The 72,089-nt window shown below is 39.5% G+C and overlaps 1 protein-coding gene across 1 annotated transcript; it reads right to left on the bottom strand.

Moving 5' to 3' along the window:
• Window positions 1–1,652: 1,652 nt before the first annotated feature.
• Window positions 1,653–42,239, bottom strand: PPP1R14C (protein phosphatase 1 regulatory inhibitor subunit 14C). The gene is made up of 4 exons (XM_053461221.1): window positions 41,643–42,239; window positions 9,267–9,350; window positions 7,505–7,537; window positions 1,653–1,932 (listed from the first exon to the last, which is right to left on the bottom strand). Exons 1-4 carry the CDS (start codon window positions 41,889–41,891, stop codon window positions 1,858–1,860), a joined length of 441 nt encoding a protein of 146 aa, XP_053317196.1. The 5' UTR covers window positions 41,892–42,239; the 3' UTR covers window positions 1,653–1,857.
• Between the last annotated feature and the right edge of the window lie 29,850 nt (window positions 42,240–72,089).

The raw sequence follows: 72,089 nt of genomic DNA on the forward strand, positions 1-72,089 counted from the left end.
GTAAAGTGCTGATGATATTTCCTGCTACCATATGAAAAATACTAAAAAAAAAAAAAAAAAAAATCTGAGAATAACATACATTTGGCAACATCATATTACATACATAACATGTATTATAGGTTATGTATAACAAAAAACATTCCGGAGCAAACATGGTTCTGGTAGGGACATGTTTTTGGTTGCTATGGTAATAAGGCCACTAGTAGACCTTTCTATATAACCCTTTGTGCCTTTGCCTAGAGAATATTGTTATTTATAAAGACATTTGTTCAACATAACTACAAATTATAGTACGAAAGATATTACATAGGGAGGGCTTGGACAACTATTAGAACTCCAGTTTTAATAAAGAGTCATCTCCAAGAATAACTGGATAGGGATTTACCCCACTTATTATCATGATGTGAATGCTCCCCTCGCAGAAACGAATATAACCTATTACAGTATTTCAGCCTTTACCTCTTGGGTTGATTGCTGAACTTATTCCAATTAAAAAAGGCCAAGGTGCACAGTGATGGGAAGCGTTACCTATGCAACTTGAAATGCACGAGGGGTAGACTCAAGAAAAAGAAAATGGCAACAGCGTACAGAATAGTATACCCAGTGTGCTTTTTTAGTATGTTGGGCAAAACCATGAAAGTGTCCGCAACATTTTATTAAAAGGCCTGTTATCTATAAATGGCACTGAAATAGAAAACTTATTTGAAGTTTAGAGAAATTTCTTTGGAGCAGACATCTTAAAAAAAAATAAAAAAAAAAATAAAAAAAAAAAATTTAACAAAAGGTACTCTGACATACAAGAGATTTTTCTGAATGATGTAATGACATGACAGCTTTAATATCCTGTAATTGTCTTCATTCTTTTCAATAAACTCATGAGATCAAATCGCAAGTCATAAAAACATTTAGGAGAGAGGCACAACTATACAACAATTTTGGCCAAGCGTTAAAAATTTAAGAATGCACTATTGAGACTCTGGCTGGTTGGAAAGAAGATTTAAACTTACACATCCTCGAATTTTAAGTGGTATTAGTACTTTGAGATCATGGATTAAAAAAAGGGATGTTTTCTATGAATGCACAGGGAATTCTAATTTATGCCATCGAACATGTTTTGCATAGAATGGAGAGCTATAAAAAACAATATCAAAGCCTAAAAATAATTTTATTGTATCTAAATTGTTTCTGGTGTGAAGATATGACTTCAATCCTATGCTTGCTCTTTTACTCTGGAAATACTACAGTTTAGGACTTCAAAGAAAAAAAAAAAAAAAAACAGACTATAGCGCTAAGAAAATAAGCTTTGATAAATGTGAACCAACAACCTAAAAAATAAAGTCTAGTTAATGCCACTAGTAAATGTTGATGGATATGCAAACATGTCATTGTTATAACATAAGAAACTGAATTACAGTTTCATTATAAAAGTCCTGGTTCCTAGAAGGCATAAATGTGGCAGTCCTGGTATTGCCCACTCATGAATAACGTGAGCTTACGTTTCCATAATTATGTTATTTGTTAATAAATTACCCGAGATTTTTTCTATAAAGTTAAAAGTAATGGAAAGACCTCAGATATATGTATTTTTATGGTTTTATTATTTTTTTCTGTTTTCCAGTGTTCCCTTTGTATTGGCCCAACATTTGTTTAAAAAAAAAAAAAGAATAAACTTTATTAACAACTACAATACAAATGAATATTCGGTTTCCGGAACTAGAGCACAAACCACCACCTTCCCTCCCATAAAATAGCAGATATGTTGAGTTCTTCAGAAAGACGGGTGAATATTTTCCTTAGACGGGTTTTGAAATCTTGATTTCATTGCTGTATTCCGTCTGAACAGCTACAGCTGATGCGTTATATATCCTTCTTCTGAGGGGGGCTTAGTTTCCTCATTCCTCTTATTCGTGATAATAGTTGATTTATAAATTCCTGGAGGAAAATGGGGGAAAAAAATAAAAAAAAATGAAACAAAACCGATACATTGTACAGCGCTACAGAATACGATGGCCCTCTATAAATCTAATACATTCCTCAATGTTTAACCGTAGGATTCATATGAATTTAACACCATAGATGCTGTTGCATCTGTGGGCAGAGGTTCTCTAGGGCACATCTTGTAATATCCCGAGGAGTAAAGGAACACTCCATAGTTCCTATGTTTTCATCGTAACCATGTTTGCGTCATTGGTAAGATGAGGACACAGCTGAAAATGTTCCAGATCACTTCACTTTCACAGATAAAAACAAATATTTTGACCTGAGCATAAAGGGTCAAGGGCAATCGATGGTACTGAACACAAGGCTATATCTTCCAGCACAGCAATCAAAAACTAAGCTGAAGCAAAAACAAATGGTTTCTTTAAAATTCTACTATACGAGATATCTGGGGGGGGGCTATAAGGCATATCTGGGGAGGACGGAGTGACATATCTGGGGGTATAAGGCTTATACGGTATATAAGGCAGTGTGGCATGTCTGGGGAGGACGGAGTGGTGTATCAGGCATATCTGGGGTCACAGTGGCATATCTGGGGGTAGAGTGGAGTGGCATATCTGGGGGTAGAGTGGAGTGGCATATGTGGGGAGGGCAGCGTGGCATGTCTGGGAGGCAGTATGGCATGTTTGGGGAGGATGGAGTGGTGTATCAGGGGGTATAAGGCGTATCAGGCACAGTGGCATATGTGGGAGGCAGCGTGGAGTGGCATATGTGGGAGGCAGCGTGGCATATGTGGGAGGCAGCGTGGAATGGTATGTATGGGCAGCAACGTGAAGTGGTATGTATGGGCGGCAGCGTGGAGTGGTATATGTGGGAGGCAGCGTGGAGTGGTATATGTGGGAGGCAGCGTGGAGTGGTATATGTGGGAGGCAGCCTGGAATGGTATATATGGGAGGCAGCGTGGAGTGGTATATGTGGGAGGCAGCGTGGAGTGGTATATATGGGAGGCAGCGTGGAGTGGTTTATGTGGGAGGCAGTGTGGAGTGGTATATATGGGAGGCAGCGTGGAGTGGTATATGTGGGAGGCAGCGTGGAGTGGTATATGTGGGAGGCAACGTGGAGTGGTATATGTGGGAGGCAGCGTGGAGTGGTATATGTGGGAGGCAGCGTGGAGTGGTAAATGTGGGAGGCAGCGTGGAGTGGTAAATGTGGGAGGCAGCGTGGAGTGGTTTATGTGGGAGGCAGCGTGGAGTGGTATATATGGGAGGCAGCGTGGAGTGGTATATGTGGGAGGCAGCGTGGAGTGGTATATGTGGGAGGCAGCATGGAGTGGTATATGTGGGAGGCAGCGTGGCATGTCTGGGAGGCAGAGTGGCAAGCCTGGGCTCAAACGTGCATAAATTGGGGGGGCAGGTTGGGAAATAAAGACAAGAAATGCATTTTATCAAAGTTTTTTTTATTCTGCTGTTTGTATTTAACATCATTTATTAAATTATTTTAAATAAATGAAAAATTTACATTTTTTTTTATTCGATTAATCGAAAAAATAATCGGCCAACTAATCGATTATGAAAATAATCGTTAGTTGCAGCCCTAATGAAAAGTATTGGATTATTTAAAGATTTTTTTTATGAGTAAAGTATACTTTTCATACTGGCTTAAGGATGAATGATGTGAGGCAGTCATGGGATATTTCTGTTTCAATACAAGTTTCCAAGCAAGATTTAGCTTTGTGGTAGAAAGTAATAAATACCGTATTTGCTCGATTATAAGACGACCCTGATTATAAGACGACCCCCCAAAATCTGAATATTAATTTAGGAAAAAAGAAAAAGCCTGAATATAAGACGACCCTATAGGAAAAAAGTTTTACCAGTAAATGTTAATTCATGTAAACTATTACATTTTTTAATAAAAGCTATGATATGCCTTTTAACCCTCTATATGCCACTGTGCCCCATGATATGCCTTTTAACCCCCTATGTGCCACTCTGCCTCCAGAAATGCCTTATACCCCTATATGCCACTCTAGGGAGGTATAAGGCATTTCAGGAGGCAGAGTGGCGTTCAGGGGGTTAAAAGGCTTTTCATAGAGCACTCTGCCTCCAGAAATGCCCTATGCCCCCATTTAACACTCCCCCCCACACACACTTACCGGTGCTTCCAATTTCCTGCTGTATACCGGGGCAACAGTCTTCCTTCTGTCTCTCCCCCATTTAACACCCCACCCCACACACACTTACCGGTGCTTCCAATTTCCTGCTGTATACCGGGGCAGCAGTCTTCCTTACGCTGCAGCCGGAAGGAGGTGTGGTTAGCAGCGGGGGTTGTCTGCGTCCATCGCGCAGACCTTCCCCGGCTGTCAGAGATCAGAGTTCCCGGCACCGGGAACTCTGACCTCTGACAGCCGGGGAAGGTCTGCGCGATGGACGCAGACAACCCCCGCTGCTAGCCACACCTCCATCCGGCTGCAGCGGAAGTTGTCTACGCAGATCGCGTGGACGTCAACCCGCAGCCCCGGTATACAGCAGGAAATTGGAAGCACTGGTAAGTATGTGTGGGGTGTTAAATGGGGGGGAGACAGAAGGATCCAGGTCCCCTGTAGCGGTGCGGGGGATCTGAATCTTAGTCTCATAGGTCAGACCTCTATTTGAGGTCTGATTATAAGACGACCCCGATTAGAAGACGAGGGGTATTTTTCAGAGCATTTGCGAGCTAAATAAATTGAAACACTGTAATTGGCAGTTTATAATGTATCACAATACAGAATGACAGAATGTACATGTTAAGAACAGCCTCCCATCTGTTGCATGCATCTGTAAATAGCAACATGGCTGTCATTTTACCCCCTGAAGGTACAGAAGAGGCTTGGTAGAATTAACATAGAAAACACTGTTACCACAGCCAGAGATTATTTGGGGTTTGAGGCAGCATTCACAAGAAACCTTGCATTTAATAATGACCAGGGTTGGTTTACAGAATTAACTATCGAGTCTGGCGTATTCATGTAGCTTGAACAAGAATCTAAATAAATGAAGGCTACATATGTTTTCCTAAAGTGAATCTCTATTTGATATATGTATGTTTAAATTAAGGTACGTTAGTGGAACCAAATACTAATAAACATTGTTAACAAGTCCCTCAAGCATGTAAGAAGAGTTTCAAGAATCTTATTTGAAGTTGGTTATTAAATTTGCACAAGATGAGATGAGATATGTCAATTCTCCGCTATTCCCATATCTATAGGTTACAAATGCACTGGTGAGTCTGTCCAAAAAGGTTGATATGATGATTCATCTCTAAGAAGGTTGTGTAAGTTTAATCTATGAGGGAACCTGGGGATAGATGCCAAGAGGCTCAAATCTATTCAAATTTTCACAGGACACCGTGAGTCTGCATGGTCGTCCGTGTTATAGCAACATAAAAGTCTAATTTGTTTCTTACGATGTACAAACTAAGACAAAAATGACTAGCTCCTAGCAAGCAGTTGTTTTAACTCTCTCACTTAACTGTTCATTATGAATGACAAACACTAGAAAGTTTCTTCAGCAAGAAGGGCTAAGTTAGCCCTGTATAATACATAATTTAATGTAAAAAAAAAAAAAAAAAAAAAAAGTCACTGATTTAACTGTACATTGTACAAGCACGCTGGGGCTGCACCTTCAAAATGAATAGCGAAGTCAAGGAGCTAAAACACAACTCTCCTGTTAACTCATTTTAGTGACTAGAGCTCTATGTGAAGGCTGTACAACAAGGTGAAGTTAAAAACAACATGGCAGTTCCTCTTTAATGATAACATTGTTATCTATAACAACACAAGACTGGTTTTCTTACTATGACTTCAACCCATGCGGCAAGGCTTTGTGTAGCCACTTCTCATTCCACAATTATAAATAGAACTCTGTGATAGCACAAGTGGTTTTCTTATGTGCCCGGCCTGTGCTGTAAAAATGTGCGGCCACGGGATAGGACATTAAAAATAAAACCTGCGATACAAATAAGTAGCCTGTCCACCAATTTAAAATGGTTCTACTACATATATCAGCCTATATCATGAAACGAAACAAGAAAATATATGGCTATCACATGTTAATTCTTTCGCTATTTCACTGGCTTCAGATAAAACTAATTCAATCACTTCTTTGTTTGATTTTGTGCTATTTTCCCCTAGATGTCCATGTATGGTGTTCTATTTTTCTAATGGACCTCTGTGTAAGTAAATTAAATTCCCTACGGAATATTTTTTCTCCTAGGAACTCTATAAAAATGCTATTATCTCACTATGACACCGTTACCTCTAATCAACCTATGTTAAAATAAAAATAGAAAAAAAAAGAGTTATAACACATTATACGCATGTTTATAGGGATTGTGTGTATGGGTTTAATAAAAATGTTTTCATAAAGAAAACCTTTGTTTCATTGGGTTCTTTCAAAAACTAAAAAAAAAAAAAAAAAAAAAAAAAAATGTAATTCTGTTGCACTCGCACCAATTGGTGTTAAACATATAGGTTGTAAAACTACACGTCATGTAGAGACTATATACAGAAGTGCCTTTTATGGTACAAATACACAGAACATAAGAGTAACAATTATGAGAGAGGAAGCAAATTATTTTAATTCTGTATTTACATTGTTCGCTTGTAAAGACATGAAATTACAGTAGTCACAAAGACGCGAAGAGGATGCACTATTTTAAGCAATTAGCTAAAATTGCCTGAAAGCAGAAGCTATTCGTATCATGACATGTGAAGGGAGTTTTATTCATAAAAATCAGAAGTGAGAATGGGCTGTAGTTTATCCTCACCTTATATTGTTAACACAAGGAAAATTAGGGCTTTGGCTTTTTTTGGAAATACAATCTTAAAACTGTCACATCTGGGATAAAAACCATAGCTGAATCCAACACTCGCATTTTAATATCTGCACAGTAAAAGCTACCAACTTTGTATCAATGTAAAGAAAAAAAAAACTATATTTATCTAAGACACCCAAGCTCATCACACTTACAATGATCTAAATTATCTAATGTTACATACTCCTAGGGTAAGATAACTGGCAGTTTTTAAGCAGCTGAAATTCAGCTACCGGGATCTTAAGCACTATGCTCGTCACTGTTTTTCCATTTTATTAGTAGTTTGTGTGTCATTTTCAAAAACACGGAATGGGAGAAGGAAAGAGATTTAAATTAACCACTCTCCTACCAATGGTGGTGCTATACAATACAGAGCCTTATAAACACAAACCGTCCTTAAGCTTTTCTAGTATTGAGTAGCTTATGATGTCATGATACTTTTAGGTTTCCTTCAGAGGAGAAACCTTGAGAATTCCTGTGAACTTCTACTGCCTTACCTTCACACATAGAGATAAACATTTTCTATCAACTAAACATTTTTTTTTTTTATTCTGCATACAAATAATATAACTCCGTGTGCATTAGTGTTTTAATTTCAAGATTTTTGCTTCCCTTGCTTGATCACAGGTTGAGAAATCCTCAAATGAACAATTCTAGCAATTGAGGATGCAGTTTACATTTTCAGGTGGTAGCCAAACTAAAAAACACTTACCTCTGTGGGTTTGTAACAGTCTACTAAAGATTCCTAAAAAAAAATAAAAAATGAAGAAATATGATGAAAAGATGCTGGAGAAAATAACTTGAAATCAGCATTTGTTAAGTACATTTAAAGTTAATTGTAATAAATATATATAGCTATGTTACCCCTGGAGTGTATTTGTTATTACAAATCAGCATTAGAGCTCAACAGATATACAAAAGATGCTCATGTGTGTCTCTCCTATAAGGCAGATCTGTCACTTTTCCAAAACCCTACACTTCATATTCTACTCATCAAATGATCCCACATTGTGTGTATACCATGGGGATTAGTATTTTTTCCCCTCTTAAGACCCACACGACTAATCCTCCCAATAGCGATGGCATTACGGTTACATTTTAATTGGTTCAGGCAACATTTGTAAGGGGGGGTGAGGAGAAGGGAGAGAACTTAAGGACACGAAGCTGTCAGATCATTCTGGCAATGTCTCTCTGACACAGAGCTTCTTAAAGAAAAGGCTGTGAAAATTCTCCCATTAGGCCCCTTTAAGGGCCTAATAGGAACCACAAAAATATGTTGTCTTGTTTTTAGAATGGTAACTGATAATTATATGGATAAGGGAAACAGTAATGTGTCTGGGACCATGTCAAAAGTGCATTGAAGGAATGTAGACATGCATGAAGGAATGTAGACATGGGTTGGCATACTGTTATCCTGAAGACCAGTTAAGCTGGAGTTTCTTATCAAATTCTATACAGTTATGATTAGAATACACCTCTCAATGTGGTCAGAATTTAGTTTTGAGCAAAAGATGTTAATGTGTAGCTGTTACTGTTATGTAAATGTATGTTAGCGTAGGGCAAGGCTCACCAAACCCCCAGGCACCAGGTTTGGGAATATATGAAAATAAAAACATGATTGGAGGAAAAAAAATGGCTCCTAGATCCAAACCAAATTTGTCAACAGCTGTGGACATAATTGGTCAGTGCATACCTCTCAAGTGTTCAAACCAAATTTGTGGCCCCCTGGTATATAGTAAAGTTTCAGTTCCGTATAGAACTGGATTTTGTTTCACATTATTCCAGTAAGCTTGTTTATCTGCATGTTTGGAAGTTTTCATTGTAAAACGTCATGTGACACATTCAACATATGACAATTTATGCAGTCTTTCTCCATAGACTCTTAGCCAGCAGGTCCCCTGGTTGATTAAGACAGACCTTCTATGGTTTACTGCAACGCAGTATAACCAGGCTTCACAAATGTCAGGAACCAGGTAGGAGCCTATACTGGCCCTCTGATTTATCCAGCTTGCTCCTAACCACTACATAAATGTATACAACCTATGACATACATCAAGTGTGTCTATCTAAAAGGATGGGCCCGCAATGGTGGGAGCTTCCATTTAAGTTTAACTTTAGTGACTAAACAGGTCATTGTTCACAGAGTAAACCACCTTATTAACATACCTGGGGACTTCCTATTGTAGGCTACCTGGAGCTTTCCCTTTTCTGGTGGACTCACTCTGTGGGCATATGTGTTCATGGGGGAAGGCTAGACCCAAACAGGATTTAGTGGGATGAACTCTGAGGGAAACAAGTGAAAGTGGACATGGCAAAACCCCCACTCCCCTGCACAGAGAATGAAGAAAGTTACTCTAAAACCTGGATGAAGCCCTGTGACTTTGGGCCAAACCCTGAAAATCCACATCTTATAAATCGCTACAATAAGAAAACAGAATTGCAGATATAGCAGATGTTAACAGAGGAATATTTACCTGTAATTTAAGAACTCTTTCTTCCTCACTAGACGTCTCTAAAAGATCATCAATGTCTATTTCAACTTCTGGCATTTCTTCTTCCTAAAGAAAAGCAAAACAATTATTAAAAAATACCTACAACAAATTATTAAATGGAGAGATAGTGGTTAGCAGGATAAAGTGGCTACACAGTGGATTAGATGTGTAAAGGTCAATCACACCTCCACATAACCCCCTAAGATACAAACAACTTATTCTGAAGATTTCACTTTCTTCCATCACAGATTGATCTACAGAATGAAGGTAGAAAGCAAGAGAATGTCTAGTTCAAAGTTCCAACTACACTTTTGCACATGTAGGTCAATTTTCCAAACACTAATAATTAATAATCTTTATTTACCAAGTGCCAACAAATTCTGCGGCCCCGTACAGTTTAAATATAGAGTGGTTAACAAGTACGTAACAGAAAATCTTTCATATAAATGCCTAGCAAGAATGGTAGGCTTATGAGGACTCATTCTAACATTCTAAAAATTAACCTTTATGTTTAAAATCTTGGAGGAGATGTGCTCAATGAGAGTCTGCAATTTTATTTTCCATTCAAAAAAATTTTTACACTCAAACATACAGCTTCCTTAGGGTCATATCCTGCTTGCATTTATGGACCTTGCACTGTACACTGTACACTGAGTGCAGTCAAGCTGAACTGGACTGTTCCCACAAAGTTGAAAGCATACAATCGTCTAAAATGTCTTTGTATGCTGTAGCATTAACATTACTCTTTACTGGAATTAAGGGACCTAGCCCAACCCCTGAAAAACAGACCATTATCCTTCATCAACAAATGTTTGTAGGCATCCAAACATTCTCCTGGCATCCACCAAACCCACTTTCCTCCAACAGACTTGGTGAAGCTTGATTGATCACCCCAGAGAACACTGCTCCAGAGTCCCGCTGTGGTGTTTTACACCACTCGACGCAACGTTTGGTATCACTATTGCCCATTGTGATCTTCGGCTTGTGTGCAGCTGGTCAGCCATGCAAACCCATTTCGTGAAGCTCCTGACACACAGAGCTTGTGCTGATGTTGCTTTCAGAGGCAGTTTGGAACTGTAGTCAGTGATGCCAAAGAGGACAGATAATTTTTTACGCACTACGCTCTTCAGCACTCGGCAGTCTTGCTCTGTGAATGTGCATGGTCTACGGATTTGTGGCTGAGCTACTAGACATTTCCACTTCACAATAATAGCACTTACAGTGGACCAGGGCAGACACTTCACAGACTGACTTGTGGCAAAAGAGGCTTCCTATGACACTGCCATGTTTAAAGTCACTGAGCTCTTTGGTATGACCCAGTCTACTGACAGTTTTTGTCTGTGGAGATGGCTGCCTATGTGCTTGATTTTATACACCTGTTATATATATATATATATAAATATAATATATAAATATAATATATAATATATATTACCCAACCCGGTGCCTGGAGTTTGGCGAGCCTTGCCATACACTAAAATACATTTATACACAGTAACAGATACAAGCCATCATCTTATGCTCAAAACTAAATTCTGTCCACACCGAGAGGTGTATACTAACCATAAGCGTATATATAATTTGACAGCAGATAAGAACCTCCAACGTAACTGGTCTTCAGGATAACCTTATGCCAACCCATGCATGTTTACATTCCCTCAATGCACTTTTGGCATGGTCCCAGACACATCACCGTCTCCCTTATCCATATAATTATCAGTTACCATTCTAAAAACAAGAAAAAAACATCGGGTATGGCTGAAACACCTAAATTTAATAATGAGGGGTGTCCCAATACTTTTGTCCACATAGTGTTCTCTTCACATATTAATGACCAGCACGTGTATAGTGTTCAATATGTGTAATTACCTACCTTCTCATAGACTGCCGGGCATCACTTTACCTCTCCCGGCCAGCAATATGTGAAAATTATCTGTGTTCTGGAAGACATCCTATGCTAAGCTGACATCCTGGATCCTTTTAGGGGAAACCTGGCAAGAGCTGAATTTGAATAATTATCTTTCCCTGTAACCCAGCTAGAGACTCTTCTGTGTTTATCAGCATGCACTAGACTTTAATGGCAGGAGGCATCCATAAACACATTATACGATATAATCTTGTTGTTTCAGAAAGCTAGCCCCTGCATGCGTAGTGGGTTGGTTACTTTTCAAATGATTTAATTTATTAAGCTAAACTCTTTTCTGTCCAGAAGAACATATGCCAGACTTTCTAAACCTTATAAAATGGTTGGATGAAAAATAATAAGCTTCACCTGTCACTGTAGATATTGTACACTTTCAGCAATAAGATATGAAAAGGCATTGTTACATACAAAAAAAAATACAACTATTGGGCCAAAATCATGATCAACTAATGCAACATATCCTTTAAAATATTTAAGACTTAACATATTTCAAACGTGAGCACCGGTTTTAAGCCCATTAGTACAAAACATACATTTTCAAGCCTATTGTACAAAATCTATAGAGTAGTCATAAGTTTTTAGTCAGAACAAAGATTTAATAAAAGAATTCTTAAGCGGGCCTACGTCAATGTAGATCAGCTACAAATCCGAAAAACTGTAGGAGAGCAGGCAGCCAGAAAGGGAGAATGGCGTGTGTAACATGGACAATGAAGTTATTCATTCGGCTAATAGCAAAACTGAAGGGCAGAATTTGACTGTAATGTTACAAGATTAGAGAAAAATGCCACAAGAAACAACACTGGCCTTCACATCGCAAAATTTTATATGTCTCGGGATGCCTGGAGCGTACATTTGGATATGGAATATGTGGGGAATAATCAGCCAAAAGTTACATATTCTAAACATAAGCTAGTGTGCTGTAAAGCAAAAGGAAATCCAAACATCTAACATGTAGGATAATTATAGGCACTGCTTGACGTCACAGAGGCAGCATTTGTTCACATGGATTCACGTTGTGCTGAAAATTACAACAGAGCAGACCGAACGCTGCATGCTAGATAGAGACAATTCATCTCCTCTAGGGAAGATAATAAATAGCATTGTGTCCAGGGAAACACATGGCATTCTATTTTTAATGTCTATTTAGGTAAACCGTCCAGTTATTTTTTTCCTCCAATATTATGAAATAAATCATAATTTCTAGATTGTAAACTTGCAAGGACCATCTTTTATATAGTGTATCTTTTCGCCTTAATGCGTCAATTCTAGTTTTCAATGTATGTACTGTAAGATGGGCTACTTATGTTATTGGAGAATAAAATACTACTTACAGTATTTTGGGTGTAAGTATTCAAGATAAGGTGGAGTAAAATCAAATAATTTTTACAATTAGAAATGGTACAAAGAATAAATGCCCTGATCCATCACACCACACAACAGGTCATATACCCATGCATGGAGTTTAAGTTGGCCACTGCTGGCAACAGAGGCAAACTTCCAATTGGGTTGGGAATGTCCATGGGACTGCCAGCTGGGTGTGAATCGCTACAGGAGGTCACATGTCCTGGAGCCGGGAGAGCCATAGTTATAAACGTATACAGCCACTTAAAGAAGCAGATCTTATTTCCTAAATCTGAAATGCTGAGAAGATGTGTTGGTTCGGCCATTTTCCAGACCCAGCAGGGCAATTATGGCCATTCTTAAACTGAGTATATCAGGTGCAAGAATAAATGAACATTACATCTAAGCCTTGCACGCACTATTTCTACACTAAACCAAACGTTTTTTTGTTTTTTTTTAACCAACAAAAAACCCTCACAAACTAACCAGAGTCCACTAGCAAAAGAAGTTCTTATCTGCTACCATGATCTAAGCTACCAGACTAGAGGTCATCTTTATATTAGGTTGTAAAAGGTGTGTAAACCAAACATAATAACTGTTCAAATTGAAAGAGTACTTCACTTAATGTATCTATATGAAGCAGAAAGTGATTACCTTTCCATTAAAGGCAGGTTTGTGGGTAAAATGCAGACACTCAATGCACTGAAATGGCCGTTAGCCAAAGAGTATGTAAGGAACACGTATTTCCTGTTTAAGGATCTTTAAGTGTTGCAGCGAGAACTACCTAGATTGTTCCATTGGATAATTTTAAGAAATAACTTCAAAAAATATATTTAATATATATGCAATTATTAAACTGCAATAATTTATTAGTATTCACTAAAAAAGGGAGTTCACTCCCAGACTTCACTATACATTATGAAAGGCCATCGCTTACTTATTGGGTAGTTAGATGAGGGTATCAATGAACCCTCTTTGATATGCCTATGCATTATACAGGCACAACCAAGCCCTACTTGCAGAAAAAAATTTAGCCTTTAAATCTTCAACTGTTATGCAAGCTCCTATGGATAAACTAACAAAAAAAAGCCCAATCTGTTTTGTTCTCTCTCTGCTGGTTTCTCCATCAAACACATCATCGTGTCCATAATGTTTCAGAAAAATAACAGAAAATGAAGTTTCATATTACTTAAAAGTATATTTCCAGGATAATTCCCACCAGCCAAAATAATATTTACGGTAGGCTATAAAACATAATAAAAAATATATACATTTAAGTTTATATACACACACCTAGATTTGAAGAAAAAAAAAGAAAAACTAGACAGGTTTTTTTTACATAAAAAGGTTTCACACACAAAATTACTAGAACACATTCAATTTGCAATTTATGAAAAGGTGTAGATATTAATGTAATTTAAATTAGCTTGGAGGCTTCATGGTGTGAAGTTCTGTATTCCATCTGGCAGAACAAGGTAATCTGGACACGCAGGAATGTCAGCGAGATTACCAGACGGATCAGTGTAACACAGCTAAACAAACCACCCGTTGATCAATGAGGTCTGTGCAAATGTAAGATAAGAATTCAGCAATATAAATAATTTGCCACCACATTTCCACACTAGGAGGTTCATTTAGCAAATATTTCTTAACAAAGTAGTAGAAACACAAGTTTGTATTTATGTTTTTTTTTATTATTATTAATTATTATTATTGTTGGTGGTGGACTTGTTTCAGTGCTTCCAAGAGTTCCAGTAAAATAATCTGGTCTGTTATGGTCCTGACATTTAATTAGCTACATCTCTACAGAAGTTGAAAGCATATGATCAAGCGGGAAGGCACATTACTCTTTGACACATACACTTGCAGGGACCCACTGCAGAGTGAACCTTTTTTGACTCTCTATATTTGTAGGACTGCTCCGATGTCCTTTAATTGCACCATTCTTCAAGGCTCTTCACACAGAGGCATAGTTTAAGAAGCTTACTGACATAACTGTCGACAGTTGTGAATTAGTTTGCATGCGTGTCAGGTATGTGGAGCTCCTAACACTTAACCACCCTTAGCACAGCCCTACAATGCTTACACACTCCTTCGTGTTTGTGGGGCAGCCCTGTGTGCCCTCTCCTCTGCAAGGAAGCACCCCAAACCATTCTTGACTTGGGCCCTTCGAATCCTGAGGAAAGCACTGCTGATGTGCCCATTGCTAGGTGGAATAGAAACATGCCTGACAGCTTTTAAATAGCAATGACGTTGGTGGTGCTTAGTGGTGTATTCTAAGGTCAATAAAGGCGGTATCTCAATGATGACTTTTTGGCAACACACCTGCCAAAAGTCCTGAATCTCCAGGGGGGCTTTTTGGGTCCTGTTCAGTCCCCTTCTGGCACGTGGCCAGGTTGCCGACTGACAGGGCCGGCGTTTGGAGTGTGTAGGAGGAGAGAGAGGGGCGCCCAGCGGTTACTGAAAACTTTTTTATGAGTGACTGCTCGGTGCCCCTCTCTCTCTACACACCCCAAACGCTGGCCCTGTCAGTCGGCAACCTGGCCGCGTTTCCTCTGCTCCCTGCCTCGGTGCTGCCCTGACTGCACCGGTGGGAGTGCAAGGCCTCTATCTTGGTCATGGGGCTGGTGTTTCATGTCGAGCACCGGAATATGACATCTTATTCAGGCGCTCAGCAGTGAACACGTTGGCACAGCAGCGACACAGAGGCCTTGTGCTCCCACCGCAGGACTTCAGCAGGGTAAGTGAACTACAAAGGGAGGGGGATAGATAGTGAGAAGGGGATAGTAAAAATATTGAAATAAATAGTGAATGAGAAAGAATAAATAATTCATGAGCGGATGAATTGTGTAAATGCACGGGAGTATCAATTAATGAGTCAATGAATTGTGTGAATGACAAAGAATGAATGAATTAATGTGGGAAAGAATTGTTTATAAGTGAGAGAATGCATTAATGTGTGGATGAATGTGTAAATGATTTGTGCGAGATTGCGTGAATGAGTGACTGACTCCATTTATTTTTGTTATACACAGATATCATTTCAGTGCAAATGCTAATGTTAATTAATAAAACCCTTTTCAAGAATAGACCCTCTTTTCATGTGTTTTTTCTGCTTGGGCAGATAGATGGGCCAAATAGTTGTTATCTGCTGACACATTCTATGTTTCTATGCTTTAAAAGCAAACAACTTATATGGGCAAATTGATGCACGCCGTTGTGTATAGCAATTTTGTACCGAAAAAAAACCTCTCTCATTATGTTTTATATGCAGTGTTGGCACTTTGAGGTCTTCAGCTCTGCTTCATGCAGAAAATTGGGCACTCTGGCCCATAAACATTCCCCATCACTAGCCTAACAGCTTGTGAACGAACTCCAAACTACTCAGTATATCTCTAGAGCTCAACGCTGCAGGGTCCTGGAATCCAGGAAGGAAATGTTGATGAATATGGGATTTTTGGGGCAGATTTCATATTGGGTGGTTGACCTTCACAGTTGGACTTTGGCAACCAGCCCATTGACCTGACCCAGGGCTCCAGCATTAACCTTAAGAGGGTTCCTTCTTTGTTCTGCACAGGCTCTGTGTGAAATGCAGACATGATGTCATAGTCAAGTATCAGCTGACACCATAATAAGAAATATTATGGAGACCATGCCAGCTAGGTGCAGACTTCCGTTGTCTATATAGTAACAAGGGTCCAACCGCCGCACCAGGTGGCACTGTGTAACCGGCAAGATGTTACTGTGCACAGAAATAAAATATGCCGCTATGTTACTTACAGCAGATGGTCATTAAGCTGTAAAGACTAGCAAAACATGTTTGTTATAACTTTATTGCTGTGCACGGTGGAACAGTGTTGCTATCGCAGTAGTCAGGAATATTCAAAGTGGCCAGGTTATTTTTTTAAAACATCTTTAGATCAAATATAAGATTAGCACAGAACGTTTTTCATATAGGCTTAAGTCAGAGCTCAGCATCAGTGTTTGTGTGTACATGTAGAGTGCTATAGTCAGTGTGTGTGTGTGTGTGTGTGTGTGTATACTGCCAGATTCATTGTGCATGTGTGTATAGAGTTAGTGTGTATTTTTATATATGTATAGTGCTAGCCAGTACATGTGGTTGGATAGTGTGTGTGCGCATGTGTATAAGAGTGTGGTGTATGTCATAGTATGGCATTAGCATGTGTGTACATAAGCGTAGAAAGTTAGTGTGTGTGTTACTGTAAGGTGTCAGTGTTTGTGAGCATAAGATGATAGAGCATGTAAGTGTATATTAGTGTATGGCAATACTCGACAAACCCCAGGTCACCAAGGCATTAAAAATGTACGGTACTTCTTGGCCCCCAGGAAGCAGGGGGTGCTGAGGCGGATGCATGACATCCAGGTGCCCGTGGATGGTAGAGAGACAGCAGGCAGCTTACACGCAGTGCAGACCTCTCCACGAGGTAAGAGGGAAAGGGAGGGGGAGCAGTGTATGTATGTATGTGTACTAATCTATAAGATGATTACATATTTAAGCACCGACATATCTAGCTGCAAAGCATATGAGAGAGTTTAAACAAGTCCAGGTACATGTCCCCAATAAAGAATATCAGCATGGATACAGTTTAATAAGAGTCCCTAAAAATAATCAAATCTTTGACATTTAAACTAAAACACAAAAAATGAATAATGGTTAAACATACAAGCTTGAGTCTTTAGGTCATAAAATACCCCTTGTCATGAAAGGGTTCTGACATATTTTGCATTAGTCTCATGTTACTTGCAAGGATAGAGTAACGTCTCATTCAGCCTCCCCAGGAAAGAACGCATATTGAAGCAATATACAAAACTTTCACCTCCACACACTAACTAGACTCGCAGGTCATGAGTAAGGCTTTTCTCCTAAAAGAGTTGAGCTGGGACTTGAAACTGCTCTGAGATCATTTAAATAAATAAATAAATAAATAAATAAAATGTTCTTGACGTATTCCCCCCCTTTCTATTGTATAATTGTACAGCAATGTTATTTCTTAGACTATTTAATGTGGAGACTAAGTTATGTTTTTTTTTCTTTTTTTAATAAAATGAGTTGAAAGCAATAAAAAAAAATATTTACCATGCATGAAGGTGACCCTCACAAGCGAGGGACAGCAGTATAATGAAAAGCGTCATTCGTAAGAGTTATACAGAAAGAAGCGAAACTGCTTTCTAAATTTTTATAGATGGAAATCCCTTGATCCAGAAACTAAGTGGTTGACTTTCACAACCAAAATTAATCCTTAGCTCTCCTGTATTGGATGCCAAAACCATGAAATGAGGCGTCAACCCTGAGGCACAATATTTAAATTATACTACTTAGAAATTACTCAGAAGATTAAACAACAAATCTGGCAAGTGTATTGGAGGAATAAAAAGGATAGGAGGAAAAAAAAAATGTAAATAAAAAATTAAAAAAAGGATTCTACCAGTGCAGTACAGAAATACTAAAGATATAAAATTAATAAAAGCAGAAAAAAACAAAAACAAAAAACTACCATCGTAGCCTATTCTGACAATGTTCTTCTTTTGGGAAATAGGACCTCCACATGTTAACCACAAATAGAAAAGAAAGTGCCATTTCTGTGTTGGTCTTTCCTTCGCTAAAGGTGACTTTGCTTCGAACTACAAATGTATACATATCCTCCCTGTGTGTCTTTCTGCTACACTGTAAATATTGTAAGCCCATCACATTATTCCACCGGCGATGCTATATATTTCAGTCTGAAACAGATGGTAAAAAGAATCAGCAGATTTTTAAACAGGCAACTCATGAATACTAAATTAAACTTGCTGATAAAACAAATATTGGTTACACTCTCAAAATAATTTCACGTTAATAATAATAATATTAATGTCTCAATTGGTTTTCCCCTACAGGCACAAACAGTACATTTGCGCTTAAACAAATATCCTTTAAGGGCATCATCTCCAGTAAAGCATGTCAATTACTGCTTGTTGTTGATGAATATTTCAGGTGTGGATATACCGGTTAGCCATGTATATTTTAAGTCTGCAGAGTAGACCTGGCCAAAAGTTGTTCATAAAAACCGTAATATGTTTGGACTTGGACAGCAACAGTACTTTGGTAAAATTTATGAACTTGGCAATTAAGGGTCTTCAAAATGATAATTAAGTTGTGTTTATCATCCTACTCCTAAGTAAGGCTAGTTTGACATTGCTTTCGGTACATGTCCAGAGTTTTGACATTTTCGACCCAAAGTTATACAGTTGTAGGTGTTCAGCATCATAGGCCCGTGTCAGCACACCCTGATTAATAATAATAATAGTAATAATAATAATTACTGGAGATAACACTCTTTTCATACACTGCTTTTGTAAGAGATATTTGGAACCTATATTACTTTGAAACAGAAGACACTGTCTGAAACATGGAAAATCAAATGGCTTCAACTGCTCTTGCTGCTCCACTTACACCAAAACATTGACCCCTTTAGCATTTAAAGCTAACAAAAATTAGTAGATCTGTCCAATTTCCTTTAAATGTTTTATGACCTAAAATAGACAGTTTTAAGAAGCTTTTGGTTCCTATGGTAACAAACCAACAGTGCCCGCTTGTGTCACATGATTTAGCATTCCCTGTAAAAAAAAGCGCAAAAGTATGAAGAACAATTTGCATGAATAAGGAAATATTGTTTTAGAAGAGTTTGAGCATGGAATAGTACTAGGAGTAATGTTTTAAAATTGAAGAATTGGAAGTGGAACATTGCCTTTGTATCCATCACCTAAAGGCACAACACAAGCTTTTATCCTAGTCCGTCCCTAAGGCCCAAAGGATTAAGCCTGGTTTCTATTTGCGGTGTTACTTTGTCCTGTCACCTAGCAATGTCAATAAATTATGCAGGGTTCAGCACGGGCATTGGCCTAGGTATTTTCTTTTTAAATGAAGCATGGAATGGCAAAACTGCAAATAATATTTATATAGCTGGAAAATAAAACCCAGCATTAAGATAGGACCAATGGGCTAGCTTCACATATAACTCAGATCAATGTGTGGCCTAGTGTGCCATCAGGCCATGCTGCGTGGCTGGTAATATCTAACTCTGCCTATGATTAAATGCAAACAAATGCACATTATAACTACCGTATATTCCGGCGTATAAGACGACTGGGCGTATAAGACGACCCCCAACTTTTACAGTCCAAATATAGAGTTTGGACTATACTCGCCGTATAAGACTACCCCTCTACCCAGCGTACAAAAACCAGCCAATCACGGCAAGCGATGTACCTTACCGGTGATTTGCTGGTTGATTTGCTGACATATACATACATGCACTGCCCTTACACACACACACACACACACATATATAATATATATATATATCTACACATATGCCTGTCCATACATACACATTTATACACTGCCCTCACCACACACCCCTGCCTTTACACACACATGTATATGTATATGTGTGTATATATATATATATATATATATATATATATATATATATACACACACACACACGTATGTATATATATATATATATATATATATGTATATATATACACATTATATATATATATATATATATATATGTATATATATATATACATATATATATATACATATACACACACGTATGTATATATATATACATATATATATATATATATATACACACCAGTGTGTGTGTGTGTATATATATATATATATATATATATATATATATATATATATATATATATATATATATATATATATATATATATATATATATATATATCTCCCCCCCCTTTGTGCCTTTCTCCCCATCTCTTACCTTATCTTCTGTCTTCTTTCTTCCATCCAGTTGTGGGAGCCCGAGGTCTGGCACTTCAGACCTCGGCTTCCCTGCTCTCTAATCACTACGCGCCGGCTATTGATGGCGGGGCGCCGGGACATGACATCATCCCTGCGCTCGGCATCAATAGCCGGCGCCTAGTGATTAGAGAGCAGGGAAGCCGAGGTCTCAAGTGCCAGACCTCGGGCTTCCCTGCTCCCTCATCACTACGCGCCGGCAATTGATGCCGGGCGCCGGGACATGACGGCATCCCTGCGCTCGGCTTCAATAGCCGGCGCGTAGTGATTAGAGAGATTGGTGGCTTCGTGGGAACCTCCGGCTTGGTAAGTACCCGGCGTATAAGACGACCCCCCACTTTTAAGAAGATTTTTTGGGGTTAAAAAGTCGTCTTATACGCCGGAATATACGGTATCTTTCAGTCATATTTAAATAAACACACAAAACCTATTCTTAAATAAAGATTTTTAAATCTTTAAGTCAACATCTTTACTCTAAAAGTATATACTATACAAATATTGGATGTATTTGTGGGTGTTTTAGATACAATGTGCTTTGAAAAAGGTAAAGCCCTCTGTTTATTTTAGATTCACTAAACCACTCTGCACACCTTTTACAGGTTGGTTATCCCGTGCCGTTGCCAGAAGACCTCTGGGTTGACACTCATGTAAATTATTTGAACACCGACTCCACTTTATGGAGACAAGCTGAAGCAGATTAAGTTAATAGCCCAAAATTACAGTTACAAACAGTTTTAGCCTAAGGAGTTAAGAGTAGGCGTTTGGAATTAGAAACACTACCTTTTTCCACTAGCTTAACAAGCCGTTTAGATAATCTGCTCAGAATATACAAGCATTGTTAAAAGTTCTTTCAGATGCACACCAGAAAAAAATAAACAAAAAGTATATTACATATGTATATAGAGTAAATGTAGCAACATCAACTCGAAAATGCAGGTCAATTGTTATGAAGTCTTTTTTTATTATTATTATTACTACTCCATTTTTCGGCAAGATCATCATCTTTTTACATCTCTGAAAATGTTTGTTCTCTGCCTAGGGAGAAAATTAGTTAACTGAGGAGGCCTTAACGATGGCAGCAAACAAACAATACATTGCAGTCTCATGCTGACAAGGCAAAACGGTAAGTCTTACATCTTGGCATTAAGATGCCATATTGTATCGAAGGAAGAAATCAACTGAAAAAAAAATCCTGGCTTAATCAAGAGGAAACGATTCCGATGTCCTGAGAACGAAGACACTAGCACGACTTTGAGAGGAGTGAGATTTAGTGAGCCACGCTATCATGTCAAACTGTTATTTCTGGTGTTGTTACAGTAATAGAAAAACTCACAGATCACTCAGTCCAACAGAATTTCGACACATGACATCACTTATTTCCTCACACCCGGTGGTTTCTTTATTTAGGTATGTTTACCATTAACATAAATTGCGATCGAAACTCTTATTCATTGATTTTGACAAGTCTCAAACCGCATTTCCTTTTCAACCCACAGCTTCATGGAAAAAAAAAAAAAAAAATTATATACCGTATTTGCTCGATTATAAGATAATAATTTAGGAAAAAAAGAAAAAGTCTGATTATAAGACGACCCTATAGGAAAAAAGTTTTACTAGTAAATAATAATTCATGTCTATTTTTTTTTTTTGTTTATAATTTCCTTTTATTTACCAACCTGCCCCCAGTTATGCTCATCTGCTGCCAGTTATGCACATCTGCCCCCAGGCATGCCTTATACCCTCCTATATGCCACTCTGCCCCATGTTATGCCTTTTAACCCCCTATATGCCACTCTGGCATATAGGGGGTTAAAAGGCATATCATGGGACAGAGTGGCATATAGGGGGACACTTACATACCCAGACACTAATAAACCCACCCAGACACTTCCCTAACCACTGAGACACTTCCCACCCAGACACTTACCTACCCACCGAGACACTTACCTACCTACCCAGACACTAATATACTCAGGCACTTCACTCACCGCGATGCCTCAGCAGGCGCTTGCTGCAGCTCCCACGGGATTTCAGCATGACGCTGTGTGACCCCGCTAGGCCCCGCCTCCTCCCGAAAATTGAAGAGGTCTACCGGATCTGCTTTGGGACGGCACAGTGCGGCCGGGTCCCGGTCCTGCAGCAATCTCCCCAACCGGCTCTGCTTCCCCGCAGTGGGCGGGCTATCCCGGGAGCAGGAAGGTACGCATGTATGCAACCTCGGCTGCTGCCGGCACTTTCGCCGGCGCTCGGTGATAGACGCCGGCAGCAGCTGAGGTTACCGCACAGGAGGATCCAGGTCCCCTGCAGCGATGCGGGGGATCTGGATCTTAGTCTAATAGTCAGACCTCATTTGAGGTCTGATTAGAAGACGACCCCGATTACAAGACGAGGGGTATTTTTCAGAGCATTTGCTCTGAAAAAAACCTCGTCTTATAATCGAGTAAATACGGTACATATTATATATATATATACACACATATACACACACACACACTATATGAACAAAAGCATTGGGACAACCGACTGTAACACTAATAGGGTTTTTTGGACATTACGTTCTAAATAGATTGACATTAATATGTAGTTGGTCCCCCTTTTGCAGTTATAACAGCTTCCACTCTTCAGGGTAGGCTTTCCACAAGATTTTGGTGTATTTCTGTGGGAACGTTTGCCCATTCATCCAGTAGAACATTTATGAGGTCAGACACTGGTGTCAGACAAGTTCATCCCAAAGGTGTTTGATGGGGTTCTGGCCAGGGCTCCAACCATGTTTTTAATGGACCTTGCTTGGTGCCCTGGGGCACAGTCATGCAGGAATAAAAAATGGCCTTCACCAAACTGTTTCCCCAAATTTGTTAGCATTGCATTGTCCAAAATGTCTTGGTGAAGGGGATGTACCAAGGCATGTTGGACAATGTTATGCTTCCAAATTTGGGAAGCTGTTCTAGCTGCAAAGGGAGAGGGCAATCTTCATATTAATGTATACATATTTAGAATGCAGTCTCATAAAAGTCCCTGTTGGTGTAATGGTCAGGTGCCCTATACTTTTGACCATATAGTGTATAAACATTTTCACATTATATATATTTTTACATTAAGTCACTGAATTCCATGTATGGGAATGGCACAAGAATAAATAAAAACCTCTAGTAAAGCAAAATGTAAGGAACAGATGGTAAGAAATGACAGAAACATCCCATAATTTCCTCCCTAATAGCAGTAATTGTGATCTAGAAACTTCAGCTACATGAACCATAATACTTGAAATATGTAATATAGGTCATTAGGGTACAGAAAAAAATAGGGTTACATTAGCTTTAAGATTAGGCTATCCAAACTTCTTTTCTTGTAACTTACTTTCTACAAATGAATGTTCCTACAACTGCAAAATTCTAGAAAACCCTTTACAATTGTGACCTTCAATGAATGAAAAGATAAGGGCCCCTATTTAAACAAGGGGAAAAAAAGGTGTGATTTAAAATAATTTACCAGGTCATTCGGTAAGACAGGCATGTCCAAAGTCCGGCCCGCGGGCCAATTGCGGCCCGCGTTCCGGACTGATGCGGCCCCCAAGTGAGCCACGGGACTTGGCGTCATCAGCCGGCGCAGGGAGAAGGAAAGCGCGAGATCTGGGCTTTCCTTCTCCCTGTGCCGGCACACACAGCCACACACAGCGGTGGGCGCGGCTTCAGTGTTGTGTGCCGGGATTTGACAACAAACCCCGGCGCACAACAGCTGTTGCCGCGCGGATCGCAAGGGAGCAGTATCGGAGGTATTTACCGGACATCCGGCTTAAAATCACTCAAGGGAGCCGGATGTCCGGTAAAGACCTCCGATACTGCTCCCTTGCGATCCGCTCGGCAACAGCTGTTGTGCGCCGGGGTTTGTTGTCAGATCCCGGCGCACAACACTGAAGCCGCGCCCACCGCTGTCCGTGCCCTCTGAACCCCGTGCCCTCGGAAGAAGAAGGAAGAACTGAAGAAGAAGAGGAGCGAAGAGCAGGAAAAGGAGCTGTAAGGAGAAAAGAGGAAAGGTAGGAAAGCATACAGTGAGAGTGGATTGGTGTATGTGTGTGGATTGGTGTATGTGTGTGGATTGGTATATGTGTGGATGTGTATGTGTGGATTGGTGTATGTGTGTGGATTGGTGTATATGTGTGGATTGGTGTATGTGTGTGGATTGGTGTATGTGTGTGGATTGGTGTATGTGTGTGGATTGGTGTATATGTGTGGATTAGTGTATATGTGTGGATTGGTATGTGTGTGGATTGGTATGCGTGTGGATTGGTATATGTGTGGATTGGTATGTGTGTGGATTGGTGTATGTGTGTGGATTGGTATGTGTGGATTGGTGTATGTGTGTGGATTGGTGTATGTGTGTGGATTGGTGTATGTGTGTGGATTGGTGTGTGTGTGTGGATTGGTGTATGTGTGTGTGTGGATTGGTGTATGTGTGTGTGTGGATTGGTGTATGTGTGTGGATTGGTATGTGTGTGTGGATTGGTGTATGTGTGTGGATTAGTATATGTGTGGATTGGTATGCGTGTGGATTGGGATGCGTGTGGATTGGTATGCGTGTGGATTGGTATGCGTGTGGATTGGTATGCGTGTGGATTGGTGTGTGTGTGGATTGGTGTATGTGTGTGGATGTGTATGTGTGTGGATTGGTGTGTGTGTGTGGATTGGTATGTGTGTGTGGATTGGTGTATGTGTGTGGATTGGTGTATGTGTGTGGATTGGTGTATGTGTGTGGATTGGTGTGTGTGTGTGTGTGTGGATTGGTGTATGTGTGTGTATTGGTGTATGTGTGTGGATTGGTATGCGTGTGGATTAGTATATGTGTGGATTGGTAAGGGTGTGAGAGTGATGGGTGTTATGCTGTACCATTTCCAATGTATTTTTCATTATATAATTATGCTCTAAAGTACATCATAACTCCCATCACTCTATACTGTTCCATACAGTGGCAGAGCTGGGAGACAGAGGCCTTGCACCCCCACCGCAGGACTCCTGAAAGGTAAGTGAACTTCAAAGAGGGAGAGGGTAGATAGTTAGGAGGGGTAGATAGGGAGAAGGGAGTGAGAAGGGGTAGATAGGGCAGAAGGGAGCGAGAAGGGGTAGATAAGGCAATCATACTCCTATCATGCCAAGTCTGCGACTGCCTCCTGGAATCTGGGTATGCCTGGGCATGATAGGAATGTGATTGCTGTTAACAATTATATATATATATATTATTTAATTGTTTTGTCCTATTTTGGTGTGTTACTTACTTTAAATAAAAGTGTTAGATTTTTTTTATGGTGTGTGTGGGGGGTCATATTCAGTTTCGGCCAGGTAGTTTTAAAGTGTGTGTGTGGGGGGGGTGCCACATACAGGATCCGCCCCGGGTGCCAAATACTCTAGGTACGCCCCTGCCCTCCCCTACACAATTTCTTCATCAGATGCCCTTGTGGCTGTGTGTGCCGGCGCAGGGAGAAGGAAAGCCCAAATCTTGCGATCTCGGACGTCGCTAGATTTGGGCTTTCCTTCTCCCTGCGCCGGCACACACAGCCACAAGGGCATCTGATGAAGAAATTGTAGGCAGTGGCGGAACTACCGGGGTCGCGACTGCGACCGGGCCCTGGAGTTCTGCCAGTCAGGGGGGCCCAAGGGGTGCTGAGCGGTTGCTGAAAAAGGAGAGTGAGAAAGGGATAGATGTGGTATGCCGTTTTCAATAAACTTTGCATAAAATAGTTAATTTGCATTTCATTTTAATGGTTCAGAAAATGTCAGGCAAAATGGTCGGCCCTCGCACATGTTCACTTCATCAAATCTGGCACTCTTCGAAAAAAGTTTGGACATGCCTGCGGTAAGACCATTCTTTTAAGGTTTCTTGATAAAGAGTGAATAGGTACTACTTTGAAAATAAAAGTTCCAGTTTATGAACTACTTTAACAAATGTTAATCATTAAATGGACACTCCATACAATCCCTCTCGCAAACATATGGGGGAGGAATCCGTAGAGCCCCTCCATATGCATTTGCCTTTTTCCCCAGCGCCAGGTAGCTTCAGGGGAAAAGGTTACATAGATTTTATTGGAAACACCTTCCTAAAAATGATCAGCTGCTTTAATTAATGCAGGGAAAACGGGACCACGCTGTAGCTGCAACCTAAACACACATATTTAAGTGCTTACAAGGTATTTTAATATGCATTATTTGTTAGTGAGGCTGTCTGGGTGCTAGACCAGCTCCTAAATACCATAACTACAAGCCAAATGGACATGGTAAACTTTAGACTGATAGTGTGGCAATTGTTAATAGGCACATGGCAGGCTATTGTCCCTTCTTATAGTGGATTACACATTTGTGCACTATATCCAATAGTATTAGCAAATAAGAGGGGAAGCTTTAATTTTGTTGCCCAATTTTGACCAGCAATGAAAACGTTTTACAAGATTTATAGGATGGACATACAGGACCATAGGGCAGATACATATGAGGACATGTTTTTTTAATGAATACTATAACCACTTAACCTGATAGCAGCAGGGCTGGCCAGGAGGTCACCTAAGGTAATATAACAGTTCCATTACTCCATACTTAATCACTAGTAGTATCTATGGAATTCTTACTACATACATTAAGTGCAGGGTAACACAATCACCACTGCATACTATGTATATCAAATAGACTGCAAGCTCATGTGGTTTGGATCGGCTTTTCTCAAGTCAGGGATGGGTAAGAGCCTTAAATGCGTATATTGCATACCAAAAAGTAGTATTGTTCTCATACCACCGCCATGTATCGTTTGATCCCTGAGAACACATAAGTAATGATGAAATAGTGAAGGGCCTACACACCCTTCCTAAAATGCTACATAAGGGCTGGGTTTTGCAAAAACAGATATACTTGCTATTCTACTAAAATCCAATTCAAAGAAACTTGAAAAACAAGGTCACTGTTAAAACATGTGTATTACCGTTCACGATTTCCATGAGAATTTTTTTTATATATTGTATCCTCCCTAACTGCTTTTTCTAAAGCATTGTACACATGGCGCTTTGTGGCTGTACTATTCCTCTCTGGCTGATATCAGCAATCTAGTCCATGTAACAGTCTTATAATGGCTGGTTCAGGCATAATAGCAGCAAGCCAGGTCACAATGGCGACTAGAAATGACTTCCTGGTGCCTGGTAGGTATGCCTCGGTATTGGTGAATCAGGCTTGGTTGGGAGTCCCAGCCTGGCTATAGCGGGGACGCCGAGTTATGTGCCGCAGGCGCATGGAACACATACTCCAACGTTACATTTGCATCCATCATTTTATGTTATAATAACAGCCCCTCATCTCCTGAACCGGGTTCCACAAGTGACCTCGCTCAAAATTATAATCTGTTTACAAACAGATAAAAAAAAGCTACATCAGAGTATTAAAGTTATTAGGTAGTCATAAAAAAAACGTCGCGGGACACATTGTAATTTTTATAGCCTCTTTAAAGTTAGTCTTTTCTATTTACATTTGTCTGTTTAATGTCGTGACATGTAGGTTATTTATAAATGCTATCTGCTGTCACTCAACTGAAACCAAATGTAGAGCAGATCGTCACGTTATGAATACATTAATTGAAAAGTGTTATACAACTCTGTTTGCACGTATCTTCATGCCAAGTCAGGCAGATTACAGGTTGAAACAGGGATGGTCAGATCAGTGGGTGGAGGACGACAAAGGTTACAAAGAGGGCCATATAAAACCTTACGGACACATCTCTTCGTTGGCACACAAATCAGCCAAGTAGCACTCTATTCATATCTTAAACATATTTGTCCCCTTTCTAGCCTTGGACCAAAAAAAAAATTATAAGACAGAGTTGTAAGTGTACAAAATCAGACAAATACACAGTGGGGAGCCATTTGGTTTAAAATATAATAAGGCTGCCGGCATTTTGTTTTACCTTCAGTGCTCATTTGACATTACATATCCATATGACACATTAACTTACAGGACCCTGCTCCTCTCCTCAAGGCTTGTGAACACTCAGGATTTTCAAGATGACGCACGGCATATTGCTAAGTGATGCAGTGTTAATTGTTTGATCTTCCAAACATCTGCTCTAACCCTTTTACTCTAACAAAGATGGCTTTCATTCTCTAGATTCCTACGCTATGGTTTAATTTATACATAAAATGATCTACAATCCATTCCTTTAGGTTTAGCGTAGTTAACACTGGGGTTTATTTAGAGTTAGGTACACAGTTTGAAAAGTGGCTTTATCTGAAAAACGTAATGGTCCCATCAACAAGGGCATTCTATTTGGTAATATTGTTAACCTGCACCCGATTGTTTTTACAAAACCAGCTACTGAATTGCATCCACTTGCCTTTGCAAAGTGCGTTGATATTTGCCATTGGGCCACTTTAGTGAACATTTGGTTCACAAAAGAGCTTCCCGAATTTGGTAAATAGCCCTATACAAAAAGGGAACAGTGGCCTAAAAAAGGTTTTTCCATATTTTGGACTGTTTTTTTATGGAATTATTATGAATACAAAGTTGGTTATTTTACAATATCAGGTTTATTGCAATAATGTTGGGGGTCCAAGAATAAATAGAAGGTGGCAAAAAAAACTAGTTATGTTTCTAGATCTAGGAAGATTAAAGCGATGTCTAAAGATGCCCCTTTACATGAAGTGGTACTTATTTTAATGATACTCTCTAGTCAGCTAAGCAGATAACCCTTAAGCAGATCTGGAATTCTATTGTTTCTTCTAAAGGTCTATGCACATGACACAGAAACCTGTACAGTTTCAGTGCCTTCTTTTTTGTCACATTGCAATTAAGAGTTCCCAGCAAAATGTCTGAATTAGAGAATTCTTTAAATGATTAATGAATTGTTTTAGGGGATAGTTTGGGCATCTAACAGTACCAAGAATGCTACCATTTAGAAGGGGTAACAGCTTCCTCAATATGGTGACATTTTCTGCTAGATTTGCTGATTTTCTGGCTACAGTAAGCAATGTTAATTTCTTCAAACCCATACATTCTATTTCTCAGCGACAGAGGCTTACATCACTTCCCATCTTATAAACACACCACATTCCAATGAACTTATTTAAAATTAATATTTTTATTGCTATATTGGAGAATTATTACAGACCAGTAGCATTTAATTAAAATGTTAAAGTTTCTTGCAATGTTACAAAAGAAAAAAAAAGGGTTGTGACAATGTATGTGTCTATTATTAACAATATAAATCAGTCCTGGCAACTTTTATACAATGTGACATTTTTTGACATCAAAAAAAATAAAAATAACGTAAAAAGTATGCAAAACTGCCCATTCTCATTTTCAGCTATGTAGCTAAGAACAAATGTGAATCTTGTCACTTTGATTTACATCAATTATTTAAAATCAGCCCGTCTTCCTGTAGAATTAAATCAGAAATAATTTAAAATCTAGTCTTCCTGCTGTGTATGAACATAAGCCAGGGGAACTATTTGGCTCAACAGTAAACAGATCTGTAATTATCACAGGAAGATCAGCTGGCACAGAGGGTATTAATACCGCATGCTAATAACTATTCTTGAGTCACACCGAGACAATGTCTCATGTAAATGACATTTGAAACTGTTACTCTGAAAGTTATTACAGGGAAAACATGAGGTTTAATTGCATGTCAAGCACATGAGATACCACAGAGGTCACTGCGTTAGATCACTTTGAGTGTTGGGTGTCCTGAAGAAAGAATAGCAAAGGCACAGTCATATCATGTCTTAAAAAAAAAAGTGAAATTAAAATTTTTATAACAAATTACACTGCATTTAACATAGAAACACAGAATTTCACGGCAGATAAGACTGATTTATCCCATCTAGTGTCTCTGATTTTTATTATAGAAGGTAATGGGTGTTTCTTTACACAACGTATCTACACCTAGGAACTGAAAACCACACGCAAAGCATGTATACATAAAGTACCTATTAATAAGTCGATGAGGGGTCTCCTTCTTACTCTATTAATGGAAGCTGGGAGTGAGTGGAGCCAGGATGGGAGAGGGTGATAGCTACACAAAGTAGTGTAGCTTGCCCTAAATTGGATAGTAAAGGAGTATGATGCGTGTATTGCCAACCTCTTCGAACATGAGGAAGAGTTAAAAAAAATAAAAAAAAATTAAAAAAAGCATAAGCCATAGGCATCACAAATAAGTATACTGTAGATACAGAACACTTTATGGAGATATTGGGCTGAGATGGCTGACATGACACATAATGTAACGCTAACCAACAATCATAATTAACTTCTTATTAGTAGGGTAATAAGATGATATTTTTCAAGCATTGGTGCTAAAGACATTTTTCCATCTTCAAGGAAATCAGCAGGTTCTTCTATGGAGGGAATTACTTTTGAAAAATATCCAAGAACAAAAGCAGACATTCCTTATGTAACATGATTATTGTGCAACTTAAATATTTTCATTCTTATTACTAGCAGATTATTGCTTCTGTATAAAAAAGGAAAAAAATACCATCAGCACAGGTCCCAGTGCATCCTCCCCAGGAGCATAAGACCACATGCTTCTTATTGAAACACAGCCCTGCCGCCACTCCTAATGTGAGTGATATTCGCAGAGTATGCGTGTACGAAAAAGTGCTATGTGTACTCATGAAGAAGACTAAAGCCTTGTTTGCTAACACACCTTAATACCGTATTTGCTCGATTATAAGACGAGGTTTTTTTCAGAGCAAATGCTCTGAAAAATACCCCTCGTCTTCTAATCGGGGTCGTCTTCTAATCAGACCTCAAATAGAGGTCTGATTAGGAGACTAAGATCCAGATCCCCCGCACCGCTGCAGGGGACCTGGATCCTCCTGTCTCACCCGACCCCCCCCATCATACACACACTTACCGGCGCTTCCTGCTGTGTTGCCGGGGCAGCGGGTTGACGTCTACGCGATCTGCGTAGACAACGTCCGCTGCAGCCGGAAGGAGGTGTGGCTAGCAGCGGGGGTTGTCTGCGTCCGTCGCATAGACCTTCCCCGACTGTCAGAGATTAGAGTGCGGCACCGGTGCGGGGAACTTTGATCTCTGACAGCCGGGGAAAGTATACGCGACGGACGCATACAAACCCCCGCTGCTAGCCACACCTCCTTCCGGCTGCAGCAGAAGGTGACGTCAACCCGCTGCCCCGGCTGGAAGCACCGGTAAGAGAGGGGGGAGAGCGGGGGAAGGGGGGGGAGAGAGGGGGTGAGAGAGAGAGAGAGAGGGGGGGTGAGAGAGAGAGAGAGAGAGGGGGGTGAGAGAGAGAGAGAGAGAGAGAGAGGGGGAGAGGGGGGGGTGAGAGAGAGAGTGTGTGTGTGTGTTAGTTAAATGGGGGATAGGGTGTGTGTGTGTGTTAAATGGGGGCATAGGGCATTTCTGGAGTGGCGTTAAGGGGGCATTTAATAGAGCACTCTGCCTCCTGAAATGCCTTATACCTCCCTATATGCCACTCTGCCCCATAATATGCCTTTTAACCCCCTAAATGGCAGAGTGGCATATAGGGGTATAAGGCATTTCTGGAGGCAGAGTGCTCTATACAATGCCTTTTAACTCCCTTAATGCCACTCTGCCTCCTGAAATGCCTTATACCTCCCTATATGCCACTCTGCCCCATAATATGCATTTTAACCCCCTAAATGCCAGAATGGGATATAGGGGTATAAGGCATTTCTGGAGGCAGAGTGGCACATAGGGGGTCAAAAGGCATGCCATGGGGCACAGTGGCATATAGAGGGTTAAAAGGCATATCATGGGCCACAGTGCCATATTGGAGTGGCAAGCCTGGGGGCAGATGTGCGTAACTGGGGGACAGGTTGGGAAATACAAGAAATAAAAAAATCTTTTTCTCAATCATAGCTTTTATTAAAAAAAATAGTTTACATGAATTAACATTTACTGGTAAAACTTTTTTCCTTTGGGGTCGTCTTATATTCAGGCTTTTTCTTTTTTTCCTAAGTTAATATTCAGATTTTGGGGGGTCGTCTTATAATCAGGGTCGTCTTATAATCGAGCAAATACGGTATTTTATGATTTGTAATGTGCTGAAGCCCATGCCAAACACCAATGATTTTAAAGAAAGAAAGACATAAGTAGATATAAATAAGTGGACTGGAGGGTCTCTTTAATATGTAATGTACTCCGCACATATTTCAATTTTAATTAATGCTGAACAAAAATGTAAAATATGCACTATGACTTGAGGCTTGTGATTAGATACATAGACTGAAACTAATACTACACTATTTTTACTACAGTAGTAGGAACACTGACATACAATTTTATCATCCTAAATCACTTTTTAGAAATAATGGATTACCGAGTTCTATTATTTTAAGCAAAGACTCAATAGTCAAATCAATTTACTACTTCTGTTTCTCCACCCGGTCACTGTTATTTGGCATTACATAGATCCATCTGCTACACAATAGAATGATCAAGCAGTACTCTGGTAACAGACATCTCATGCTTCTGTACAGTGCCGTGAAAAAAGTATTTGCAGCCTTCCCGATTTCTTCTATTTTTGTATATTTGTCACACGTAAAAGGTTTCAGATCATTAAACTCATTTTAATATTAGACAAAAACACAAGCAGACACAAAATGCCGTTTTTAAATGATATCTTGTACAGAAGGTTGAACATAAAAACCAAATTATCCATCCTTACCTGGCCCTAGGTGAAAAACCAATAGGTGCCCGCTTAGGTACTAAATCAACCAATTTACCAAATTTAAGTGGTAATTCGATTCAATTTTACACCCAGGCATGGTTACTGCTAGCCCTATTGAATCCAAACATCATCTTACAAAATGAAGTAGGCTTAAAAGCTCTCAAAAAGCGACACATGAGGTCATGATCTCAAGAAATTCAAGGACAGGTGAGAAACAAAATCATTCACACCCAACAATCTGGAATGGAAAGCCATTATCTAGAAAACTTGTGGTGTACCTTCTCAGGAGAGGCCAGCCTTCCAACATTCCTCCAAGAGTGAAAATTTGAGTTTTTTTAAGACATGGGCCCCGTTACATCTGGTGTAAAGTTAACGCAGCATTCCACAATAACAACATCATGCTAACAGTCAAACACGGTGGTAGTAGTGTGATGGTCTGGGGCTGCTTTAGGACCTGGACAACTTGCCATAATTGATAGAACCATGAATTCTGCTCTCCGGAAAATCCTAAAAGAATTTTGGCCCATCGGTTCGTGACCGAAAGCTCAAGCACAGCTTGGTTATGCAGCAGGACAATGATCCTAAGCACACAAGAAAGTCCACCTGAATGGCTCAAAAGAAAGCAAATTAAGGTTTTGGAGTGGGCTAGTCAAAGTCCTGATTGAGATGCTATGGCATTCATGCTCCAAACCCCTCCAACGTGGCTGAATTAAAACAATGGTCCAAAATGCCTCCCTCATTGTCAGGTGTCACAAGCGTTTCATTGCAGTTTTTGCTGCCATGGGTGGCACAACCTATTTTTCTCGGGTGATATAGACAAAAAAAGCAAAGCTAGAAGAAATGAGGAAGGGCCTGATACTATGCAGTGCTGTAGAAAAGTAAGACATTTAATTTGTGGTCTGTTTCTCAGTGAGTGGCTCAACCCTCTCCTTGGCTTTTTCTGTTCCCTTTTATGCAATATAGACTTGGCATGGCCTAGCTGTTGCTAGATCTAACTACTGAAACTGGCCCCTATATGGGCCAAGAAGGGAAAACTACATTTTAGTATCACACAGACAAGCATTATAGAGAACAGTAAGAATAATACTACAATATTTCCTCGAAGTAGTCACAGAAATTACATTTAAATAATTCAGTATTTCAAAACATACTCCCAATAAAGTACATGACCCAATGATGTTGTAAATGGAACAGTGAATTGGTGCATGCTCTAAGTATATAGAAAATATTTAAGCAAGCAGAATATTTTAATTTTTTTACTGTCAGGGGAGTTACGTTATGAAACGCCAAGTGAAGTGGTTTTGGTAGATTCAGTTAACATTTTCAAAGAAGGCTGAATGCCTTCCTGGCAAACAAGGATTCTGGATTATAATCATTTACTTTTAGAATAAGTGATGTTGACCCAAGGAAAAAAACTGATTATTTTGGAATCATGAACTACTTCTTTTATCCAATATTGTCCCAAAGATTGATCAACAGATAACGATACTTGGAAGGGATTAATTTAATGGACTTGGCTATGTCAACCTGATTAACTATTTTAATTGGTTCAACAATCAAAATTAGAAAGAAAAAAAACGTTTTTTAATTAACGTTAATAATTGCAAATAAATTATTAAAAATGTATTTAATACACCTAGATATGTAAATACAACATATACCGGTATATCGGTGTTCAGTCAAATAATAAACAGTAGGGATTACATGGTTCACGTCACAATGTAACTACGTATTATACTGGGTCAACCCTCAAAAATCAGACAGCTAGCAGCACATTGATAGAAAGCCATGGGTGATCATTCGAATAATGGGGCCTTTTGTATCTAAACTAGACCCATATTAAGACAATTACCAATGCAGAAAATGTAAGCAAATTCTGACACCTTTAGTTATGTACTCCATCTATCTTGATATAAAGTCACTTTGACCTGAGAAAAGGGAATATCCATACCTGGGAACTCTCCAGGTTTGATCAGGAGTCTCCAGGTAAAGCCTGGGGTCAATTTCTTCTTTCTCTGGCCACTAAAGGCTGTGTGGGACTAATATGGCCCCCTTGGAAAAGCTAATCCATACATAAACGGGAGTAGCCAACCATGGAAAGTTCCTAGGTATAGGGATTCCAGGATAACCAAGTAAGTAGTGTTTGGTCTGCATTAATTTTGTGTCTTCTGGTTATAAATGTATGCAATTCTAAAGATGATAGATTTAATGGAGTAGAAAACAAATGTAGAAGCCGAACATCTGACATTTTAACTAACCAAGTAGCCTAGAGATGTATAAGAAATAACTGCAGAAAAAATGTAGCAGTTTCACGCCACAGAAATGAGTCACGTCTACATATATAAAAAGACAAAGTTCACGCACACCTTAGCAACACAATTGTATCTAGTAATGTATTCTCCCGGTGAATGTTGATGACATCATAATGTTCAGAAACTAGTAACAGATCAAGTCAATCAAGATAGTAGTTTTGTGACCTTGTTATGTAAAAGCCATATAAATATCTATCATTTCCTATTCACTAAATAAGAGCAATACATGATATTGCAATTGATTGACAGCTTCAAGCATGACAGGAAGAAAGTGCCGACCTTAAAGCAATGGCAGCACCTTCCACTTTCCGAAAAGCGAACTACTGGAACCCTTTAGGTAATTCATAAACACATCTCCATAAGAAGACTTAGCTGCAGGTTAGTACAATGACTAATCAACTTTAACAGTAAACAAATACTTATCAAAAAAAGCATTTAAAATGGGAGAACAAAAACATGTATGTAATAGATATGTTTTTTTAAGGCACAAGAGATGTGCGGCAATATGATAGCACCATGTTGCACAGCAAAGACACTTACAAGGTCACTGAACTACTACAAGCCGTTGACAGCCAAGTCACAAACATTAAAGAAGGGATAATGTAATTTTAGCACCTGAATTAAATGTTTAAACTTCTACCTGTTCTAGGCCATTTTCTCCATCAATTTCGAGTGATCTAAAATTCTGTAACCGAATATAGAAACAATATAGGCTAACCTGGCACATCTAAGTTCTGCTTAAAGCAGCTGCCATGCCTAACTAGATTTTCCAGGAAGCATTAAGGTTTGCTTGAATGTTCTTGCCGCCATCAAGAAGTGTGCAGTGCTTCACGGACAAAATGCCTTTATGTCAGTAACCCAAGTGTTCCAACGTGCACATCGAGGCATTAGCATAAGCTTTTGGTACTGTCACGTGTATAAACACATTACAGCCAAATGAATTAAGCCTTTCCCTGGGCAAATAAAGTCTCTGATGAGTCTATGCCTAATATAATTACATGGGGAAGCTAATTTTCACTAAATACTAAGTTTATTAAAAGGTAGGATTCAGTCACATAATTGATTCTAGACACATTCTAAATAGACCATCAATTAATATAATGGGAAAAAAACAGCACACTAAATGATGTCATGGCTTACTGGCATATAGGAAAAAACAACAACTAGCGTAGATCTGAAAATAGCTACTCTCATATTAAAATAATCTTCAATATGAAGTAATCCATGATGCTTTGTGTTATGAAAGACTGTATGCTTGTTGAGGCAAGGCTCTCCTATTGCACATCCTCGGAGCTTACAGCATCTCCTTATAGTTTAATGTCTTCTCCACTTACTTCATCGTCCATGTTGATAAACCAAATGCATTCGTAATTATTTAATATAAAATCTCACCACCTTCCTCTTTAGGTCAGTTCAAGAGTGGTTGAATATTACACACATACAATATCATGTCACATACATGACAAACATGTTTTCCACAATGATGAGTGTACTATGCTGTAGATTTGAGTTTTCTTTTATACATATCCATACCATGGATCCCAAGGTATGACCTCAAGTCTCAGGAGCTTCTACATATCTTAAGAGTTATGAAGCAGGCCCCTTCTAACTGATTTTATTTTTACTTAACTCAAGCTTTGTAATTAAAGAGATCCAAAAACTGGTAACTCACTTTATTAGTACTTTGGCCCTCGTTAGCATCTGTATGGACACATGGCCAAACAGCAGGGGACTTTAGTATAGCTCTCACACATTTTAAAACAGACTGCATCCCACGCCTGGCCTGTACAGTAATTAAAGGGTTAGCAACTGGGTGGATTATGTCAGGGCTCGACAAACCAAGGCCCCAGGTCGCAATGACAACAAGAAATCACATCCTGGCACCACTGACACCCTCACCTTTCCCCAGGCTAGGGATACCGTGCTCACTCAGTCCTAACACACCGAGTCGGAGACGGGGATATGAAGTCATTTCCCTGCACTCAGATCCAAGCAGCATGTAAGGACTGCAAGGAGCAAGAAGCAGAAGAGCTGTCCTGAGCCAACAAAGGTAAACATCTTACTGAGTATGTGTATATGGGAAACTATGTGCATGTGTGTTAGTACTTGCGTGTGTGTGTGTGTGTATAAGTATTTTATACAGTGCCATCATATTAAACAGTACTGTACAATGGTGTATAACATAACAAATTGACTTGAAAGAAGAGATAAGGAGGGCCCTTAAACAAGCTTAAAATATGGAAAGCATGTTCGTATGTATGTGAATATCATGGGGGGGGGTTAAAGAAAAAAAAAAAACACACCCAGCTCCTACATTTTTTGTCTGGCTCCTAAATTCCAACCAAATTTGTCGACCCCTGGGTTATCTAACCATTTTGAACAGCTATCATTTTGTCAAATGACATTTTGTTTGTCAAGCGTTCTTTGGTGTTAAGAAGAACACAGCATTTTCTGAAACTGATAACACAATAGCTGCATGTTTTGATAAGATAGGACATTGTAGGAAGGCACAGAAATGTGCAACACAAGTTTAAAAGTGACTTTGGCACTTGTATCATCTATGCAATACATACTTAATGTGGACCTATCAGCAAAAACAAATTAAACATAAGTTAGTAGAATATACAATGGACTCTATAGCAAGCCTGGACGTTCCATCTAGCACACGGGCAAACGCCTGGTGTCCGCTGGCCATCGGCACCCCATAATTGGGTGCTCCAACAGCTGGATATGCTGTGCCCCATGATTGCTAGTCCGGCCCTACCTATAGGTTATTTTAACAGTGTTAAAACATCATATACGGAGATGTGAAACTCAAACTTAAGGCATTTTGGCCATCAATTTATAGAAAGTAAAATTCACAAAAAAAATATCTGAGTACCAGGAATATACCGCCAAAGGGTTGTGCCCAATCTGCATCCTATAAAGTCGATGGGATATAAACTTAAATTTATCAGTACTAGATTAAAGGTCCAACACAGAAACGATTAAGCACGAATAAGGAGCTTAAACACCATATGGAAATCAGGAAATAAATGAAAATCATATATTGATTTTATCTTCGCATATTTTTAAAAATGTTGATGGCTGCTTTCATGTTTTCCAATTCCACTGTGGGACAAGTTAGCATTTAAGCCCTCTCTCTTCAAGGGACCTGCTAGGTCACACGAGGTATTTGCTGTGGTAACCTAGTTTCGATAATAGAGCTGTGAGATCATCAATGGGTCAATGTTTTAATACATAAAGTTTAAAAAAATATATCGAAGTCTTCAAACATTTGACACGGGTTCACAGTTGGGTCTCGTAATGTCACATAACCCGGACTAAGCTTGACTGTGAGCAAGCAGAGAGCAAACTCCAGGTAAGCGTGTGTGGCTAGCTCAGCCACTTGGTTTTGCTTGCTCATATTCCGATATATTTTGTTTTCTCAAAACCAGATTGCACAAATTGACACCTAATGTGGTGTTACCAAGGAGAAACGTATCTTAACTTCTTGCTGTCAGATCTGAATGATGACTCCTCTCCTTATCTTGTCTCTCTGCTCTATTTAGTTGCTGATTGATGTGGATTGGTTTAGGCGTTTTTTTTGTAAGAGTGAATGAGGAGAGGGCAGAGAACTTCAGGGTAGGAAACTCATTAGATTATGTTGGCCTTGCCATGGGCTACTGTCTATCTCTGTTTCCATAAGATTAACATTTGACCCAAATATCTCCAAAACAGATATACAGCGTATCACTAAGCTACTAAGCTACGTTTTTTTTAACGAAAAGCTGTGACATCAACAGTCGGCAGAACGCACACTTTATAATTAGGTAACAGTGTCTAATTTATATTTCGGTTAAAAAGCATCAGAGTTTCAGATGTCATCTGCTATACAAGAGGTCCTGGTCAAAGTGCGTTTCAAAAAAGGAAGGAAGGGAGATGTGTCTACTAAATATACAACAATACGGTGTACCAACAGATGTGTGGGGAGTACCGGGATAACTCTGTCCTGAAACATGAAAATATGATTCCTTCTAGATTGTTAGAACCCTTCTCATCTTTTGTTGCGCTAAGCAGGGACATATCCTGGTCTGGGCCGAAAAGTCCGGGGTGGAGCGGCGCGGCAATTCCCCTTCTGCAAAAGCACAGGGGTGATCAGAATACCCCCTTGGGCAATCCCCTGCCGCTCAATGGGTACAGGGAAGATCACTGATAAACTGCATTAAAAAGTCATTGTGTGCCGGGATACAATGCTATATTCCAGAGCCCCGCAGTGAAGATGGTGCCCGAGGAGGACGGGGCTGGGGGCACTGCCCTGGATCAGTCCTGGGGCAGCTATAAAATTACACTACTTGCTGTAAGTCCACATTGTTAAGTGATGCACCACTGGTTACCTCCTGTTTACCCATTGTACAGATGGCACTATATAATAATAAAACATTTCTATTCTACTAAGCAACTGCTAGATCTATACAATGAACAAAGTCGACACTGCAAGTACATACATGTTGCTAAAAATAGGGGGCTTAAGTTACTTGTGTAAGACAACAGATGGAAAAATGAAGTGCCTTCTAACAAAGAAATCACATGATTTTATGATATGCATCAAGCCAACCATGATCTCCAACTCCAATCCTTAGCTCTACCAGCTGTCCGAAACACAGAGGTCATGTTTCAAACCAATTTGAAGTCAGCCTTCATCTTCTTTTAACTAATTAACCCTCATTTTACTTCTCTAGGCCTATCCAGGAAACAGACAAGAAAAGTCCAAAATTGTACGACCTTTTATCTGGTTTATTCGTACATAAATGATCACATCAACACGGACAGGATGAAGTTAGTTTATCGTATTAAGATGGATTTCTAGGTGAAATGTGCATTATCGACAGGAAACATCAGCGTAAAGCGACACTAAGTTACCAGGAAGTCTGAAGGGGTACTTTACCACCTGGTTAATAATTTATCTGAAGCATGTAATGATATAATAGAATGACCAAGAACCACAAAATAAAGCCATCTCCTTGTGGTGAGACGGCTGATGGACCAGCTTCTTCTTTGCTATTGATCCTTCAATGGCTCGTATGTTCTTGAATCAGCGGTCAAGCATCATCTTCTCCGGCACTGGTTTATTTAGCATAGCCTCAGACATTAAGATTTTAATAGCTAAATAAATTAAGGGGAAAAATGCTAATTTCAACAATTAGACACTGAGTAGGGTTGGGGGGGGGTAAACCGCACTCAACTGTAGGTGACCATGTGCTCTTTAGGAGTCAACAACTCCAACCAACAATTGTATGGTTCAATACAATGCAGGAACATAAAGTCTTAGTATGTTAAGCGAAGATGAGAAGCGAGAGAGAGAAGGGCTACTTCAACTGTAAACCTTCATTGTTTCAAAAGAGAACCACACAAATTTTCAGATTTTAGAACTAAAATGTACTAGAACAGCACCCTTTAACACGAAAAAAAAATCATTTCTTTGCAAATAAGGATATGGCTCCTAAAAAGCAATTAACCACGCAGAAGAAAAATAAACATGGATTTTAAGAGGGTTCTGTAAAATGTCATTGTCGCATATAAAATGTACCCGCTGATGTAATAACACATTGATACTGCAGCCTGCCTGATCCATGCAGAATATTACAAACAGGAGGCAACACAAAATCCCTACATACGTATGTACATGTATGTAACAGACGTGACACTAGAGGAGTTTAACACTTCTTAAACCTGATCTAATGCTAAAGAGGCTTCTAGACAACCAGACACAATAGTCCTGCCCAGACAGTACAATGTAACACTAATGGCATTAAATGAAGGTGATATGCAAGGGAGAAAAGGAAAATATTTAACTTTTACATCATGGAAACATACTAACATGTATCAATGTACCATACTATACATATATAATGTGTGTATATACATATACATATGTTTATGTAAATAACATATACACCTGCATTTCTACAGAAATACAAAGATATCTGGCCTTATGATCACAAATGTGTTTAGAAACACTGCCATTGTATGATATCATACAAGATACACAAAGAACTATCTGGCTTACATCATCAATGCAAAGAGTTAAATATCCAGAAACCCCCCCCCCCCCCGCATGTATGGAACATTAGCTCTCTCTAGAATACAGCCTTTACATACATACATCCCTACATGCATACATAATACATACATGCACACTCTAAGGAGACACGGAAGGGCAATAAGGCGGCAGACTATTAACCACTTCCTCCCCGCGTACTTTAGTACATCGCTACCTCGCAGCCGTAGAGCTCGCTGAGCTGCTCCACGATCCACTCCTCCAGCACCAGGCGCTTCCTCAGCTCTTTCCTGTCGTATTTCACAGTCACTTTGCCCTGCTGCTGCCTCCTCTGCTGCTGCTGCTTGGAGGTGGCCACCACCACTTGCGGTGTCTCCTCCCGGGATCCCGGGGCTGCCAACGGGGTTTGGAAGAACACCCTACCCCCGGCTCCCGGGCTGGGCTCTGTGCCACTTACTGCCGACATCTCCCCGGTTTACTGCCCGGTGCCCGCGGCGCACAGGGCTGAGTGATGGAGTGTCTGCTCCAGAAAGCCCGGCTCTTCAGCGCTCCTCCAAAAAGAAACCCTCAGCAGCAAGCGGTTTTCTACCTGCCGATCCCAGCACCTCACCCTCCTGCTCCGGAGATCCTTTATTTCCGTATCACCATACTTCAGCTACTGCACTGGATTAAATCCGCCTACCCGTGCCCTCTAATTACTCTGGATTCTCTTCTGCCCTCTATATATCTTTCTTCTCTCCTCTCCTGTCTCCTCTCCTTCACTCTGCTTTTTCCACCTAGCACCTGCACTCCCCCTCCTTCAGCAATAGGCTCCACACTGCTTGGCTTCAGCATTAAAAGGGAGGTGCTTGGTCCCAAAATCCAGAAGGGGGGGTTGGCAACCCTTACTTAAAGCCATATCCTTCTTGTGCCAAAAGGCTTATGTCTCAAGACAAGTGATTATATAATGTAATAACTATAGATATAATATATACAGATTGTATAGAGAACTCCAATCAAGTTTGTTAAGAACTGTTTCTAGAGCACTTTAATCATTTATGAATCATATAGTTTGGGAAGGAAATGGATCTGGCACAATAATTATTTTTTTTTATATCTGCTTTGGTATTACTAAACATCTAATCCTGGGATGTTGGGTATAGTAGGCCGCGAGGGACATGCAAATGCCAGGATTTATAAATGCCCCTACTAAAGGGAGGGAATTCAACGCAACAGATAGAAACCTATCAAATCATTTATATCAAATAATGTATATTAATAGTTAGTCTCGCTAGCAACAGTCAAAAACCATTTTGTTTAATAATAAATAAAATATGTGTAATCGCCTTACCTCGGGCCTAACTGCCGGCCCTCTGCAGGTGCATGAATGAAGCAAAAGAAAAATGTCCAATGGGCTTGTTGGTTGTAGAGACGGCAGATTAATGTAAAAGCTAATTGATAATCATGTGCCAATGGAATCCAGGGGTGGATCACGGTCAGGTAGGGCCCTGGGGCAACACTGTTACAAGGTCGGGCCCCCAAGAATATGTATGCATTTCCTTTCTATATTTCTGGTATTTTCGCCCTTGGACAGTCACAACATAATTGAACACACTTGAACCTCGGCTCCTAAAAGCTCAAGATAGTAATATGTACAGGAATCATATTGAAAGGGGCAGGAAGGGAGCCATAGGCCAAGCTGGGAGGTGCATCATGGAGGCCAGGTTTTTGTTCCCACAAAGCTGCACGACAGGCGTTCCACACATAACCAAGTATCCATTAGATGAGGCAGTATAAAATGCTTTACATATTTCATGGAAGTGGCTTCTGTACTTCTTGCTATGCATAGACACACAAAGGAATAAATGCACGCACGCACGCACACACACACACACACGCTTGACCGCTTAATGTCCTGTAGACGTATCGGTAAGTCCATAAAAACAATGTCAGGCTGTATCTGTACGGCATTACTCTTTTGTAGCGGCAGGGAGATGTCTTATCCCAGAGTGGTCTCTCCCTTGTCAGCAGAAACTAGCATTTCTGGCTTACTGCTGACAGATTGGTTGTAATGATGGAAGTCCCTGCACACCACAACAATTTGAATGGCCAATTATATGATCGAGCATTCCCTTCTGGTAGGTGTCAATGTTGACACCAGCAGGAAAGGCTTGGGAAGATAATAGAGACCCAGCAGAATTTTCCTTGACCCTGCTGGGATCTCTGATTGCCCCCTGCTGATCACACATATTGCAATCAGCAATGCAAGGCCATGGAGACATGCTTACTGATCACAGTGTGCTTAGTGTAGGGAGATCAGGGAAGGAGGAGGAGAAAAAAAATAAGAAAAAGTTTTGTAAAAGAACTTTTAATAAACAATGTACTTTTAATAAACAATGTAGAAGAAATAAACAACAAAAGAGTGATTCCCAAAGGGATCTCTATCCATGTTGCACCAGGAGCAGTGCAAAAAGAGAAAAATAAGAAAGAAATATAAAACAGTATTATTTTAGAAACACATTTGGTAGAAGTTACAAAACAATATTGGTCATTTGGGTATGAAAAAAACACAGTCCTGAAAGATATTCCTATATATATATGTACAGACCTGGACTGGCTAACTGGCACACACTGGGCAAGTGCCTGGTGGGCCACTGGCCAATGAGGGCCTTCTTTAATATTGATTGGACCCTGAGCAAGCATTTTCCCCCACTCTCTGGCATACAATCACGCCCTCTACTCCTCAAAAATAATATTTGCCGCACTGACTCTACAGATTAAGAGGAGACTGTCAGAGTCACTGTGGTCTTCTGACTCCACGTAAGACAGCCACACACAGGGCAGGGGAGGAGCATAACGCTATGTCGATCGCACAGCAAATAAATGGTGCGGGTCTGGCAAGTGAACAGAAACGGAGTGCGAGTCATGATCAGGGCTGGCCTTAGGTGTTCAGGCCCCCGTGCGGGCCAACCCTGAGGTGCCCCCTTCCCCATCATCACCCCAAGAGTCCCTTTGTTTCCTCCTTCACTGTACCACACCTTACTTTCCCTCCCTCATGTAGTTCACGTAAAGATCAAAACACATAGAAACAGAACATTGCAGGTATAGATCAACTGAATAAGACATACAAATCCTGTTTTTGCAGACATTAATAAATAACACGTGAAACATGGCATTGCAGGTACAGAGCAACTAAATAACACACCAACTAGCTTTGCAAGTATAGATCAGCATTGAAGGTGAAAAATCATATAAATAATGTATGGAAACCCTAAATTGCAGATATAGATCACAGGCTGCACACCGCAAAGGCTAGCCCTGGCACTCGGACTACACACATAGGACTTGTCTCAGGACTTAGATTGAATCCACAAGATATGCCCAGCATCCAGATTGGATGCATAAGACTTTCCATCTTTGCCCCAAACAGCCTGCCTGTGCCATCTCTGCCCCCACTTACACATCCATGCTATCACACACTACTCATTCATTCACTCAGATACTCATTTACAAATATGTATTCACTAATTCACAGATACTCATTCACAATTATTTATTCATTCACTGATTCACACATTTTCATTCACAAAGCTAACTTATGGCCATCACTGATGCCCCTAATGTAATATGTATTTGTTACTGCAAAATAGACTTTAAGCCTAAATGGGACGAAATAGTTTTATATTGTTCATTTAGATTGATAGAATGAATCCTTCATGCTCAGGGGCAAGCCTGGGGATAGTAGTGTTTGGGTGCAGTCAGGGCCAGCAAACCGAGATGCCATTGCGGTTGCTGTGCCTTAAGACTGCCAGCCGCCTAATGAGAATAAAGGCTCTTTGCCCCACCCCTTTGGAGAAGCAACATGACGCTCAAGGTGACGGGCTCACACAGAAGAGTTCCTCGTGACAGGGAGAAGTCGGTCACAGCGGAGGAGAGCAGTTTGAGCAGCATTCTGCAGGGGAAGGGAGCCAGCAAAAAAGTAAGTAGTTACAAAAAAATAGTTGGGGTGATAGATGGAAGTTGACCAATATTCAAGGAGGGGGGCTGACAGTGAGGGGCATCAATTTACTCTAAGGGAGTAAATTGAACTATTTAATTTTTACGTATCCAGAGATTTAAAAAAAAAAAACCTCCTGAATTTGTAGACCACTTCTGAGGACAAAACTTTTTAGGCCCAGAAATTAGTGAGAGGAAAAGTAAAGGTATTGTGTTATTTACTCTATTTCAATCTGCATATCTTATTACAATGATTAGTCGCAGATACCTGGATGGTGGCCGGGTTCTTCAGATACTGTGAAACACAATTCAATGAGAGGGCCTCTGTCCTTTCCCCTTCAGGGAGAACCTTTACGTATACACTCTAGCAGACCAAGTCATTTCCAACTTTGCACCAGTGCACACATGAATTGTATGCTTTTTTTTTTTTTTTATTTAAAAAAATTATCTGGGATGAGGTATTCATTGAGTGATGTAGTGCTAGGATGGTTGTGTGGTATTAATGACCAAAAGTTTTGGGATTTTAATAATAATTATAATAATAATAATAACGTATGAGTAAGGGGTGCGTGTGGTTACAAGAGCTCGATCTCACAATCAAATATATAGGACTGGTGTCCAAATGTTTCCAGGGCTGCTTTCATTCCCAGTCAGCACCTGGGTGCAGTATTACTACAGTTCCACTCCCATAACATGCGCACATACTAATATATAGACTCACTCTAACACCTACTAGCTCTAACACTATGCACGTAAATACATACACACACCTTTTCTGTTCCTCCTCTCCTTCCCCTAGGCCCTAGGCTCACCCCTGACACTCCAACACTATAAGCTAACACCATCCAATGACACCCACCCACGCTAATGCCAAGGACTAAAAGACGCGCACTTGTGCTAACATCATACACTAACACGCACTCCAACACCATGCAGTAACAGGCACACAGATGCTAAGGCTATATACCCACAAACACCTGTAACAATAACATCCTGCGGGATCAGAATGATTTTGAACATAATTGAATATTTAGATGGTCGTCTTGATTAGATCACAACTATACAACTGGATAGAGTATAGACGTGCAAATGGGCCAAAAATGTTTCAGACGAATTTTTCGCCCATTCGTTTTTGGGCAACAAATTATGTTCCCTGCACAAAGTGTTTTCACCCAGCGCCGTCACCCACCTCTCTTTTTTATACTTTGAGTAACTTCCCTTATACCCAATTCTCTACCACCAATATATCCTGTAAATATTGTATATTTGTTTCTATAATTTTTATATATATTAAACATTTTCAGAAAATGATATAAATAAAATGAATCTGATATAAGCATAGCTGACAGGTTAATATATTAGGGTTAACATAAAACTTAGCTGTTACAATTCTCTGCTTTGCTTCACCACGTGACATTAATCCACTGGAGTGACACTAACGTGACATAAAGGTCACTTGGCAGAGCTTTGAAGTAACAGATTAAATAGATTACATGAATCAAAACTACTCCAGTCTTTTTGTGCACATACAGTATCTCACAAAAGTGAGTACACCCCTCACATTTTTGTAAATATTTTATTATATCTTTTCATGTGACAACACTGAAGAAATGACACTCTGCTACAATGTAAAGTAGTGACTGTACAGCCTGTATAACAGTGTAAATTTACTGTTCCCTTAAAAATAACTCAACACAGCCATTAATATCTAAACCTTGGCAACAAAAGTGAGTAAGCCCCTACACCCCTAAGTGCAATGCATTTGCATTATGGGACATAGATTGGTTTCTGAACGATACATTACTTATTTGTTCCCTTTGAAATCCATAGGTCATGCCACTTTTTGCTAAGTAATTTTGCTTTTAAATCTACTCAAAAGTATGATCATTTTATACTGTTCATCTATTACTCTGTTAAGATAAAAACTGCACTGTGTGATCATTTTACACCCAACACGATAGAGGCTTTTAAGTTACGTTTAATTTCTTTATGTTTTTATAGCTTTTCTCTCCTTCTTCAAACTAACAAAACCTTATTTTCAGTTTTACCTTTTTTAACTTTAAAGTTTGGATTCCAAGTGAAACCCAGCAAGTCTCATAAACATTAGTTGGGTATTTTAAATTAAACAAATTATATATATATATATATATATATATATATATATAAAAAGATACTTCTACTTTTATATGACAGAAAATTCCGATGAAGTTCTCCCATACGCGACATATGGGATGGCCGCAGTGACCGCGATCCTGCACCTCGTTTCTTCCTGCATCATGCTATTCTAGGTCATTCTTAAAAGAGAGAGATTCGCGGAGCCAACATCAGTCTAAGCGGAGAAAGAAGAGCGCTGCCAGTGTCCTGACGGGAGGTGGTCGGGCCGCACAAATCGAATGCCCCGAAAATCAATCAAATCCTTTTTTTGTTTCTAAATTGACTTTAATTTTACGTTATCGCTTGATTTCGCTTGTGAATTCGGTTAACACTCATTCTCAGGACGCACAAGAGGCAGCTGGACCCTTGCAGGCACATCAGACACAAGTTTTCGTCAGACACTTTGTATTCTTAATCAATAAAATTTAGATGTTGATATTTCAGATTCATTAAATAAAGATTCTTTTGTTCCATTTCCGCTTCTTATCGCTAGACTCCGGCTGAATGGGTGCGATCACTTTACTTATATTCATATTAGATCGGATGGTGAACATTACCTTAGACGGGGGTCTGTTGGGTCCTCTAACCCCTATTCTGAAACAGATCTGACCCATACTAAAGAGCTAACAGTTCTTTTACATCAAACACAGATAAATGATCTGATATGATTAGTTGGGGTTTGTTGACATTCCCATCTCTGAGGAGCAACGGCTAAAATCACTTAGAGATTCCTAGGGCGTCACTTGTTGAAGTCCTCATGAGACGGCACCTCCTTCCTACCAAACCGGCCGAGATATATCCAAACACTAGTAATTTATGCCGGAGACAATGTGGCAATGTGGGCACCATGCTACATGTATGGTGGTCCGGCCCCTGCATTAACAAACTCTGGATGGCAATTTGGAGGAGAAATGTCTGCTTCTCCACTTTTGGATCTCCTTAATACCCTGTCCCAAAATCTATGCATCTGTGAGAAAAAAACAATAGTTTATATTGCCCCTAAAACTATCATTCAACGTCATTGGGAACATACTCCAGCCGCGTCGCTAATTATTTCTAGACTATTCATGAATCTATATACGTAACAAGATTGCGAGCCTCCAAGGCATCATTTGATCTCTGGGAAGCGATGTTTGTCTCCGCGTTCTCACTGCTGCGGTTCCACACACTCCCTTACCCAATTAAATTTTATATAATATTTTATATGTTTTATACCGTAAGGCAATGCATGGATCTTTTTATCCGGTGACTTTCCAGTTGATGTGCCCCAAGCAGAGTCCAGCTATAATTTTTTTTGTCACTATGTGTCTAAAGGTTTTGGGTATGCATTTATCAAACTATACAAAACTTACAAAAGCAATAAAAATCTCACTTCACGCTGATATTTTGAAGAAGCACCTGCTAATGTGAACCATGCCTCACAAAAAAGATATATTAATCAAGAATTGTTGCTTTGCACAAAGATGGAAATGGTTACGCAATAATCCCAAAGAGTTTACATATTCATCGGTTTCCATGGCAGGACACCATGTAGGAAGCCACTGGTCTGGAAGCATTGCTGCGGACCAAACAGCACCTTGACACTCCACAACGCTACTGGAAACATGTTCTGATGAAACTATGGTTGAATTGTTCGGGAAGAACATGCAGCACTACGTATGAAGTAAAAATTGCATCACATACCCACATAAAAACATCATTCTGATAGTGAAGGGAACATTATGATTTGGGGCTGTTGACTCAGGGCCCGGACAGCTTGCCATCGAGGGAACACTGAATTCCCAAGTTTACCAAGTTTTATTCCCAAGTGTAATGCAACAAAACAATTACCCTAAAAATCAAAGTAAATCTGCTACAGAACGGTTTAAAAAATAAAATCCACCTTTTGGAGTGGTCCAATCAGAGCCCAAGCCTTTTATTACACTGTAGCTCAGCCTGTGGTGTACTTAAGTATTTTGCTGACCCAACCATATATACTATTTTCATTTCTCAATAAGTATCTCTCTATCTGTACCCCTCATGTACCAAGCCAGGTGATGTTCCGTGCAAAGCTTACTCTTTGGCCACAGGAGTGATCTTTATATTGCGTGTTGTGATAATCACATGCAGGCACTTGACATAAACATCACAACGCTAACTAGGGTGGAGACTCAATCAAAAGTTTCCCTCCCTTTTTCCAGCCTTACCTTGTGAGGGTGGGGTGTTTAGTAATGATGTGTTGGACCAAAATGGACATTTGGTCGTCATGACCGTGGTTTGCACTCTTGTTATCTTCACACGTCAATGCAGCGTAAACATGTGATGTCATATCCTGGCACTCTAAAATAAAAGTCACAGAACCACTGGAGACCAATTTACTGAGATAAATGATGTCAGAAGCATGGGTCTTCTCTTCTTTGGATCAGCTTGAATGGACAGAAACCTTTGGGCTTAAATAGGCTCTTGGTCTCAGAGAAATATAGTTACTGCAATATTATAGAGAAATAGAGTTATAATAATGTGATATTTTACTGTGTAGAGGCATATGTCAAATAAAAGCACGTGATTAACATACAAAATGACACATTGCTTGGAAAAAGTAGATCTACTCAAGTATCTGTCAACGTCAGTAAGCTATCAATTAGCATTCTCACTGGAGAAGACTGATAAAGTACAAACCTCTACAACCTCTACCAGTTAGTATACCGTCTCTCTCTTATTTTCCTTGGCCGCTCATCAAAAAAGAAAGACACAGCCCAAATACAGTGAGGGCCACAGCTGGGCAGCATTACATTATTCTTAAAAAAAATAGTATTGACTTTGTATTATTCGTCTCATCCTTGTTACACAGTCTAAAGTAGCTCACACTGTGATGACCAACTCAATATGCACTTCACCCACTTTAAGTCACCTGTGAGCATGAACTGTATTCCAGAAGAACCCTAGGTGTTAATGTCATGAGCAAATTCTATTTATAATGAATTAATGGCTATTTATTCATAATGTGTGACAGACTGTTTGCAGGATTATGAGGAAACAGGATAGATGATTAATATGAACAAATGTAAGGGTGCATTCACTAACCTGGGAGTTTGTTGGAAAGTTGATGTTTCAACTGAATTCAAGCCTTCGTACATTTGAAGAACCAGTTTCAGTGAGCTTCTTCTGTAATAAGGTCTGAACGACATAATGCGTTATATCATGGAGTTGAAACATTTTGTTCTCCGGTAAAGTTGATTCAGTACTGTATAATAGCTTCTGGTTGATGTAGCCTACTCAGAATTCTACCTGCTGCAAAAACAATTTTTATTGGATCATTGGCCTTTTCTTTACGTGGCCCCGTGGTTCTGGGACAGTAGTTCTAATGAAGTGCATTCCTCTATAGACTTTCATTAGTAAGAGGGTGATTAAATACTGAGCCATAGGTGGTATAATAAGAAGTGTATTTGCCTACTACATTGGGTTAAAATAACAGAGCTAGAACATACTGTATACAACCAATACATATATATTATGTGAAAACCAGAACTGTGTTAAAACAAAAAACACCACAACATTTAGAAACGTGTTTGTGATACTAGTGATCAACATTATGGTAAGAGTTTTACATATTCCACCATGTCATGATTTATTCATCTGATGTTATATTTACCTCATTTTAGGCCTGCTAAGGAACAGATGATTGTTATTATGACCCGATATGTAAAACCATAGAATTCAAAGAGCGTGTACTTATGTATGTTAGCATAATCTTGGAGACATTGTGATGACATGATTAGGAATTTTTTTGTGAAAAACAACAATAATAAGAGAACTATATGCAAAATGTGCAACATAACATCTAGCCATGCATAGGGTCATCATGCCTTTTGAAAATACATAGGTGACAGTTCTGCTTTTATGCAGCAATGTTTCATTATGGTTAAATGTAATGGCCTATTCATGTATATTGTTAAAGATTTTGCTATTCCAGGATAACAACTGACCCACTTATAAAAAAAAGCTTTATACTCTGAATGAAGGAGATAGTGTCTTCCTTATTAACCCAGCCACAACTATAATCATACAAATATGAGTTACAGATAAGCCGGTTGCCAGATTCACAAGCCATTGTAGCTCATTAAGTGGCATGAAAGTTTGCTGTATGGATTATCTTTACAGTATGTGCAAATACAGCTAATTCCGACACAGAAAAAAGCCGACAAGTTGTCTGGGCAAAAATTCAAAAGATAATAATCATTCAGTTTTAATACAAAAATGTCCTGGTTTTCCTGATTATTAATATTTTAAACACCTGCTGATGAACACGCAAATACCTACATTAGTTATTTATCTAGCTATCTATCAATGGGATGCGTAACCCCTTTCTTTTGCTTTTATGTCCCTTGTACATCATATTGCATGTCCAGTAGAATAGCCAACTATCTTCCATGGCTACTCTCTCTTTTCCTCCCAGTTTACCATTCAGTCCATCTAGTCTGTTCAAAGACTCGGGTCTTAATGAGTCTTTGGTCTTGTCTTAGATACCAAGATAATTATATGCCTTCCTCATGCATGTTTAAATTCCCTCACTATATCAGTCTCACCCACTTCTGCTGGGAAGAGGTGCTGCATATCTACCAACCTCTCGGTAAGGTAAAACTTCTATACATTACATCAAAGACTCTGACCTTTTAGTTTTAAACTATGACATCTTGATAAGAATTTAGATTGATCGCTATACATATAACTGCATGTGCCAAACAGGATGGAACAAAATTCAAATTCTGTTATGAAAATGCTAAATTTAAAGCAAAAACTTTGCACAAAGAGTGGAGTGAGGCGTCTGTACCAATCAGTTAATTGGAGTGCATACGTGATAGATAAAAGATGTAGGTTGTGATGGATTTACCTATGTAAATTATATACAACACAGTAAGTTGAAAGGAATTGGCGTTTTCGCCTTTAGCTCTTTATGTTACTGTTTTCTTTGATTGGTTTAGAGACAAATACTGTATAATAAGGAAATGTAGAACTCCCATGATCATTAATTATGTATGACATATTCTTAGAGTTATTTTTAGAATGTGTATGTTCTTGGAAGTGTCCTTGTCATGCGTGATTATAAATAAAATACCAGTAAACATGATTATGTTAGCATCACAGCGGTGACATTTACCGATAAATTAAATATACAGCGTGATCTTGTAATATTAGTGCGCTGTCTCCATCTACTGGCCCTGACAGGTAGTTTTGGAAATACACATATAGAAACCCCTAAATCTTTTATCAGATTTCTATTTAATTTGTGTTAAACAAATGAGATTTGCCTAATCTTTTCAGATTTATTATTAATTTATTAATTAGTTTATTAATATGTGTGGGTTTATCATCTCTAAGGAATTTATTCACTAAACTACAAGTGGAACATTGTAGCACAAACTGGGCACCTTTTGAAAGACAGACTGAAAATAGCTGATGTGGTTAAGAGGCCTTGAAAGAGGCCTTCTTAGGAAGGGCAGAAACAGATTGTGTGTATGTATATATTGTTAGAGTGGTTTTCATGTGTATGTAATTGTATAGTTTTAGATGCTGTGTGCATGTATGACATGTATGTTTATATGTGTAATTAAGTGGTGTTAGGCTTGGTTTCCATTTGGGGTTTTCTTTGCTAAAAACGCCTATAAAAACGCCAATAGCGCCACCTGGCGTTTTTTTGTGAAAAACGGCTGCAGCCAGATGTTAGCTGTTCTTCAATAGGAAATCGCAAAATGCAATTTCCACTTGGCGTTTTTCTGTCTGGCGTTTTTTCAGTCCTCTTTGGCGTTTTTCTGCTTTTTTGGGCTCTGTGGCAGTTTTTCAAAATCGCAGCATGTTGACACTCTGGCGTTTTTTGCAAGAAATCTTGGCTTTTTTTCTCCAATAGAAGTCTATGGGAGAGAAAAAACGCCATGAAAAAGCCATGTGGGTTTATTGCCTTGGCGTTTTTTATGGCGTTTTTTCCACAGTTACAATGCAGAGGATGGACCCAGTATCTGTGTGTCCTACGAGAAATAGGCTGAAAACAAACAGTTTCACACAAAACAAAGTCCTGGACTGGTTCATATTGAATTTTACACCATTTGGAACAAACATGCCATTACAAACAAACATACGCGACCGGATCCTGCGTGCCAAAAGCAACAGCAAACAATTTGCACCATCATTTGGGGCCAATCTTCCCAGAGGAGCAGACATTCGAAATAAAGCATGTCTTACAAACCACAGAAAAGAGACAAAAGGGTCTACCAAGTCAATGACATCAGGAGAGGGCAGATACTTGCCATTTATCCTAATCCCTTTTAGCTGGGTGAAACTAACTTGTAAAGGCTGGAAAAACTGCCTAAGGTCAAAAAAAGCAATTTCCACAGAAAGGCTAAAACGCCAGAAAAAACTGCAGAAAAAACGCCAAAACGCAGGTAAATACAGCGGCAGTTTTCTTGGCAGTTTTCCTGGCGTTTTTCATCAAGAAAAAAACGCCGGACAAAAACCCAAGTGGAAACCTAGCCTTAGAGTGGCTATGTGTATGGTGTTGGAGGAGCTGTTTGTGTATGTATGTAAAAGTGTTTGATGTTAGAGTGGCGCGTGTGTATGCATGTATGTGTAAAGCGTTAGCTGGGTGTGTGTATATATGTTATGACAGGACCGACCTGTACCCCGACTGGGTACACCCGCCAGATGTTGCTTCCTTCTCCCCATAGCCACCAGAAATACAAGACTTCAATCATCAGGTGAAGCTTGCGTCAAAGAGAGCAGGAAACACCACCCAACAAAGAGTCACTGTTGTGGGGTGATCCTAAGGGAGCAGCATCAATCCCAACTGAGCGCCCTCACCACGAGCATAGCATAACCCCAAAAGAGTGACGCAGTTTCAATTGTCGACGTGCATCGCCGCAGTTCCTAGCCGCCGTACAGTTCCCTGATTTTGTGGCTAGATCCCGGTCAGGCCCATGAAACTCAATGGGAGTGTTTAGGGCAGACCAGATGAGTTTTTCCAGTCACCCTGTGTCCTCCAACGAGCCCAGGGTGACAGACATAAGAGGGGACTAGACAGGCAGGCAAGGAGTTTCCGCAGAAATCCATCAGTGTCCCCCTCCAAAACTCAAACCTACCCCCATGTATCCTCAGCCTCAGGGTGTTACTGTGACATATGTATCTATGTTTATAGTGTTAGAGTGGCTGTATGCATGTATGGACGTATTTGTGTGTGCTTCTGTAGAGCTGCCCCTGACCATCATACCCCCAACATCCTAATTAACACCCCTAATTAATTCCAATACTCAAGCACAATAATTACCAACCACCATATTCATGTATTCACCCAATCATTATATTCCTCTCAATCATAATTTTTATCCACTACCATTGCCACCCCATATTGCACCACCATTCATCACCTTCCATCTTCATGCTGCCTACTTCTCATCATCTCTATACTCATTCTCTGTTTAATCTTACTACCTCTCCCTTCATATTCATACAATAATTTTTTATTAGTTTATACAACTTAACATAGGGGCGTAACTAGAAACCACAGGGCCTGGTGCAAAAATTGCCCTGGGGCCCCCAGGCTTCACAAGCAACATATTATGTTTAGCCCCCAAACAGCTTGTCTGTGTATCTTTCATGAACATGAAGAAAAGAAAATAGGCAGGAATGTGGCAGATAGTCTTGCTACTGCCCTATCGTGGTAGCTAGAAGTGTGCTGTGACTTAAGTACCGTTTGTAGACAGCTTCCAAATCAATCAATGTAGCATTTCCTTCCTTGAGAAAAAACTCTTTGGGAAGCAGATGAAGGTCCTCAGTGGACAGTGGACTTGGTTCAAGATCACAATATCATAAGATCTTAAGATCATCTGTTCAGACTAAGCTCCAAAATGTGTTTCTCTCTTGCATGGTATTTAATTTCAAGAATCCCTCTCAGAACCTATAATAGCATTATTGCTTGTTGAAGATCAAATGCAGAAGAGGGTTCTGGTAGCTCCTTCTGAGATATATGTGGGCACCTTCTGTTCCATTTTGGCATTCCAAAGATTTCCTGAGATTTTTGGCTAATCATAGATTTGTTGGTGCTAAGTACAGGCCAAAAGTTTTGAGAATGACAAGTATTGGTTTTCACAAAGTTTGCTGCTTCAGTGTCCTTAGATATTTTTGTCAGATGTTACCATGGTATACTGAAGTATAATTACAAGCATTTCATAGATCGGCATCATGGGCCATGTATAGCCCCTCCCCGTGGGCGTCAACATCGGCCATACACTGTATGGCGGCGGACGCCCATTTAAAAGTTTAGGAGGCGATCAACGATCAATAAAGTTTATTATTATGAGCCTGGAAATTTTTTTTTTTTTTTTTTTAAATCTTTATTTACATTTTTTAGTTAAAGCAAAACATACATTTAAATAACATAAAACAACAACAAGAAATAAAATAAATTACATATAAGGACAGGTGGTATCGAGATGGAGCGGGGGAGGGGGTGCGAGTCAGAACTAGTTAGTTATTACTGCTAAGTAAACTAGTGCCGTTGATCATTTTCAGACATGTCTCCCAGATTTGTCTTTTTTTAAAAGACATATGATTTATATATGATACATGACTCTCCATTGTAAACTGATATTTGATTTGATTTATCACTTGAGATAGATTAAAATTATCATTTTGTTTCCACTGTCTGGCTATTAGTTTCTTAACTGCTAAACAAGTATGAATAGTGATATTTAATTGGGTCTGAGTTAAGGGGGGCCATCCAAGATGAAGGATTAGAGATGCCGGGGAGTCAGGGATTATAATATTATCTATTTTCTTTAGAAAGACAAGAATTTCTTTCCAAAAAATGTTTACTTTAGGGCAAGACCACCAAATGTGAATATAGGTTCCAATATCTTGCTCACAACGCCAACAGATGTTAGAACTCAGTGGGAACATCCTGGTAATACGGGTTGGAACCAGATACCATTTGTTTGTAACTTTAAATTGCGTCTCTAGTAGGGAGAGATCGTGTATCCTTGAGATACAGTTCTTAATCCCTTTTAACCATTCTTCAATTGAAATTGAGATGTTAAGTTCTCTCTCCCAGGCTGAGATTGTTCTCATAATGGGGATATTACCCTCTTTTAGCCTTATTATCTCAGCACATTTGGAAAGGAGTTTCGTTTGTTGTTTTAAACTAAAGATTTGAGCAAGTTTCTTAGTGTGTGTGTCTTGTGAAGCTATAACATGTTTGTTAATAAAATTCTTTATTCGTAAATAATTGAAGACAGATAGTTTTGTCAAATTAAATTTAGTTAGGATAGAAGGTAAGGAAAGTATCTCTCCATTTAACATTATATCTGATATAGTGTTAACACCTGCATATTGGAGATGATGAAGTGAGATGTTATCCATAAGTTGTTCTAAGATGCTTAACTTTAGTGTGTCAATTAGTTTATCTTTACATCCCAATTTTTTTTTAATAATTAGCCATTCTGGTATGATATTTTCTAGAATCATATTTTTATTTTTAACTTCATTCATTATGCTTCTGTCTTTCAAGGGCCAGATATATTTATTTAAACTGTTTACCCCACATGCTTTACGTTCTATCTTGTGCCATACTTCTTGTTCAGATGTATCATAATAGGTTTTGACCGTATGGTACAAGATACTAGTTTCGTAATGTTGTTTAACTAATGGAAAACTCATACCTCCGTCTTTGACTCGTGCGCTCATAAGATTGGCATTGGTCCTGGGGATTTTCCCCTTCCACACGAAATTTAGAAAAGAAGTATGGATTATATCAAGCCAACAGCCTGGAAATTTCAGAGGTAACATACGGAATAGGTAGCACCATCTTGGCATTAAATAGAAATTTAAAGCGTTAACTCGGCCCCACCAGGACAATTCCGTTTTTCTCCACTCCTTTATAAGTATATTCGACAATCTTAACAGACGGAGAAAGTTTACTTCTACTATATTGGCGATTTTCTCAGGGATTAGAATCCCTAAATGTTCGAAATCCTGTACTGTAGTGGTTAAGGAGTAATGATTAAATATATTAACTCTATCTTGGACACTAACATTTTTAGCTTGTGCAATAGTTTTGTCGAGATTAAGTTTATAATTCGAAATTAAACTATAATTTTCGACTTCCTTTAAGAAATATTTCATTGAGGTGAGAGGGTCGGTTAACGTAATGATAACATCATCTGCGTACATCGATATTTTAAATTCGTCTTTGTCTATTTTGATGCCCGTTATATGTTGGTTAGTACGTATTTTTGTAGCAAACGGTTCCAGAGTAAGGATATAAAGTATTGGTGATAAAGGACAGCCCTGTCTGGTACCATTTTTTAAATCAAACCAAGTAGAACATAATCCATGCCCGACCACTCGTGCACTAGGATGGGAATATAGAGATATAATGGCCTTATATAACCAACCCGAAATCCCAAAAGCTCTAAGGGTAGCACTTAGAAATCCCCAACTGACCCTATCAAAAGCCTTTTCGGCGTCTAATGATAGGGTCAGGAGGGGGCATCCGTGTTTTTCTGCAAAGTCCAGTTCGTCAATCAGACGTCTGACATTATTGGTGGAATCCCTAGCTGGGACGAAGCCCACTTGGTCTGGATGTACCAGAGTGTCTAATATACGTTTTAATCTATCTGCCAGCAATGCTGAGAATAACTTAATATCTACGTTTATTAAGGAAATGGGACGATAGCTTTTTAATTCCTCTGGATTCTTATCTTTTTTGAGGATTGGTAGGATGTTGGCTTGTAGAGTTTCTTTTGGGAATATACCCGTATTAGCAAATTCTTCAAAAGTTAAGATAAGTGGATCTAATAGTTGTAATTTCATAGTTTTATAGAAAAAGTTAGTAAAGCCGTCCGGGCCTGGAGTTTTATATTTCTGAAGTTTGTCAATGATTGAACTTAATTCCTTTTTCTCTAATGGCCTATATAAAATTTCCTTTTGTTCTTCAGAAATTGCTGGGAAGTTTATTGTTGCTAAATATTCTTCTATATCAGTATCTTTCACCGCATTTGAACTACTGTAGAGCTTTTCATAGTATAGCTTAAATCCCTCCGCTATATCATCCGGAGATACTCTCGTACGGCCCTCTGAGACAATTTTAATTATTTTTTCGTTTGCTCTTTTATTTTTAAGTTGATTGCTCAGGATCTTATCTGGTCTATTACTTTTATGATAATATGTTGCCCTTAGTTTATCCATATAGTATCTTGTTCTTTCTAATTCCTTTTGATCAATTGTATGTCTTATAGTTTGTACTTGGGTTATAGCTTCATGTGTGGGATTTAATTTAGCTTTTAGAGCTAATGTGTAGTAATTTATATAAAGTTCATTTAATGGCTGCTCCCTATTTATTCGCATATTTTTCTTTATTTTAATAAAATGACCTCTTATAACTGCCTTATAGGCACACCATCTAATGGCATTTGTTGTTTGATTTAGTTTGTTTTCTAGGAAAAAGGCTTTGGTCATGTCTATAATATGCTTCCTATTCTCTTCAGAATATAGAATACGGTCATCCAAGCGCCAAGTTGTAAATGGCGATGGCACCCATCTATCTCTAAGCTCGAAAATAATAAAACTGTGATCAGACCAAACATTTTCGCACATCTTTATTTTCTGTAATTGAGTTAGTGCATTTCCATCACCAAATACCATATCTATTCTAGAGAAAGTATTATGTACTTTCGAAAAATGGGAGTAGTCTCTCGTTGTAGGAAATTTCAATCTCCAGAAATCATATAAATTTGCTTTTATTATAATTTTACAGAAGGATTTTGACCTTTTTTTTAAATTTTTATTGATTTTTTTACAGCCGGTCTCTTTATCCATTTTCTCATCTAGGAAACAATTATAGTCTCCAGCCATAATGAGTGCTCCAGTTTTTATTTTATCTACTTTATCTAAGATTCTTTGTAGGTATGAAAGTGGAGCTGTATTGGGGAGATAGATATTAACCAGCGTATATTTAATATCGTTGAGAGTCCCAACCCAAATGAGATAGCACCCATCTACATCTTGCTCTAAGAAATTAATTTTGGTCCGTATTCTATTAGAAAAAACTATAGCTACTCCTCTTTTTTTTTTATCTAACATCGAGGCATGGTAGATAGTGGGAAATAATCTACCACCCCATTTGATTTTGTCTATAGTCCTCCAGTGAGTTTCTTGGAGAAAGACCACGTCTATTTTCTCTTTGCGTAAGCAGGAATAAACTCGGTTACGTTTGGTCGGCGAATTTAGCCCCTGAGTATTTACAGACATACACTTAAACCCCATTTTGTTAGGGGATCTTGCTTTTCATCTTCTAGGGGGGCCATCATTCGCCCAAAGACCCTATCAATTAGTCTTATCTCGCCCCACTTCTCCCCTACTCCATCTCGAAAAAGAATATATATATACATAATAGAACATAAAAAAAAACTTATTACTAATACAAACAAAATGTACTTAAACAAAAAAAGACTAGACATATGCATCAAAATAACAACTAGATTATCACGATACATGCTTAGGTTCTAATTGAACCCAAAGGAGGAGTACAGATGGGTATCCTAGATGGCATAAGGAGCCCAGAGACACGTCGGTAAATATCATTGCAAAATTGCAAAAGATAACTATTATACCTCTAGAAAAAAAAAAAAAAAAAAAAAAAAAAAAAAATAAAGAATAAGTAAAAAAATAAAATAAAAATACATATTGTACAATACGCTGATATGATTATTTCGTTTTTACATTTCGGTTCTAACTATAGAACATATTTTAGTTACCGACAACGTAGTAGAGTACATGAAGATTTCTTTATATATAGTAATAATAAGACAAGTTGTGCAATACGCTCATATGTATATTTCATTTTATGGTTTAGATGGAGCAGACCAATTATTAAAGTGCATGTACATTTCTTTATATATAGAATATTAAAAAAAAAAAAAAAAAAAAAAATATACAGTTTTAGGAAAAATTCAGTAAGCTGCTCCAAAATTTATGATTTTTACTGGTATAAAATGTGTATAAAAATATAGTAAAAGAGCTTGAATAGTAGAAAAAGTAGTGTAAAGTGCAGGTAATAAAGTGACAACCAATATAAGATTCATTTCAATTTTAAACCGTGAATCATGAATTTATTATTATCTTTTTAATAAAATATCTCATGATTTCTATATGGTATAAGACAAAAAGGAGAGAAAAAAAAAATAAATAAAAAAAAAAAAAATACAATTTTAGGAAAAAATTCAATGAGCTGCTACGAAATTTATGAGTTTTACTAGTATAAAATGTATATAAAAATATAATAAAAGAACTTGAAAAGTAGAAAAAGTAGTATAAAATGCAGATAATAAAGTGCCGACCAATGTAAAGTTCATTTCAGTTTTAAACCGTGAATCATGAATTTATTATTATCTTTTTAATAAAATATCTCATGGTTTCTATATGGCATAAGACAAAAAAGGAAAAAGAAGAAAAAAAAAAAAAAATATATATATATATATATATATATATAAAGAGTTTTAGAAAAAATTTAGATACAATGCTCCAAAATTTATCTTTTTTATTAGTACAAATATATATGGAAAAGTGTATAAGAGGAGCTTGACAATAGAACTGTGGTATAAAGTGCAAGTGATAAAGTGCCTTCCTATGAAACTTTCATTTCAATTTTAAGCCTTGGAGCATAAATAAGAATTCGTATATAAGAAGAAGTAGGATGTGTACTATTATGTAGTGTAAATATATATAACCGTGTTTAGCTTATTATCTGATGTGTATATATATGAAAAAAAAGAAAAGAGATGAGGTGCAAGTGGTGAAGTGCAAACCTATGGCAATTACAGGTAAAATGTGTACTGTAGTGTGGTGTAACTATATGCACCCGTATTTATCATAATATCTGATTTGTGTATAAGGGAAAAAAAAAAAAAAAAATTTCAGTATACTATGGAACCAAATTGAGTTTCCATCTTCTAAATAAAGATGGAAACTTTAGATATGAAATAACATACAAAATAAAGTGAAGTACCAAGCAGTAAAATGCCATCTTATATAAGTTGCAGTTCAAATCTTGCTATAGGAAATAGTTTAGTTGCAAAAAATAATATAAATTATAAATTGTGAAAAATTATTTATATTGTTATAGCAGACCAGCTTTATCATATTAGCTACTGTATATAGAAGAAATAAGAAAAAAAAAAAAAAAAAAAATCAAAGGTACAGCTATATCAGATTTTGTTCAGTTTTATCCATTCTTTCATTGAATTTGAATTCATAAATGTCTCTGTGGAGCCGTTCCAAAATACTCTTATAGCCCTCGGAAAAATCCATATATACTTGATATTCTTTTCACGTAAGTATTTTAAGTCATGAAGAAAGGTTCGTCTCCAAATTCTAGTTGCTAAAGATAAATCAGGATATATTTGGATTTCGGAGAATTTTACTTCCGTTGAGATTTTCTGTCTTCGTGATTTTAATATATTTTCTTTCCAATAGGCTGAAGTGAAGGAAACGATAACGTCTCTAGAAATATCATCTGCCATATCTTTAGGTTTCCTCACACGATGACATCTTTCTATTAGATTAGGAGGTAGCTCTTCTGCGATATTCATATCTTTAATTAGATCTAATATAAATAATTGAAGTTTATCGGTTGAATAAGATTCAGGAATGTTCCTAAAACGTAGATTGTATCTTCGAGAACGATCTTCCAATTCTGTAATCTTGATTTGTAAATCTTCAAATTTATTTTCTAAAGACATGATCAAATCTGAAGTTGTCTTCTGTTGTTTCTCGAGTAAATCATATTTAGCTTCTACATTTGTAATTTTTGTGGATAAATTGGCAATTTCCGACCTGATATCAGTAGAGCTGCTAGAGATTTCTTGTTTTATGTTATTCAATAATTCATCTAAAGCACCTTTTAATATGTCTTGTGTGACTGTGGTAAGGTCAAATCGAATTGGGCTAGAAGAAATATCTTCCATTGAGGCCATTGAATCTGCCTGAGAATAATCCAGACAGTCTTTAGTTTGTCTTGGAGAAAAAAAGGCCGTAGCTCCTTTATTTGATTTGGAGTCTTTTTTATCTTTTTCTTTAGTTTTTAATATTTGTTGTTTAGGAGGCATTTTTTAAGTTCGTATATTTGGATTAGTAATGAAATGTGGAATTTAGCGGATCAGTTCAGGATATGTAAATGAGACGCATTAAGAGGAAAAAGAGAAAAAAAAAAAAAAAATAATTTTTAAATAGAACAATCTCAATATCTCAGATAGTTATTATATATATTGTCTTCTTCTAAACATCGGCATAGAGGGATAAATACTCCTTATATTGAAAGAGTCTATAGCACAAAAATTGAGAACGTTTGGGCCCACGTAATAAATTACATTCAATTTTCTTCTAGAAATCCTTCTTCTTTTCTTAAATAATAAGAACAGGACATCAGCGTGAATATATAATTACTTCTTATGTTGAAGGAAAATATTACGCATGAATTATAAAAGTTTAAGCCCGCTTAAAGTTTTCCTGTTCAGTTCTCATCAACCCAGAAGTTGTTCATATAAGACGGTTAAATTATATAGTGTAGCTTTGGAGACACTTATCTGCAGGATTACTGAGGTAGCCAGACGTCCCAATCCGAGATATAAAGACACAAAGCGATAGGCGTCTGCAGTAATTGTGCCTTCTCTTCTAATGAAAATTAGTTAGCCCGACTGAGCTGAGGCTCGGCTAACAAACGGCTGGAAATTCTTCGGCGGTACCTGACCACGTCCCGCCTCCGCAGCACCCACAGCAGACTCGGACTCGGCAACCACAACTTCCCCCGGAGTGGAGAGTGGTTGAGAAGGCCGTCAAAGACAGGGCGTCTCCCTCGCGTCTCCCTCGCTCAGCTCCCCTCCGCTTTCGCCTCAGCGTCTCGGCGTACCAGCCAATCAGCCCTATCGAGCTCCGTTATCACGGAGGTTGGGATCGTGGTGCCTGGGGTAACTGAGTGCCCGATCCGACCGTCTCGGCTTGGCTCCTATTTCGCGGCACAAGCCGCGTGGAGACCCATCATCCTCCTCCTACTGGTGCGTGCGGCGTCACATCCGTACGTACATCACGCCCCTAGGACACAGGACCAAGGAACTTTGGTTTTAATTGTTCCGGAAAAATTTAAATACCCAAGGGGTGTCCAATTTAAAAAAAATGAATGGTTTTATGGGGTAAATGGAAGTGGCCGGGCCCAAAGATAGGGCATAGGCACAAACTGACCAAAATGGGAGGGGGGAAACGCACTTCCAAAATGTGGCATTTTAACCCCAAACACCAGACAAACCCATGCATGTGGGGTATGACTGTACTTGGGAGATGTTGCTGAACACACATTGGGGTGTTGTTTGATAGTGATGTATACCAGGAGCTATAAATTTATACCCGAAATACAATGTGAAAATAATACCAAAAAAAAATACTACCACAAAGTGTGGCAAAGGCTGATGGTAGAATCTCATGCATGGAAAGGGTTAAATACTACCATTTTAAATACCTTGGGGTGTCTAGTTTTCAAAAATATATGGTTTGCTGGGGTAAATTGTAGTGGCCGGGCTCAAAGATAGGGCATAGGCACAGACTGACCAAAATACGAAAGGAAACAAAAAAAAAATAATAATAATCGCACTTCCCAAATGTGGCCTTTTAAGTCAAACCCATGCATGGGCGGTATTACTGTACTTGGGAGATGTTGCTGAACACATATTGGGGTGTTGTTTGATAGTGATGTATACCTGGAGCTATAAATTTATACCCAAAGTACAATTTGTGTGAAAAATACAAAGAAATGACTAGCACAAACTTTGGCAAAGGCTGGTGGTAGAATCTCATGCATGGAAAGGGTTAAAATACTAGCATTTGAAATACCTTGGGGTGTCTAGTTTTCAAAAATATATGGTTTGATGGGGTAAATTGAATTAGCCGGCTTCAAAGATGGTCCTATTAGGACATGGGGGCAGTAGGACCAGATGTAAAAGTTAAAAATGTGCACTTCCTAAATGTGGCATTTTACCTCCCAAACAACCCAACAAATCCATGCATGAGGGGTATCACTGTACTCGGGAGATGTTGCTGAACACATATTGAGGTGTTTGATAGTGACGTATACAGGAGCTGTAAATCCATACCTGAAGCGCAATTTTAGTGATAAAAAACACAAAATAAATTACTACCACAAGGTTTGACAAAGACTGGTGGTAGAATTAGTGCATGGAAAGAGTTAAAATTCTAGCATTTGAAATACCCTGGGGTGTCTAGTTTTCAAAAAGATGTGATTTGATAGGGTAAATTGCATTGGCCAGCTTCAAAAATACCCGAAATGGCACATGGGGGGGAAGAATTACCAGATTTGGAAAAAATGATTTTGAAATAGCAAAACGCTACCTGTACTTATTGCTCCATAACGTTCAGAAAAAAGCAAAAAAAACATTGGGTATTTCTAAACTCAGGACAAATAGTAGAATCTGTTTAGTAGGTTTTTTCATTAACTTTTTTGGGTGAGTAAAATATTTTTCGGGTAAAAGTCAGAAAATGTGGGTTTTTTTTTTTACTATGGTATCTGAAGAAAGCCTTTCTTGTCCTGAAAACAATATATAATTTGTGTGGGTTCACTAAATGAGTGAGGAGAAAATTACATCTAAACACGAGCGCCGCAAAAGTGTTAAAACAGCATCGGTCCCAATGGTACAAAAGGTAAAACACAGCCTGGTCCTTAAGGGGTTAAGTTTATGCAGAGTCAATATTTGCATTGTTGACCCTTCTTTTTCAAAACCTCTGCAGTCAGGCCTGGCATGCTGTCAATTAACTTCTGGGCCAACACCTGACTGATGCCCCAGGGCAATTTTTGCACCAGGCCATGTGGTTTCTAGTTACGCCCCTATGTTAAGTTGTATAAACTAATAAAAAATTATTGTATGAATATGAAGGGAGAGGTAGTAAGATTAAACAGAGAATGAGTATAGAGATGATGAGAAGTAGGCAGCATGAAGATGGAAGGTGATGAATGGTGGTGCAATATGGGGTGACAATGGTAGTGGATTAAAATTATGATTGAGAGGAATATAATGATTGGGTGAATAAATAAATGAATATGGTGGTTGGTAATTATTGTGCTTGAGTATTGGAATTAATTAGGGGTGTTAATTAGGATGTTGGGGGTATGATGGTCAGGGGCAGCTCTACAGAAACACACAAATACGTCCATCCATGCATACAGCCACTCTAACACTATAAACATAGATACATATGTCACAGTAACACCCTGAGGCTGAGGATACATGGGGGTAGGTTTGAGTTTTGGAGGGGGACACTGATGGATTTCTGGGGAAACTGACATGATGTTAGCTGGTCCTTTTGGGGCAGGGCTAAAATGCAGAGGAAATGTGTTTTGGGGATTAAGTTCATTTTCATGGTAAAGAGGGCCTTTGCAATTGATTGCATATACTCCAAAATGTTATGAATAGTGAGCAGATGAATTGCAAATTGCCATCATCTAAACTGAGGCAACAGACTTTGTGAAAATTACCGCAAATGCTCTGAAAAATACCCCTCGTCTTCTAGAGGACTGACTACAAGACTAAGATCCAAATCCTTTTTTCCAAAAGGGTAGTCTTATATTCAGTTTTTTTTCTTTTCTTCTAAATTATTTAAATTAGGGGGGGGGCATCCTATAATCAGGGTCATCTTATAATAGAGCTAATATGGTAATATTTGTGTCATTCTCAAAACTTTTAGCCATGACTGTAGTTTCCTACTCAAACCAAATTTCAGAATAGAGACGGTAGTGGGAACCAAGCCGATCACAAGATGCCTGTCAGCCCTGTAGGTGGAGTGTGTAGTGACTCAGGTTCTTGAAATAAAATGCTCCTCCTCAGGTGATCACACCACTACTTGTTGAAAGGTAACACAGTAAGAGGTTGAACTGCTGCAATGGCTAGGTTGAAACTCCCAGACAAAGCATTCCAATAAAGATACAGCCAAAACTTGTATTATGGAGGCCAGGGCCGGCCTTTGGGGTGTGCGACCTGTGCGACCGCACAGGGCGCTACACTCCAGGGGGCGCCGCCGCGGGGTCCGCCGCAGCGCGGTCCGACGCCCCTGCCGCCGTGGGGTCCGCTGCCGCCAGTATGGGGGCACCCGGCACCCCTCCAGAGACGGACAGTAATGTCCGCCGCTGGAGGAGCAGGCTCGCAAGGGAGCAGTATCGGAGGTCTTTAACAGACCTCCGATACCGCTCCCTTGTGATCCCCGCAGCAACAGCTGCTGTGCGCCGGGGTTTGCTGTCAGATCCCGGCGCACAGCACTGAAGCCGCGCCCACCGGTCTCCGTGCCCTCTGACCCGGAAGAAGAGAAGACAGAAGAACTAAGAAGAAGAGCGAAGAGGAGGCAAAGAAACTGAAAGAGGAAAGGTAGGAAAGCATAGAGTGACAGTGAGAGTGGATTGGTGTATATGTGTGGATTAGTATATATGTGTGGTTTGGTATATATGTGTGGTTTGGTATATGTGTGGATTAGTATATATGTGTGGTTTGGTGTATATGTGTGGATTGGTGTATGTGTGTGGTTTGGTGTATATGTGTGGATTGGTGTATATGTGTGGATTGGTGTATATGTGTGGATTGGTGTATATGTGTGGATTGGTATATATGTGTGGTTTGGTATATGTGTGGATTAGTATATATGTGTGGTTTGGTGTATATGTGTGGATTGGTGTATGTGTGTGGTTTGGTGTATATGTGTGGATTGGTGTATATGTGTGGATTGGTGTATATGTGTGGATTGGTATATATGTGTGGATTGGTATGCGTGTGGATTGGTATATATGTGTGGATTGGTGTATATGTGTGGATTGGTGTATATGTGTGGATTGGTGTATACGTGTGTGGATTGGTATGCGTGTGGATTGGTGTATATGTGTGGATTGGTATATATGTGTGGATTGGTGTATATGTGTGGATTGGTGTATATGTGTGGATTGGTGTATATGTGTGGATTGGTATGTGTGTGTGGATTGGTGTATATATGTGGATTGGTGTATATGTGTGGAGTGGATTGGTGTATATGTGTGGATTGGTGTATATGTGTGGATTGGTGTATGTGTGTGGATTGGTGTATATGTGTGGAGTGGATTGGTGTATGTGTGTGGATTGGTGTATATGTGTGGATTGGTGTATGTGTGTGGATTGGTGTATATGTGTGGAGTGGATTGGTGTATGTGTGTGGATTGGTGTATGTGTGTGTGTGGATTGGTATATATGTGTGGATTGGTGTATGTGTGTGGATTGGTAAGGGTGTGAGAGTGATGGGTGTTATGCTGTACCATTTCCAATGTATTTTTCATTATATAATTATGCTCTAAAGTGCATCATAACTCCCATCACTCTATACTGTTCCATACAGTGGCAGAGCTGGGAGGCAGAGGCCTTGCACCCCCACCGCAGGACTCCTGAAAGGTAAGTGAACTTCAAGAGGGAGAGGGTAGATAGTTAGGAGGGGGTAGATAGGGAGAATGGAGTGAGACGGGGTACATAGGGCAATCATACTCCTATCATGCCAATTAGTCTACGAGTACATCCTGGAATCTGCGGGCATGATAAGAATGTGATTGCTGTTAATCATATATATATATATATATATATAAAAATATTGTTATTTAATTGTTTTGTTATGTGTTATGGTGTGTGGGGGGGTCATATTCGGTTTCGGCCAGGTAAATGCTGCACTTTTGGTTTCAGTCCAGAATTCGTTTCGGTGCATCCCTACTACTAAGCCAGACAATGAAGTGGTAGGCCTACACCACATCAATGTTTGGCGTAGTATATAGTGATTGGGGTTTTGTTACAAGTTTTAATTCCTTTCTTTTTTTGGGATGGGGGGGGCGCCAGACGAGTAGTCCGCACAGGGCGCCAGAACACCTAAGGCCGGCTCTGATGGAGGCCATATAGCTACACGAGGTGACACATAACAGAAATACATTAACATAATTAACACGACACCACATTGCACAGATAATGGTACCAAACTAACGGACAACAATGGCAAATGCATCGTAGGGAAGCAACAATTACCGTATTGGCTCGAATATAGGCCGCACTTTTTTCCCCCACTTTAAGACTTTAAAGTGGGGGTGCGGCCTATATTCGGGGTCTAGTGCCCGACGCCGGGCAGGCAGCGGGGTTAGGATACAGATCCCCCGCAGCGGTGCAGGGGACCTGCATCCTACTCTCGGATGTCCTCAGACAGCCTCCCCTGCCAGCACTTTCCACGGGGGGGGGGTGCCGGCACGGGAGGTTGTCTAAGCGCATCGTCTGGATGGTCACCGGCTGCGGCGATGCGGGTAAACAGCCTCCGGGTTGTTTACCTGCATCGCCGCAGCCGGTGACCGTCCACACGATGCGTTTTACCTCTGCCCCCAAGACTTACCGGAGCAGACTCCCGGGTGTCTTGCGGGGCTCCGACGGGGGACATCTACGCAATACGCGTATACAACTTCCGGTTGTATACGCGTATTGCGTAGATGCCCCCCGCCGGCCCCGCAAGATACCCGGGAGTCTGCTCCGGTAAGTCGGGGGGGGCAGAGTGGCATATCTCGGGGGGAGGGAGGAGGAGGACAGTGGCAGCATATCTCGGGGGGGGCAGTAGCAGCATATCTCGGGGGGGGACAGTGGCTGCATATCTCGGGGGGGAGGACAGTGGCAGCATATCTGGGGGGGGACAGAGTGGCAGAATGTTTTTTTTTTTTTTTTTTGGTGCTTTTTTAAAGAAAGAAAACTTTTTCTTTAATAAAGCACCAAACTTTTAGGGTGCGGCCTATATACGGGGGCGGCCTATATCCGAGCCAATACGGTATATACAGAGTGCACAGTGAGACATACTTTATAAAAATAATAATAAAAAAACCCAGAGATGTTAAAGTCAGCATTAGAAGTCCTTTCCCCAGGGCAGTATCTTGCTACTCTGGATCAGCAGGATGGCTACCTTCATTCTGACACCTGAGAATCTTGTTTCCTCCATTTCCTTTCATCATCAGGTGTCACGGACGGTACTTACCCGTGCAGCGGGTAGCCGCGTACCCGCTGCTCAACGCATCCTCCTGCCTCACGGTCAGATGTCGTCCCCACGAGTGCTTCACGCATGCGCGAAACCCAGCACTCTTAAAGGGACCGCGTCCCGGAAATTGAACTAATAATTGGGGTTACCTCTGGACTACTTAAACAACTGACACCTTTGCTAGGGTGCTCAGTTGTTGTTTGCAGTTCCAGAGAGCAATTTAGCACTTGTTCCTCTCATTCTTCCCCGAGTTCTGATTATTAACCCTTTCCTGACTGTGCCTGTCCCCGTGCCGTCCCGTATTACTCCGTACTGCCTTCCACTACCTGTTCCCGTTCTCCTTGGGTTGCCTTCACGGTTATTTGACCCGGATTCGGACTTGACTTCGCTTTCCTGATTGCCCGTATCATTTATTTATCATTTTATTTTCTAATTTCTTTTCAAGAAAGATTGACTGTGTGACGACAACTGTACTAAGCAAAGCTTCAAGCTACTAGCTGTAGTACTAAAATAATTCTAATCTTTAATCTTAATCTATAATATATTATATAACATAATATAATATAAATTCTAATTCATAATCTATAATATAAGTAATTCTAAATTCTAATTCATAATCTATATTCTTCTATCTATAATCCATAATATAAGTAATTCTTCTAATATTTATCATATAATATAATAAATTCTAATTCATAATCTATAATATATATAAGTAATTTTTTCTCATTCATAATCTATATTCTATCTATAATCCATAATATAAGTAATTCTAATCTATTAATAATATAATATTATATAACTTAACCTCACTTTAGCTTAGTGGGCTTGAGAGCGTCTGCCTAGAGTTAGACTAGAATACTAAGGAATATAGCTTTAGGCTTAGCATAGTAGTAGGCTAGGCTCTTAGGCCCGTGTAAATTCAAAGTCTTTAATTTTTTTATCCCCTTTTTTTTTATTTATTTTTTAAAAGTTTTTTTAAACACTACACTACACACACAACACAAAATTTGAAATGGATCCTCCTTTTGGGACTAAGGAGGGAAAAGCTCCATCTACCACCATCCCCACCACCACCAGCACCACCACCAGCACCACCACCAGCACCACCACCAGTTCTAAGATGCAGCCTTTGCGTCAGTCTAGTCGGCCAAGTAGGCCAAGCTCTCGCTTATCATTTGGGGAAGCATTGCTTGAAGGATCATCAAGTAAAGGAAAGGCACCAAAAGCAGGCAGTAGTAGCGCTGCTAGGCCCACAAGCTCTATGTTTTTTTATGGAAAGCCTAAAGCACCAGAAGCACGTTCAAAGTTAAAGGGTAGCACAACTAGTACTTCTACTAGCCCAGTGAGTAAAAAGAAGTGCCTTTTGCCCCAGGCAGCATCTTCCCCATCCACAAGCAGCATGCAAGGTACCAAGCAGAACCAAATTAGCAGCAAGACTCAGAGGGGTTTTCCCAAACCAAAGCGATCTCATTCCTTCGTAGGGAAAACCACCACCACCACCACCTCTACCGCCTCTACCACCACTAGTGCTGTGCCTACTGTTCCCACCGGTACCGCCACGCCATGTCCTCCTAGTACCTCTAGCAAGCCACCAAGTCCTTACAATATTTTTGTAAAGACAGTGAGAGAGAGGGCTACACATAGTGGAACTCCACCTAGCGAGGTAGCAGAGGAGCCTGAGACTGAGAGGCCAAGTGCAGAGTCTGTTCTTCCTGCTCGCACTACTACTAGTCACGACGATATCAGTCTTAGCTCCAGCCTAGCAGGAATTCCATTTGATCTGGCTAATGAAGAACTAGACTATGAGCCAGAGGAAGTAGAGGAGGTGAGTGGTCAGGAATCAGATTCCTCACGGAGCAGTGTCCAAATGACTGGTGCACAATTTTCCCCTGAGCCTCCACCTTCTCCGCTACGATCATCACCGCCACCAGCAGCAAAACCTACCAAATCTAGAGTTAAAGCAATTAGCAGTCCCACTATGGCCAGTACTGTTACCACCAGTGCCACCACCACTAGTTCTGCCTCTGTAGAAGCAGCACCCAAGGCACAGTCCAAGGCTAGGTGCGCCCCAATTTGGGAGCACTTTGAAAATGTTGAAGAAGGGCGCTATGGAAAGTGCAAACATTGTGGGAAGCTAATAAGCAGAGGGAAAGTGTCTGGCCATTTTACCAGTGCTAGCATGAAGCATCACCTCAGCACTCAACACAACGCTTTGCTATTGGGGAAAGATGCAGAAGTAAAACTTAGTGCAGGCAGCATAGCTGGTGCCCATGGAAAAACCCCAACAGCTGCTTCTGAGCCAATAGCACCAGCAGCAGCAGCTAGTGCTGGCAGCCAGAGACCAAGGCAGGTTGGATCACTGCATGTCCAGCCCACCCTGGAACAATTTGTGGCATTCCAATCCAAAAGGTCAATGTCCAAACAGCAGGCCAATAAAGTAACGCAACTT

Source organism: Spea bombifrons, chromosome 3 (genome assembly GCF_027358695.1).
Source record: "Spea bombifrons isolate aSpeBom1 chromosome 3, aSpeBom1.2.pri, whole genome shotgun sequence".
NCBI classification, from domain to species: domain Eukaryota; kingdom Metazoa; phylum Chordata; class Amphibia; order Anura; family Pelobatidae; genus Spea; species Spea bombifrons.

Excerpts from the sequence above, each read along its gene's own strand:
- PPP1R14C (XM_053461221.1), bottom strand. The coding sequence starts at position 41,891 with ATGTCGGCAGTAAGTGGCACAGAGCCCAGCCCGGGAGCCGGGGGTAGG. Across the intron at positions 7,538-9,266 it reads AAAGAGTTCTTAAATTACAG|GAATCTTTAGTAGACTGTTA; the intron begins GTAAATATTCCT and ends ATTTTTTTTTAG. Across the intron at positions 1,933-7,504 it reads ACTGTTACAAACCCACAGAG|GAATTTATAAATCAACTATT; the intron begins GTAAGTGTTTTT and ends ATTTTCCTCCAG.